The sequence below is a fragment of the Myzus persicae genome, unplaced genomic scaffold, assembly GCF_001856785.1.
Source record: "Myzus persicae strain clone G006 unplaced genomic scaffold, MPER_G0061.0, whole genome shotgun sequence".
Classification (NCBI taxonomy): Eukaryota; Metazoa; Arthropoda; class Insecta; order Hemiptera; family Aphididae; genus Myzus; species Myzus persicae.
This window is the reverse complement of record NW_019104022.1, coordinates 575,675-647,763: the sequence shown is the minus strand read 5'-3', so window position 1 is coordinate 647,763 and position 72,089 is coordinate 575,675. Positions and strand designations below refer to the sequence as shown.

Below are 72,089 nucleotides of genomic sequence, written 5' to 3'. Positions count from 1 at the left end.
GAAAATAAATTTATTTTTAAAAGAATCCATCATAAAGCTCTGCAAAACGTATAAGAAGCTTAAATGATACCCACTCAAATAGCTGAACAGAGAACGTATTATGGTAGATATATATGACCTTTATAGTTTATAAATACAGTGTAATATGTATAGATACTTATGCCCGTTGGACGTGCCATACACGATTGCTATTCTATGTAATAAATGCATTTTACATTGTTAATTACAGCATCATAGATACAACCGATAGGTTGAAACAAAAAAATATATTACACCCTTATTAATTGTTAAAATTCTAAATATATGTGTATATTTTTAATTTTTCTTAAGGTAAATTATAGTATATTATAATTAAAATAATACATGTGCTATTATACTACCAATAGACTACACCAAGTTTACTCGTACATTACTAATGTGACAAGGAAAGGTTAGGTTAGGTTAAGGAAAGAAGCTCCAATATGTGAATTCTGCAGTGGTGTTGCCGTGTTAGCCTAATAGTTCACTACTCAGTACCCATACATTTTAACTGAATGCCACACAGCTGTAATAATTCCTCACCATCTTCAAGTTTCCGACTCAACTTAATACACCACCTAAATATGCCCCACTTGGACTAGACCGAGAGAACAACATCGGTACTTTAATTATTTTATAAAACAAATCGATATGTTTGCGACATAATTTGAAAAGAAAAATGTAGTATTTTGTGTAAAAAAATCTACATTTAAATTAATGGTCCCATATAGTACCTAACTAATGTTGTAATTAAGATAAATAAAAATAAAATATTATAAATAGTAATACATATCTACCACTTCATATTTTCTTTTATTTGATATTCATATTGAAGGATTATTAGAAAAAATCATGTGTCACATTAAGTTTTTTGAAGGAAATTTAGAATTTTTTTATTATTCAAACAATTGATATTACATCAAACTTAAATTTAAAAAAAATTAAAAATATATACTCAACATTATTTAAATGTTTAAACCAACAGGCAACAGGCTACAAAAAATGATTGTGATAAATAAATATTTGAATTTTTTCACTCTCTACTGATTTAATGTACATAATAATAGATATGTACCTAATATGTTATGTGTATGTACCAGATGCCTATATGATTAAATTGATCCGGAAAAGATAACCAAATAAGATTTTACAACTAATTATTAAATGGACACTATAGTAGCAAATCAAATATATATGGAGTGGTCTACATACATGGTCAAACATATGATCAATGAATGCTAAAAATACGGAGATACAAGAAAAAAACAAAATATTTTAGAACAGATGGGAGAAGCACTGAAACCAGACCTAAAATCAACGACCAACATCATATAATTTTTAAAAGAAATACAATTATATTACTTAATTTAAGCCACACAATATCACAAAGTAATCACAACATTAAATTAATTATAAGTTAATGTCAAACTAATGGCCAGAGCAACCGATGTTTTATGTTAAGATCAATAAAAAAAAAAAAAAACTTACAACAATTCCTACCAAAAATAAATATTTTGTAAAACATCTATGAAAACTTTTCTAGCTTCTAATTTTTTTGACAGTGAAAACCTGATAATAGTCAACTGACAATTTATTATGTTATATGTTGTTCTATTATATTTTCGATGTAAACCTAAAGGCTCACTATTTTATTTATGAAACAAATATCAAAAAAATAACTATTGCAATCAATTATTTATCAAGTATTAATTTTAGGTAATTCATTTTTATTCCAAACCTAAGTAACGTACGTTTATCCGTAATTTACTAACTACTGCTAAACTAATTGAAAAAAAATGTTATTGAAAAAGCTATCAATTAAAAAAATCTTAACGATTATAAAAAAATTATTGTAATAATATTATTTATTTAATTTAAATTAGAAATAAAATTATGGAAAGCCGTCATAGAACTGTATAGGTACAATAACAATATGTATTGCATTATTTCTTATCAACATACTATAATAATTATTTATATGAATGGATTATGGGTAGCTTATATTTTAAAAATAAATTCTTACCTTAGTGTAATATGGCTTGCGAAAAAAAAAGGTTATAACGTATTGAATACAAAACCGATCACAGACTTTAGTAACTCGTAATGGATACGAAAACACACTGAACGCTGAATCAGTTGCACTGGACGTTTTAAAATGCTTTAGACCAACGAGCTGGACTTGATATACTTCCGATTTCACTATATAGTTTCTTCCCATCCCTCTCTTATTTTTCTTTCTCTAAGCGTCTCTCTCACTCCCTCTATCACTCGTTCTCTCTCTCACGCCGTTCAGACTCTTAGAAACGGCTTTAGTTTTATTTTGTATTTGTTTTACGCATGGTGCAGTGTTATGCACCCCCCACGCATGAGTATTATTATACAGGACAAACCACGTGAATTCCCGAGTCAATTGTTTCAGCATTAGAATGTAATAGATAAACGATAAACTTGTAATAAGGTGAAGCAATTTTTATTCTTGAAAAAATATAATAATAATAACAACAATAATAATTTATTGCCGTAGCAGACATAAGATAGACGTATTTTAATTACTATATTTACTAACGTCTAATAAAAAATACGTTCTTATTTTTTTTTTTTAATGTGCATATTGCGTTATGCCGTTATGTATGGTAATAATATCCATACTCATTTAAATAGAAATTAACAACATTAATGAAAAATAGATACTTCATATTGTGGCTTCACAAGCATTATTAAGTTTACTAAAATTAATAGTTAATTATTTGTACTGATATACTGGTGTCATACAGTTATTCTATAATTGAATCACACTATGTATAATACATGAAAAGTGTTGTTTTAGTATGAACTTGCTCAACTGCATAACTGCTGACCGCTGTTAATCTATAATAACATCGAACAATAAACGAATGCAATTAATGAAAAAATTTAAAAATGTACTGGTTTTACTCATGATACCTACTAAAATATAATTTATAATATGGAGCTGTTTGAGATCATTCGTTAATAACGTTTCAAGTACCTTATGTCATAGGTATACGATTTTCTGGCTGATGTAGCTCATAAGTGTAAAATATTATCCAAACACAAGCCAAAAGCTCAAAAATAAACACTGCATATGAGCAAATAAAAGTTTTCGTTTTTCGTCCATTTGATTGAAGACTTACATTGATGGGTGCGGATTGTAAAATTGGTATTTCAAGTGACGGTGGTATTCTGGACCATTGTCCATTAATAGTCCTTGACTCTCTGGAATGTAGCTCAGCCCAGAGGTGTGGTGGAAATCTGAAACAAGTCATTTTCAATACAATTATAAAACTATTATTATCAAAAATCTCATTTTCTTTAAGTTTATACTGTTTATTTTATACTTTATACTGAACATATAGCATATCTTAAATTATTATTAACCATCATCATAATTTTACGATAAAATACAATGCAATAAAACTAAATTTCAACTGAACTCGATCATAGTTGTTTTTTTAAAATACAAAAATAAGCTATACATCTAAATTTGAGAGCTAAAAAAGGGTCCATTTTTAAACTGTAACTTATATAGTGCAATAGGTGCAATATTGATTTTATCCAATTAATAAGGTACTAGTGCAAATCACTGGATTTTCATACAATAACATCCAAAAAACTGCATTTTACACGATTAAAAAAATTACATTACGACATATTGATTATTACCTATAAGTACAGGTTGTAACAGAAAGGTCCGACAAAAAAAAAATTGATATTATAGTTAAGCGTATGACAAAAATTATGACAATTTTATGGATGATAAATAGTTTAATAAATATGTAACTAATTAACCTAATAATAAAAAATAAAAATTTACCAATGTCAAAAAATTCCCAAAGAAGATATTTTGAAAAATGTTATTACGTCTTAAATTAATTTACTTGTCTTTTGGAATTGTTCCAAACTAAAATGTAATAAAATGTTCTATTTCTTATTTTCAATAATAAAAATAAATGTTATACAGTACTTATAGCGTGTCTAAATATTGTATGTATAAAAAAAAATACCTGAATATTAATTAGAACAAAAGTTATTTCATTTGTCGGGTTTTTCTGTTACACATTGTATAACACATATTGTAATGATTAAAGCATTACAAGTTATTATTCCAATGTAGGTTTGTAGGTAATAAGTATCTTATTGTATCTACCTACCCTTGTTTTCTATATATTTTAAACGTTACAGTCGTTACGATTCTTCGTGTCTACTGTCGAAAAAAGATAAGATCTAAACATAGTTAACAGTGTGATTTGCACATTATACCGAATTTATTGCGGTTTTACGTTGCACGAAACGTCGAAACATGTATAATGTCAATAAAATATATTTATTGGACCATTAACGAATACGGTTGTTTTTTCAATGTTTAGTCAATCGGTCAAGCGAATCGAGATTTGATAACAGTTTAATTTTCGAGCATAATATAAAATATATACATAATTAGTGACCATACCCGGAGGCGCATTACCAAACCCTTTAGTGCAACAGCGCCATATATAAATAACCTGAATTCATTGGTTCATTTGAAAAACCGCGCGTACATCTAATACGAATTATTATCAAAATTATAATGTTATTAGAGATTTATCCTATTGTAGAGTTCATAAGGAAGTTATCAATAAAATGTATAAATTGTTTAATAAATAAATAATTACCTCATTATTTGTTCTCAAATAGTTTAAAGCATCACATGAATCTATTGGATTTGTATGGTTCCAAAATATTTTCACTTTGACCGACAGTGAAGGTATATATTTTAGCTAATGATCATTCTTCCTGGTGTTTTTATTATTATTTTTTTATTAATATGTCTATTGATGACTTACAATTAGTATTGCGTTCTGTGGTTTTAGTAGTACCATAGACATATATAAACAACTATAATAGATAGCCGACTTTGGTTTATCTTTGAAGGCAAAATCGCCATATGCCTAAACGGCAATGTTTATATTTTAATGTGATAACTGTATTTGATGACAAAAAAAAAACCGTAAGCCCCAACTACGGGCTTAGAAGATATCTTATAAGACCGTGGCCCCAACGGTTTTGTCAGTTATTTATATCGTGTTATCACATAACAATGTAAACATTGCCGTTTTGGCAGATGGCGGACCAACTTCAAAATCCTGTACAGTGCTTGGGGATAGTCGGCTGTCTAGTTGTTTATATATGTCTATGAGTAGTACTTTTATACCGTTAATTATAACATTATAATTTTGATAATAATTCGTATTAGATTTATGCGTGGTTTTCAAATGAACCATTGGATGCAGGTTATTTATATATGGCGCTGTGGCACTAAGGGGTTTGGTACTACGCTACCCGGAGGAAGTAGGAGTACAGTTCACAGACAAAATTTCGGATTGAAATATACGATAAGCAACGATTTGAAACATTTCTTATGTAAACTAATTATTATTATTACCGCACCCAACTGGTGCATTTTAACTTCCTTCTGATTTGCTTCTGATTGTCAAACGTTGAAAAGAAAAATGCTTAAATGTCGGTCACGAAGCTTGCGAGTAGGGGCAAGCGCACAAAACGAACACATACATATAAATATGTAGAATAACATTATGCGCCGTTGTCGTGTACTCGTGTGTATTATGTATTCAATTATAGAACGTTTATAGTAAACAAATAAAAAAAATATTAATCGTACATCATTATCTATTTGACGACCTGTCTGTATTATTCTGTGCGTGCATATAATAATAGACGTCAATTATTGGTTTTTGAAACTTGAAAGACGTTTGATAAAAATGTAACTCTATATGGTTAAATATTTATAGAAGAAATTCACCAAACGCGCTCATCCGCTTCTTTACTTCAACAAAAAAACCGATTTTGGAATTTTTAAATATATGTGCTTGAACCATCATATTTTCAAATTCATAAGAATTTTTATTCTTCTTATTATAAGAAGTATTTTGTGGATATATAACGGTGGCAACTTTAGGGCTAAGGGGCCGTGCCTCACCCCCCCCCCCAATTCATCTCTCAAAAAGAGACAAGTATTTCTACCTTTGTCCGACATGGTCCCTTCCCCAAAATCAAACCTCAGAGCCGCCCCTCATTTATAAGCTGCTGTTTTTTTAAATGAGAACCTCCTTTTCTATTATAAATGTTTAACTGGATATTTTTCCTGAATATATTGACTTATCAAAATCAAAATTCAAACGAGTATTTTCTGAACCATTTAACTTTGTTTACTAATGATAATTTTTAAATTGTTATTGCATAGGCATCCCAATCCTACTTATAAATTATAATACTTAATATAATTCGTTTTAATTAATACATATAATATGTATATATTAATTATATACTATATTAATACATATGTCATAGGTATGTGACCAAGTAGAAATGGAAGTAGATTAAATGGAAGCACTATTTCACTAACAGAATTTATCCTACCATCCATAATTCATCTAAACAGCTATATATATCATATAGCTTATTAAAATACTTAGGATTAATGTAAAAAGTAAGTTCTGTTGTTAAAATAATTATTTATTCATATTTTATTACAGTTCTAAGGGGACATTACATACATAAGAAAACACATATATGTATATATAATACTGTACTATATTCGTACATATAATAGTAATTAATATGTATACCAAGTTGGTACAATGTAAACCGATGAGATACGGTTTTAAGAAAATTCGTAATATAAAAGCCAGACTTAAAAAAAAACACGTTCCATAACAACTTGGGCAATGAACATACTTAATGCACTTAATGAATTTGATATAAATGAGGTAATTAAAACTAATTAAGTATATTGTATATCTACAATGACTTAAAAAATAACATTGTTTCCAGTAATTTTACTCACATTTTTTTTCACATCACACATGCATCATCAGAGAAAGTCATCGGAAGTAAATATAATATTTTTAACTTAAATCTCATATATATATTATATACGCTATAAATTAAATTATATTATTATATGATGTGCGCCAGTAAAAGTATTGTTTATAAGAGTTTTTATAATTTTTTTTCCATCAACAAATTAGGTACTAAAACTCACACTTTTTCAGATTTCATTATTGCAGTAGTCGTAAATTAACTGACTCGCTCAGACGTTCAGTCAATAGTTTAATAACCATTAACCGGTTATTGGATAGAAATAGACGATTTTCATCATTTAGACCAGTTTGCGCGTAACGGCTCATTCGCGAAATTTAATTATCTCAAAATGCGGTGCAAACGTTTAAAACGGATACAAAACGCACCGTATACGTGTAATAATATACATAGGTACGATGCGTATATTCAAACAATATTATTTAGATGCATGGCCAAAGGGAATCGCGAAGAAACTTTCTTCAGCGTCCGTACCTACCTATATACGTATACAGCAATAATAATACATAATATTATAATATATGTTTCTATTTATTTGTATATTATATTTTATACCTATTAGCTACAAGTATATTATTATACGCACGTGTAGATAACACGCATTATATGTTACATAGGCACTACGTATTGCAGCCTATTATTAATTTATGCCGAATATTAGATTTTAGATATTTAGTATCTACCTGTTACCTGTGTTTTGCGTATTTAATTTATTCGCATATGAACAATAATGCTGTAATAATGAGAGCAGGTGTTTATTATATTATTGCTGTTTGTTATTATAATAATAACGTCGAACGTTTCAGTTAAAAGTGCAATAATGATGATGATAATGTTAAAGATAATGATAATAAATAATAATAAACATAACATTACCTACAAAGTACACACACAGTACACACACACTCATTAAACGTGCATTAATTTCGAAAAACGTAGAAGACTTTTTTCAGACTACCTTATATGCTGATTGAAATAAACGATAACGATAATCGCGAACGTAATCTCGTCTAGCGTTTCTCCAAATCATTCACCGGACATGTTCACGTGTATGAGTTGTATCTATTCCTATACCTATTCTCTCGGGTCTCGACATACCCAGGCACTCAGCAGCCGTTATTTGATGGACATAATACTATTAATTGTCTATTATGTATAGGTATTTCATACTGCGTGGTCATGTGTTTGACTAGCAACACCAAATGTATATTAATGAAAACAATTTAAATAGATTGAAATATTTACCTATAGGTAAACTTACGTAGGAGAAGCAGCAGTTCCTCCTCCGGTCTTCGTACCATGAATAAAAATGAAAAGTACTTACTTATCTACTACATTTTTACAAAAAAAGTTTTGATTTTTTAACAGTATTTTTTTAGTTACAGCGTACCTATTGTTTTTAATTCATTATTATTATTCAATTCTATACTCAATAAAAATGTTTAAAAAATATTCTGCTTCTGATTATTAATAATTAATATTTATCATGATCAATTTTAGTTTTTGTTAAACATTTTTTTTCTCTATAAACACTTCACTGTGTTATAGGTATTTCCTACCTATAAATACATACTTCAAAACATAAATAAATATATCATTTATTTAGAAAAATAGAAAAAAAATATCTGTAGCTAAGTAAATGGATCACGCCGTGCTTGAGTACTGATTCATTAATACATACAGAAGAATATTTTTATAACATAATAAATATTTATATGTAATACATAATATATTAATATTTAAAATTATATAATTCAGGTATAAAGGAATAATATTTTTTAATAAAAAAAAAAAAATACATGCCTAGTACCCACTTTATAAAAACATACAGATGTTTATTGAATTTTTGGAAATAAAAAGTGATTATATATATTATTATTTATTTCATCATCTTTATTTCATCTATATGAAAATATAAAAAAAACTTAATACTAGTTAATAGTACTTCCCTAGCTATGACTGGATATGAAATTTTGAGCCTACCGGGAAATTTTGAAAAGGGTTCTTTGCCCCTTTCATAAGAAAAAAAGGCTCTCTAGCAAATATATAAATATTTAAATACCACGGTATATAATATTGGGCTGAAATCTGAATATAACATGAGAAATTGTATAAAAACTTCATTTTAATTTTAAAATGATAACATTTTACCATTCACCCAATAATGAACTCATAGTTCTTAATCTATTAATTATTTTTGAGAATCAATTTTGTAACACAACTAAGTAATAACACGCCTTTCCCTTCATAGCCGTGACCACGGGTTATTTTGCGCCACCAATATATAGGTACCTATACAATTACAATATGAATTTACATTTTTTATTTTACTTTTAGTACATTCTAATATTATTATTGATATGTATCTATAAAATTATCTTGCAGATTGATGAATAAAAAACATATAAATAAGTAAAATAAAAATATTAATAATTATTTTAATGTGGTGCAAATTACAATTTTGGTAGGGTGAACAATTACATAAATTATTATTTTCGTAGGTACACGTTTGAGCAGATTCTATAATGCCCTTTTATCTAGTTTTATGTAGGTAGTGAAAATTACAAACTTAAAAGACTGACAAATCACAAAAATTCATTTTTAAATGTGGTATAAATATTTTTTTTTTTTTGGTTTTTGCCGCAAATCGCATACGCCATAACCACTTCAAGATTCAAGAAAATAATAGATTTAAAATTGTATAAGTTTACAGATTATAGTATTAGCTCCTGCCTAGTATTATGGTTACTCCGATACTCGTATTGGTTAGGTATTGTAGTAGTATGGTAGTTCTTAATATTTATTTTTTTTATTTAAGAAACTTGGTGAAAACCATTAGTTTCAACAATTACAATAAACATATAACTATATAATAATCTACTAGTATTATTAAACTGAATTAAATCTTTTTTCTAATTTATATTGTATAATATTAATAAAATTATACCTTCATTACACTCAAGTAGTCAGAGTTATTACTTCATTACTTCATACTTCAATACTTCATATGTTTATGCATATTTTACCGTCAAAGCGCCATTGCGTTGAAAGTTGAAAAATTGTTCTATTGTTGAAATATGAAGTGAGCCCTCTGGAAAACGCCCGGTATCCCGGTAGGCCTATTCGCCCGTGAGTCTGCCTACACGATAAACATAACATAAATGTAGGTACTCTAATAATTTAATGCAATAATTAATATTATCGGATTATCGATCATAATAAATGTATATAGGTAATACAAGGTGACCGATAAAAATGTCCAAATTATCCAGTTTCGTGGCTCAAATATGCTGTGAACATTTACACTACAATGCTACAATCAATAATCATAATTATTCATAAGTGTATTTTGGTAGGTAATTGAAGAATTGTCCAGTATCCTAACCAACCGGCGTCTCTATTATTGAGCTGTGTGTACTGTATAATATACAAACATCACAAACACATAATACCGTAGTATACCTCAGTTACCTATTATTATTTGTTAATTTTATTGTCACGCTAAATTATAATAAAGTTAATGGCATTACCGGAAAATTATATTATAATATGTACATACATGACGAGTTTTGAAGAGCAAGTACGTATACGGCGTAATAATAATTACAATTTACAACCAAATATACTGCCGAGTGCCAGTGTATAATACTATATAATATATATGTCGTATATGTATATTACTATATTATACATAGGTATGTGTGTTTTTCTTTTTATGTAATTCACGTTCACTCTCGTCCAAGTAGAACGAAACGATGGAATGTGTCCAAATTATTACGGGATGCGTGCATAATAGATGACCAACTGATATATTCAACGTGAAAAATAAATTTGTTAATATTATACATGCTTAGCAGCTATTAAGGATCTATTGCTGTACTCTATACATAATATATTCTCTATACACTCCTCACACTATATTAGATTTCCTATACTAATTATTCGGTACAGGTGTTCGTTTTACCCGATTTTTGTCTGCAGACGAATCAATGTCAGATTAATGTTAGAACTCATAAGTGAACATAATGTTGAGGCTTTTTTCCAAAATAAAATTACATACCTAGTACATGGTTGTCAAGAGGCTATAAATTAACACAACTCAACGCATAATATAGGTCAGGAGACAAGAATTGTAATGCCAACTTTTGGCAATGATAAACCAACTGCATATTTAAAAAACAATTCAACGATTTTATCAAGTATTTACTTACGCTTGAGGAAACTAAGACATATTAAAACCACCCACAAACCTATGTTCTGCAGTTCTCTTTTTGCACAAAAAAATGTTTGTAAAAAACTTTAATGCAAAAACTAAATTTAAAAAGAGCTTGCAAATTTAATACATTTTTCTCTTAGTTCTGAATACATAAAATATAAACATGAATGGTTAGATTATCCTATATAGGATACACACATATAATAATAACTAAATAATAATACCTTCAATACGGCCTTCTATACTTATAATATGTTATAACATGTTTAATGTTATTCCCATGTTATATAACATGTAACATGTACATAACACTCTATTCTCTGAAAATGTAAATATTCGGATAAATTAATAGTAGGTATGTATGTTTACAATTCACAAATAATAATTATAATGGCCTAGATTATATTTAGTGCAAGACGTATCACGTATGTAAGCATTGTAAGCTTTAACAAATGTATTGGACTATACTAAATTACTTTTAGGTAGGTACCCACATCACCACATTATTTCTCAATTAATAGTTAATACTAAATAGCCTATAGTTTTAAATTTATTTTAAAAATTAATAAAACTAATTTTGTACATATAGTTAATTATAAATTATAAGCACCTCCCTTTTTGTTTTTTTTTTTTATTACGGACAAGCCGATGAGCAGCTATGAGTGCAATTCAGCCACCTTGGTACAGGCAAATGTGCGAAAATTCGGTTTGCCTGATCTATCCGAGTAACTAATGACAATCAATAAACAAAATATACTAATTTCTATTAAATATATTTATAATCCTCCTGTAACCAATAGCAGCCATTTATAAACAAAAATTTTCTTCGTAAATCTCGAAATCTGTGTTTGAGCACCTTCCCGGGTTGGACCCACCGAGTTCAATAAAATTGTAAATCTAAACATCCAGGAAACCACTCAAACACACCCACAAAAAAATGTCATCAAAATCGGTCCAGCCGTTTAGGCTAGTATAAAGAACAGACAGACTTTCCTTTTTATATAGATAGATATTGTATTTAAGAGAACGTTATACCCGCATGTGTTGTCTCCGTCTTACAAGAAGGTAACATATCAAATTTTACGTTCAGCAGATCACGTTTAGCTCAGTTAGCTTACAAATTACAGTGAATTGACCACTTATTAAAATTAAAGATAAGATTATTACGGAGGGCTTCTCATGGGCTTTATTATATTTCAATTATAAAGAGAGTTATGATTACGTATTTAAAAATTGTAAAGTGTTTGTACAACTTAAAATACTCATAACTCTCTTTAAAATTGAAACATAATAAAAAAAACCGTGAAAAGCCCTCCGTAATAATCTTACCTTTAATTTTAATAAGAGGTAAATTCACTATAATTTTTAAACTAACTGAGCTAAACGTGATCTTCTGAGCTTAAAATTTGGTATGTTACGCACTTGTAAGACGGAGAAAACATATGCGGGTATAACCATAACGTCCTCGTAATGTATATTGTACATTATTGTACAGACGTACAGTACCTATATCGGCTATATCTATTATGTACTCAACATTTGTTTACGTTTCAGCGGTTCAGCCATATAGTTTAAAAGTTAATACTAGTTAATATATACAAAAAAGTATAAGGACATAACACTACAAAAGGTCTATTATTTCGGCACGATTTAAAGGTAGTATGGACCATGGTTGACTAACACCAGCTCAATGATCTATTTTAAAATGCAGCGGGCATACGATAAGAATCGTGAATAAAAAGTCACGTGATCCAATGATCTTTATAGCACGGACTAAGATATACTATAGGTATATCTTAGTCCGTGGTTTATAGGCACAGATATAGATAGTAGAATAATCATGGTTACTAGCTAAATAACTATGGCTAATTATTTAGTCATGACCACATTAACTATATCAGTGGTTTTGGGCTACAGCGCTACCGGTAATCAAGTAGAATTTGTTAAAATGTTAGTTAATTAGGTATTAATTAATGTTTATTTTGTTGTTAACTTATAATAATATGTAACAACTAATAACTAATGAGTATACAGAGGTTAATAAGATGAGTATAAATGAGTTCAGAGTTGTATGACCCGTAAAAAAAATAGTCCACTAAAAGCGCTAGTAGTTGTATTTCCCATGCCATCTTATCAAAGTTTGTTTGACAACCATACGTGACCATACAATCTTAAATCGCGGGTTTCAATGATAACAACCGTCAACGGTGGGCAAAAACGAGGTGATAATATATCATGATATTAATGGGCAGCAAGGCAAGACGTAGCAACAGCTGCTGCTGCAACTGCTGTTGTCTGTTGCATTCTGCCAATCTGCCATCACATTCGAAATCAATGTAAGTACTTAATAGGAAGTACAAGACAAGTAGTACAACCACAACAAATTATCATTGGCGCAGTACTCTGCTCTAGTCACTAGTCCATAGAAATAAGAAACTACTTGTCGTCCTTAGTTCTACTTACCATTTTACTCCGGCCGGAGCTCGGAAATATCGTGTCAAATGTTGGAGTTGGACAGCGGCTGTACGCCGCCAAAATGGAAACGTCCGGAAGACGTGATGAAGATGCACAGAATGAAGATGAAAAAACGTGCACTGCAAGCAAGATTTGTCAAAACCATGGACACAACCACTCCGGGAGAGGTATCAACTGGCCGGTTGCCGATTTCACAGAGGTCGCCAGCTAAAAACCCATTTAGGTGAGGACAATAGGGATACTTCGACCATAGCCCTGACCAAGGATTGTTACTATTGTGATTATAACAATAATTATAATACCATTATTGTACCTAACACATATTGTTATCCATAGACGAAAAACACCTGTCAAGAACAAAAAGCAAGTGGATGCACGAGAGACATTAAAAAGAGCCAGGGTTGAATATGATGATGATAATGCTTGCACTTCAAATCTATCTAAGCTGTTACGAGACTGTGAATCCATTCCATCTGTGACCAGCTTTTCTCAGTATCCTGCTCTTGATGAAAGCGTCATCTCATTTGTAGATGTTCTTCGCACGGTTAATCCCGTGGTCGTTGTTGAAGATGTATGAAATACAATTGAATGTTAAATTTTAACCATACCTCAATCACAGTATTCTTTTCAGGATGTTGAAGAGATCAAAGGTGAAATACAATTACCAATTGATTGGACATTAAGAACTAAAGTCCGTTTTTTATCTCCAAACCCGTTTCCATGGAGCCAAAAAATAAAAACATGTGAAGAAGCATCGGCTACAACCGGGTAAGTATATTTTTAACAGTTTCTGATATTAAGGTTTTAATTTTTACACTTTTAGATTTGTGAGGTGTCTAGACACCGAGAACGTTGAAAACTCATTAGATACTAGTCCTAATAGTCGATTCCATCAATGCTGTATGGCTTGGCAACATCCATCCTTACCTTGGGTTGATCTCATTCACAGAGGTCCTCGTGTCGCAATTAAGGATTCAGCCAGTTCTGTGCCTTCCATTAATGCAAATCAATTTTTTAGAGAGTCTCTTTTTACTCATTGGATTGATAGTTTCAGATCTTTATTTCAGGTAATATTTAAAAATTTTAATTTAACAAATTATTAATGCGTACAATTATATTTGCTCATCAAACTCAGATTTTAACTGTGATACAATCCGGTCATTGTTTTTTTTCTGGTATCCACTGAAATTTACTGAATTCATATCAATGTTTGTATCATGTTAAAATAAAATTAATTAATTAACAAATAATCTCAGTTTTTATTTTAAAAAATAATTGATTTTAATGCATTATAATATCCACTGTAATGTGTTCTTAGCTTAAAATGTATTAGTTTTACAATATTTTTATTTTATTTATCTGTATACACAACACAATGAGAGCATTTAGAATAGTGGTACACATAACTAATATTTAGTATTTTTATTAATGATAAGTTTTCATTAGCTTGTTCGAGCTAACCAATGTCCATACTTCTATGTTCTGGCCAATGCATTCACATGTACTTTTAGAGCTTCAAGTGTTGGTGGTTATGAAGAGCTGAATGCAATGATATATCCAACAACCCAAGGACTTCGAGATGTTCTTAAACGTGAAGGTATTGTTATTCTATTTGTATATTTATATATTCATCAAAATAACTGTTCAATTATTTAACAGATATAGAGTTCACAATGCCATTACTCGAAGAGAATGAACAAAGCAGTGAACTCTTTACTAAAAAAACATTAGAAGATGCCAAAATTGGGGAGGATGAAGAACCTGAACGTTGGTTGGAAACAATGGGTGCTGAAAAATCTGAAATCAAACGCTTACAAAGTTCTCAGGTACTCTTACAGAATTTCATTAATCATTTAGAATAAGTAATTATATTTCAAAATATATTCCTAGAATGAACTAGTGTCAAGTCGTCAACGAAAAATTGATAGTACAAAAGAGTCTTTGGTGGTTGTGACTGGTGTTGAAGCACAAGCCCTATTTAATTGGCTAATAAATTGTCGATCAACAGTATCAAACACGGGACCTCATGCAGGTATACCACCTACACTTCTAGCACCAGTAGCATTTACTGGAGCTACTTTAACACCTCTCAAAGTAAGGATTCCGATATTATATAACAAACATTGTCCCAACCCGTATTTGTATAAGTAAATGAAATTTTAATAAATATTTTAGGTGAGACAAAGTGTAGTAAAAGTGGATGGTCAAAGCTACAACTCAATAGAAGTAAAAGGACCTGTACTGCCAGATGCAGTCTACAATTTCTGTGATTTATTGTCAAGGTCTTTAAAGAAATTTACTGCTACATTTGCCAACTTGGAGAGCAGTAAACCTTTTACATTAGCTTCAGAGTCAAAAAAAGGTATAAATTGCAAATAAATTCAAAACTATATCTTGGAAATAATTTTATTTTTTCATATATATTAGAATATTGTAACAGTCAAAAATCTGAAGACAAAGCTATACACTTATTTGGCCAACAAAACCTTAGTGACTGCGGCCTAAGAGACTCAGTCCTAAAAAAATTCTGTTCTGCTACTACCAAAGCATTTGACAGTGTGAAATACACTAAAGACGATGGATATTTCATCTCATAAGCAATTTTTGTTTACATACCTTTTATAATTTGAAGATGACTTTGTCTATATTTTTATAATTTTAAAATATTGGGGCTTTATTTTTTTTAATTGACCCTTTATTATTTATTAAGATTTAAGTTCTAAGATTGAATTTTATAAAACATTACTGACTATACAATATTTATTTAAAATTTATATTTTTATTTTCATATCCATTAGTTGTGTTTATTTTTTTTTTAAACGAGCAAAGTATTTGAAAATTGTTTGTATACACAACAATTACAATTCCAACTTCCAACATTCCTTTGACTTTCTTATCAAAAATATTGAGGTTTGAAGATATTTATATTTTTTACATTTATTTTCCAATAAAACTATTAATTACTCAATTTAATATAAGTTCTTGTGTTTACAGCCAATGAATTCTCATAAATCATTTAAGTCTTTTTTCATAAAAAAACATTTCTTTAAAAAGACATATTAAGTTCCTCATAACTTATAAGTTATTATTGGTGTAATAACAAAAAAAGTTAAGTAAAATTTACAATGTTTTTATTTAGGAATACATTTTTTATTTTGTTGCAATTAAAAAAACGGTTAACCGTGGGTGCTTGAATTTTTTTACCAAATGTTTATTTAATCATTTTCTATACATGATAATAATTTCAAATTAAGTTTAAATGTGAATAGAATTAGATATTTAAACAAAGAACAACAAATTTAGTAGTTTGTAGTATTTGAAAAGTACTATAATGGGTACTTGAAACTTTTTAAGTATATTACACACAATAACATTTTCAGCAATCTGTATTACTAATAGTTATATAAATTACTTAAGAAGATGCTACACGGGCATTTGTTGTCTCCGTCTTGCAAATGTGCAACATGGCAAATTTCACATACACAGTGACATATTTTACTCTGTTATTTCCAAAATTAGAATGAATTTACCTCTTATACAATTTAAAAGCAAGAATATTATCTAGGGCATCTCAGAGAATTTTATCGATATTATTATTTTTACGTAAGACAACTATTTTTAAACAGTACATTTTTCGCACATTTTAAAATCGTCATAACTTACGTAAGAATAATATGATAAAATCCTCCGAGATGCTTCACATAATATTCTTGCTTTTAAATCTTTTGATAGGTAAATTCTCTCTAGTTTTAGAAATTATAGAGTAAAATGATTATTTTGAATGTACAATTCCCCGTGTTGTACATTTGTAAGATGGAGACAACAAATGCCGACACAATGTGGAGTCCTCTTAATTAGCAACAATATATTACATAAATATACTTGTATTAGTAATATACCTAGATCTTCCCTTAGGTTTTTGGTATCCAATAATTTGTTATCAATGAATTCAAATTTAACACATCAGTGGAGGCTTGACTCAAATTTAATATTTTTACACCACCCACCCAACAATTTTTCACTGCTCTCCGAAAAAATAAATTCAGATTGCTGGTGGTTTATACCTTAAAACCCTTAAAGATTATACTAACTACCTTTTACAACCATGGACACTCACACATTAATATTTTTGGTAATCGTGTAATGCAATTAATATACTTCCATAGTGACAACACTACAATGCAGTGACCCACTAACTCCTAATGTACAGCAGAGCGGTGTCTACCTCCACCCTTGTCTTAGACATTAAATTCAACATATTATAAAGTATTTTCCGATTCTCAAATATCATCAGATTAAATTATATCAGTATCATATTCATTAAGCATAACTGACAATTGCCAATTCTTATTTAAAAGTTGAAACATGAAATACTGAAAAAATTGGTTACCACAAGAATTAAAATTGATGTCAGGTAAATAAAAATATAATTTAAATAGCTTATATAGACATATTAGTCAATTGACTTCACAGTTAATAATTTTAATTTATATTACTAACAGATGAATAATATTGGTAATTTAAATATGAACAGGCAGTATGGAAAAGAAAAACAATTAAGATATTTATAAGAAATTATCATTAATTGAAGAATTAGATACATATACTTATATTATAATTATAGGACTTATAGTTATTATAAACAAAACATCCATAATAATATGATTTTTAAAAAAAAATGTTATCAGAGCTGTTGAAAGAAAATTGACAACATAGTATTTAACAAATATTAATGTAAATAGGTAATAATTTACTTTTACCAATCATCAATTTTACATCAAAAATAACTTAACCTTTACATAGTTTACAAATGAAAAAAAATTCAACTATTACTTTACACAAAATATTTGCTTAGTACAATAAGTGGCAAATCACATTGAACTAGGTTTCTATTTTCTTACCAAATGTTACCCAACCAAATCTATAGTTAAAAATGATAATAAACTTTCATAAATAATAAATTAATAATAATAATAAAAAAAAATACAATGGCATAGTATGCACATAGGCAACTTATTGTTAGGGATTTCTCCATTACTATTTAATTGTTAGTTTGAATTCTTTTAAACTTTGAAATGATTTTAAGTGTAAATCACAAACTTAAATATTATTTATTAACTGATATTATTATTTTTGAAATGTATTATTTATTGAACTTTACAACTTATTAAAGCAATAAAAATAAAATATTACATACATAGATAATATAATATATGCTTGTTATGTATGTACATAAATAAGATTAAATTAGTACTTGGCTGAATCCATCAGTGTTGCAGGCAAAGTTGATGGTGATGGTGGATTGGGCAAGGGAATTTGTGATCCGGTTGGTATACCGCCACTATTAACTATATTAGATGATAGTGGCACTACTGGCTTAACAAAACGTTCACTGACTGGACGCCCCAACGATAGGGTTCGAGATTGATTAATCTGCATAGAATGAAATATGTATACTTTTAATTTATATAATAGAGAATTAAACTCAATGAAAAAATAAAATTGCATTGACTTACCACTTGAGTAGTGGGACATAAAGGTGTTGACGGTGCTCCTATGACGAGATTCGATGATACAGTTTGGCCACAAACATAACATCGATTCATATTGGCATAGCCCAATACACCAATTTCGCCACGAAACACTCCTACAATTATACAATGGAATTATATGTAATTTACATTATATAAATCGCACATACAAAATTGATACTGAGAATAGCTTTGACACATTAACTTTAATTGAGTAGTAATAGTATTAAGTAAATGCCTATTGAAATGTATGTAATATATAAATATTTCTATCTCATTATAAACAGTCTCTGCACTATAGGTTTTGTTTTTAATCAAAAAGCTATCTGCCCTCTACTTACACAACTCACGGATGGACAAAACACTTATCGTCTACACCTCCACCACCGCACTTCCTTTTTTTCTGTTCCGGTGATGCAGATACACTACCCGCTTCAGTCGCATCTATCGTACAATACAAAACAAGTAACAACATTTGAGCATACATCAGAACCCAGTAACATTAACAGTAGGCATTCACTTATTACATAAATATTTAGACAAATTGAATTTATTGTTTTTAGTTATATATATATATTAGGTATGCAACATTTATTACCTGGTGTTCCAGCAGTGGATCCAGGACTAAGGGGCCTAGATTGGCTAGGAGATGGAGGAAATGGGAGTGGACTAGATGACGTTCGGCATCGATTTGAAGCCATTTCGTTATACTGACGTTCTTCTTCCATTTCTAAGCTACTCTCAGATTCTGATAAATGACGACATAGAGCTGTACGTCTTTCCACTTCAAGTTGTAACTTTCTTTGTAATCGCAAATTGTCTTCACGCACTTGGCGCTCTTCTTTTGCCATTTTTTCCATTTTCTTGGAATCTAAAAATACAATATTTCAATTATAATATGAGTAACAAAATTTATAAAAGGGTAAATGTGTACCATATTAAACAACATCAAACAAATTAATTCTGATTATTTTCACTCATTAACACGTTAACTGAGTAAGTTTCTTTTGTGGTTACTTCTATGCGTGTATAATATAATAGTAGCTTCTAATTAATAGTAACTGTTCTCACATGATCATATTTCCAAACGGTGTATGAATATAATATACTTAAAAATATCTATTAACCACACTAAACAATGATCAAATAACTTTCAGCTGTACATACTAACAATTTAGTTATAATTTAATTCAATAAATATATAAATTTACTTCAAATGTATATCTGATACCAAATGTCGCTGAACTAACAAATGCACAATTAGAGTGGGAACGCAGTCAACGTGTTAAAGAATATCGCTTTGAAATGTGCTTAGAACAGCATATCTATTTTCATGTACTTGCTTTCTTTTTTAGAAACATCAAGTTGGTGTCGTAATCTGTTAACTTCTCCACGCAAATGTTGTAAATGTGCACTTATATTTGTAGCCATTTCACCTTTATTGGGTCCTACTTGATCTCTAGGTAGTACTGGATCGGAAACAGGCTGATCCAATTTTATTTGTAATTGTCTAATCAAAATTCAAATTTAGATTATTGATAAAATGTAATGAAAACTTAAATAAGTATTTTACCTTTTTTCCGCTTCTAATTTATCCATGCGTTTCCAAAGTTTATTTACCAAAGCTTCTTGTTCTTGTTCCAAAGTATTTTCTAAATCAACTTTTTCACGCCGTAATTGCTCTAATGTTGTTTGCTTTGTAAGGGTTTCTGCTTCTAGTTTTTCAATTTTACGCATAAGTCGATTAACTAAACATTCTTGTTCCTGTTCTAGAGTCTGCTCCAATTTACACTTCTCTTGTCGTAACTGTAAGCAATATAAACTATATATAAATATAAGAAATAAATAAAAAATATTTTTAAGTTTCATTGACCAAACTAACCTGAGTTAATTTTCGTGACAGATCATTTGTCAAACATTCTTCTTCTTGTTCATAATGATGGGCTAAGGTTTCCTTTTCTTTTTTTAAAGCTTGAATTTTTTTTAGAAGGGTATTACTAATAAATTCTTCTTCTTGTTCTGCTCTTACTTGCTATATAAAAACAAATAATAAAACATTATGCTTCGTGCTATTACACTGTGTCCTAAGTAAATGCGGCGAGTGTGATTTATTGAGACCATGCTGTTCAATTGCAAATTGCAATACATCCATGCACCCATGTGACAAAATACAAACTGTTTTGTTTTTCATTGCATTTGTCGGATTCACTTAGGACACAGTGTTTAACTAATTAATTATTCAATAAAATATTTAGGTTAAATTAAAGAACACAATAATAAAAATAACATAAAAGTAGGCATAAAAATACATTAAAAAATGATATAGGTATAATGATTAGAATATCAGTAATCATTGACTTAAAAGTTCCGATGATTGCCTAATGAACTTATACAATTTTAACAACTCCTTTTCACATAGCAAGTACCTTAATAAAACAGTTTTAAACTTTTAACTAAAATCTTTAGGTCAAAAAACAGATGTTTATTAAAACAAGTTTACAAATAAATTAAAGCCATCTAAATAACCAAATTATTTGATCTTAAAATACAACCAAGTTTATCAGATTCTACTTTTATCCATACTTTGAAAAATGTATAAGAAATTTAGGAATTGGCCTTTAATATTGTTGAATTGAACATGAAATTATTTGTGGCCTGCGTTTTCATTTAAATTAAATTTTTAGCACCGAATACACAATCAAAATCAATAATTGATAACCAGAGTAAAAAATGTAAAATAGAAAAAATGACAAATCAGACATGAACTTAATTCAAACCTTAATTGTTATTTAAAACGGTTTGGAAAAAAATGTCCATCTAGGTAGGTACTCACAATATAAACCGATGTTTCACGCAGTCGTTTGCATTCCTCATCCATTGCTTTCATTTTCAACTTGTAGGTTTCCAATTCTACCTTGAGCACACGGTTTTGTTGCTGCAGAGAATCGATACGCTTTTGCATTTGTTCCCTTGTGATTGGCGACGGAGGCATCATGATAGGTCCGCCGTCGATGGACGACGAATCACTCTCGCTAGCACTGTCTGCCATCGTCGTAAGACCAAACCTGGGAGCCAGTCGAAAACAAAAAGAAATTGTAGAAATTTCAATGACCAACTTACAATAAGTTGATCAGCCAAACTGCCAAAGTTCGAATGTGTCGACCCTGCGCACCGCCTGAATAGGTCTCACGCGAACTGCACGGACGACACCCTCTTACAGAGATATTAAACGCAAATGCTTCATGTCAACATACCGGAAGTGCTAGAAATAGTATCCGGCTGCAGACTATAGACAAGAACGGTTCGGTGATGGACACCGAGTTTTCCGGGAGTTGTCGATGAAAAATATCGCGAAGAAATAAGTAATAAGACGAAAACACAAATAACTTGGAACAGTCAAACCCTCGGAACAGTCGGAACTCTGTACGAAACAAAAATAATAAAAATTAAAAAGAACTTTTAACAGTATAGTCAAATTCAGAGATCTGTACATAACCTTAAATCGTCGGAAAACTCTTATTGTGTGGCTGCACTGCTATTTTCTTCCAGTGATGTTACTTTGTAGTAGTGTGCCGTATGGAGGATGTTTCGTGTTACCCCCATAATTGGAAAATGTAAATAGCGGCCAATGCGTATTGCCATGAAATGGACCACAAATTAAAAATTTGATTTATTTAACTATCGAAATTGTATAATTGATTTGAAGATACTTCAAAGATTTAAGTGGTTAATCCATCAGAAGCTCTATAATAAAAATGTATCTACCCAAGCACGGTCATGGGGGTGCACTGTGCCACCCTCTGCTATTTTAGTTATTAATACCGGGTTGCATGAATAATCACTAAACATTTAACGAATCAATAATGAGCTAATTGTCCCTTAAACATGATTTAGTGGCCCATGGTTAGTTCATAACATTTTGAAAGACCGTTAAATTCAGTGTTTAGAAAGAACGTCGTTCATGAACGCACGTTCACGCGTTCACGTTCATAAATAGTGAACGATACGTGAACGTCACTCGTATTTTTAAAATAGAACTTGAACGTGAACGACGTTTATATTTTTAATGAACTTGGTCGATTATTAAGACGTTTAATTAATTTACCATTTAATAATATTTTAATCAATCATATTATAATAATATTTTCCATTATAGTTCCTATGATATATATAAACGCGTTCATTTTTTGAATGAACGTGAACGTGAACGCGTTCGTTTGAAAAAAACAGGAACGTGAACGCGAACGAGTTCCTTTTTTAAGTACTGAACGTGAACGTGAACGAGTTCATTTTTTTAGTGAACGTTCCGAACACTGGTTAAATTTATAAATTTTTCAGCGACCATTTCGAAAAAAAAATATATGTATGAGACTATGAGCTGTATAAACCATAATTTCCTTATAGATCTGTGGTATTATCTTCACATTGCCCTCCCCAGTTATATTTCTGCGGGTCCCCTTGACGAGGACCGAGTTGATGATTCAGTGACTTAACACCTTGTGGGCTACTGGCCACTACAAAGCTATGCCTTATATTATAGTTTATAGCTCGTTCGGCCCAGGGGCGGTTCCAGGGGGGGCCTAGGGGCCACGCCCCCCCCCCAGGCCCAAAACCTGTATTTCTAAAAAATTGAAAATTGCTAACAAAAAAACATATTATAGTATCGACTATTATAGACCCGCGTAAAAGTATGTAATTATTGGAGGTACGTCGGTGTATGAGTTGTAACATGCATCTACTATCTGTGTGGACTACGAGAATACTAAATAACCTAATACTAGTAATAAAGGGATGTGCGCAAGTTCATGGAATAGATTTTCAAGAAACGTTCAGTCCAGTAGTGAAATACGATTCAATTCAAGTAATACTTGCTATAGCAGCAGCCAGGAAATTAATGCTCAGACAATTTGACATTAAAACAGCGTTCTTATATGGAGATCTTGAAGAAGACATTTATATGAAACAGCCAAAAGGTTACGAAGATGGAACACAATTAGTATGCAAACTTCAACGGAGCCTATATGGGTTGAAACAGGCACCCAGGTGCTGGAACAAAAAGTTCAAAAATATGCTGGTGAACTTTGACCTAAAGGAAACAAAAGCAGACCCTTGTGTATTCGTAAGCAATAAAAATAATCAATTACTAATTGTCGCTATTTTTGTAGACGATGGGCTAATCGCAGCAACAAACAACGAGCTGGTGGACACAATGGTGAACTACCTAAAGGACAATTTCGAGACGAAGGAAGGTGATCATTTCTTGGGTATTGAAATTGATCAGAGACCTGATGGTTCAATTTTCATACACCAATCTTCATATTGCAAGCGCATTCTAGAGAGGTTCAATAATCAATATGGAAGAAGCAAACGTCCTGCATATTCCCACAGATCCACAACACTCATATACATAATATGTATAATTGATATGAATAACTATAGTGCTCCGATGCGTAATATAAAACAACGACTAATCGTCCTACAGGCTAGTACGTACATATAACGAATACGCTATAGAAATATAAAATGCCTATTTAGCGTCTGCTGTACTACAGTGTGAAATGTGTGAATAATTTGCTTATAATCTATATAATACATGGTGTGTTGTTTACATTCAACAAAAACATCTTTGCGTTTTTAAACAACATTGCAATACTCTTCAAAGTAATCAATAATCAATATCAGTGATTTTATGTATTTATTATTGTGTTTCTGTGTTTCAAAGTTATGAGAGTATGATCAACGCTAGTGACTGTTTCATTAAAAATAACATCAGCTTAGGTATTTATAAGTTGTGCAATGCACTATGTACAACGTCTACGTGTTAGGTTGTAGTCTACTAGTCTGTAGACTGTAGGTATGCAGTATTTACGAAATATGTTTACCTATGTATTTATTTAAATATTGTTACAAAAACTTCTTTTTCAGTCCCTACTTTCAACAATTTCTTATAGATTCCAAACGGAGTGATGAATGTATTGATTTTACAATGACTCTTTTTTTCGAATTTTTTTGTGTCTGTATACTTACAATCTACACGATAAGTAACCGAAAAATGCTTCAATTTTCAACTTCAGTATCTTTGTCGGTAGGAAGGTGAATCTAATTGGTGCATTCAGCACATGCTGCAAATTAAGGAAAACCTGAAATTTTTATACAAAATCGATTTAGGTTTTGTAGTGGTACCTACTTGACAACTTGATTCCGAATAGCGAGTATTGTTTTTTCACTATAATTTTATTTTCCTATACCATTGTAGATGTAGGTAGATATGTAGGCATATAGGTATATTACAGTTTCTTTTTTTAAACCCATTTAAACTTATATTGTTGTCTATAGTAGTCAACAATGTCACGTAACATTTTTTTAAGCAATTCTTATTTTTAAGAAAGAGAGGAAGAGATATGGGTACTGGGTAGGTATAGTCTTTGATGATGAAGCTATTAAAAATAAATATGTTGAAAAATACCTACTTATATGTCCTCTGTAATTACATTTTTCTATAGTTACCGTGACTCGTTAATCATCATATTATAACGATTTCCGAGTTAACAAAATTAATTTTTGAGGGCGATGATAATAATATGCTCTGTCTAATTAAATATTTTTGAGAACCAAATGAATTTAATTATAATTCACAAATTTCTCTTTAATACATTTTTTTTTTGCCAATGAAGGTATGAGACTTTGTAAAAAAAACAAAAAAAAAAATCAAGTTAGGGTAGTGTAAGTGTGTAACCACTAGGTGACTCCTCTTATCACGTTTTCATGTAAATATTTTGTTAAATATCACATATTCTTATTAGTTATTGTTCATAAAGGGTGTATACAGATTGTATATACCTAATGAAGAAAAAAAAATGAGACTTTGTAATATGGAGGTTTTAATATACATAGTAAATAACTTGAAGAAATATGTAATTTGGTTTGCATAGATGATCATAATTTTGGCTCGAATTTAATGCAGTAGAAAAACTTTAAAACTGCATTTCAAATTTCAATCTCAAAAAATTCACTTTAAAATGCATTGTACATATATACTGAAGAATGATAAATTTCACAGCCCTATACAATATTGATTAAAATCTTTAATTTATTTTATTTTATCAATAGAGATATAAAATATAACAGTTATAAAGAGGAATAAAAATATATGATGATTGAGAAATGTGAGAGGCAAAGCCCCTCATGGCTTTGCTTCCTCTTAAATGTGTTGGCAATCAAGACATTTTGCCACTTTCAATCTAATATATCTATAGAAAATTAGAAAATAATGCAAATTTGACGAAAACTTCTAATTCAAAGGTACAAACTGTACAATAAAACAATGCTGTCCGCTGGTAACCACGTCACTTGCGAACGGCTTGACCGATTTGGCTCATTATTTTTTTTTTTATGTTCGTAATAGCCCAAATGAGGTTTTCATGGAAATAAAAATTGAAAAATTATGATCACAAAAAACAGTATCAAGTTTATTACCTCAATCTCAAAACGTGACCCCCTTTATGTAGTACGCTGCACCTACCTAGTAAGGTAATTAGACGTCCCCCTCCTTGGGTATTTTAGTGGTAACGAATAATTATTCCACTTTGAATCAATATATTTATTTTTAAACATAATAATAGGTTGGAAAATAGGTTCTTTGGTTTTACCCGCAGTATACGCTATACGGTAATCTGTCGAGGATCATCATTCACGTTATGTATTTATTACCCAATTTAATGGGTAATAATTGATAAACCAAACTTAAATAATCTTAACTATTAACAACATACTAGTATACTACATAGGTATTGCTTTTAGGTCTCTCAGTATAGTTCGCGGCATTGTGCCGGACGCTTAAACTCGAGTATTTTATTTCTTGTGTATCTATTTTATGCGAATTAAGCATCCAAATATTTAGCTTTTTACCGAAGCTCTACAGATGAGTAACTTAAGTACTTCAATAGAAATGTTTAATTACCGAGCAGGAGCTTTCGTAATAATTTTGGTAAAGATGACAGGTAAAAAAGTTATGTGAACGTTTTTCAAATGATATTTTATAAAAATGTTTTAATTTTGTGAGCTATATTACCAGAATAAAAAATTTTAGGTATTTTTTTATGGCTTTTTAGATTTTGACCGGTGCGATGAATGCATTGATTTGAATTTGACAATGTGTGTTTTTTATTTAGTTTTTTTTTGTCTTTTATCACGGTTTGAGGCTGTAAAAGTGCCTCAATTTTCTCCAACAGCAACTTTTCTGGTTGGAAAGTGAATCTAGTTGGTGCTTCGGGAGGACAAAAATTTTAAATTCCTAATAGTTTTCAAAAGCGAAAAGAAAAACAAACAAAAATTTCAGGAAAAACTAGAATTTTTAAGCAAAACCAGTTTTCGAAAAATTTGATTTTGATTTTTAGTAAACTCTATACACTCTACACATTTTTTTTTATAATCATTCAAAGTTCAAATGTTGACAATATTTATCAAATTTAAAATTTAAAACAAGGTTCCACATAAGCAGTTTTTTCCATAACTAAGAAATATAAAAAATATATGAATGCAGTTATTTTTTACAGACATTTTAAGTTCAGTTTGGACAAAATTTCATATCAACACAAAGAGCAACGTTTATCATTTTGTTGTAATTTGGTTCCAAAACAGCCTCAAATTTAATGGTAAAAATGGTGTGAGTTCCTGGTCCGTTTTTTAGTATTTTAATCTTAAAGCGAGTTATATGCAAGGTAGCGTGTAAAATGCTAAAAATATTAACTTAGATAAGTCAATAGATATGGTCATAGGAAATGGCATGAGTTTGTAGTGTAATTGTATAAATAGCTTACAATTAGTCATAGTATTTTTGAATTGTCTGTGTTTAGAAAACAATGATATGGATTATACCAAAAAGTTAAGTCCCTGCGATTGAAAATTTCTGAAATACATCAAAAATCTAAAGTCTTAATCTAAAGCATCAATCATGTAAAATCATTTGTCAACATTTGAAATTCAAATATCCATAAAAAATTGTACATACCTAATAAGCATTTTTAATATTTATAAATTGCAAGAAGAAAAACCTATGGGGGACCGATCTTATACTAAATAAGTTTTTTTCCGAGGCCTAGAATTTTTATTAACAATGTAAAATATTTTTTGATTGCAATAAATAATTAAAATCGTTTGACAAAAAATTGTTATTTGATGTTAGAATATTGTAAAAATTTAAACTTCAGACACTCAAAAAATATGTATGTATTGTGAAATTACAATCATTTATATTTTTTTTGTAAAGATAATTTTTTTATACAACCTTTAAATGTCATTTAAAAATCTTAGTTATGAATATTAAGAGTTTTATGAATTTTTAACTACAAAATATTTTACAAACTTTTGTGATTTCGATAAATTTTATAAAAATGTATCTTTCTGCACTTGTAAAAAAATCTTGTGATCAATATTTTGTGATTGGTATATGATCAAGTTATTTGGAACTTTATTTTACATTTACAAACATTTTTACCACAAAACAAAATTTATATGATACATAAATTAAAAAAAATATAAAAAAATGTAATTTAATATTTTAATCAATGGTTGCGTTTAGTCTGTATGATTACGATAGATGGGAAATTGGGAAACCAAAGACATAATTTATTTTATTATTTTATTATATAAGTTTATAACTTTATTTTAAACTATATTTGATTACATGCTGCTGCATTTTATGAATCCTGTCCAGGGTGATAGTATCTAAACAAATAAAAACTATTTTTTGTCATAAAATCTTATCTATAATCCGTTATGATCTAATATTGAATTGTATTCATTCTAAAAATAATTCCCCCCCTAATTTCAGATTTCTAGATAAGCGCCTGTCTAACATGTTTTAAGATTGGTTTATTCATTTTACTGCACTAATATTTGTTGATATAGAAAAATAAACAAATTATTTCCAACAGAAATAGAAAGATGTATTTAAATATTATAATTTTGGTGAATGATTTATGCAACACCTTATATTAATTCTTTAATCGGTCAAACATAACATTTTAAATACATATTTGTTAAAACAATTACTTTAGTTTAATAATAACTTATACATTTTTTATAACAAACATAAAATAAAATAAAAAATAAATTAAGGAATGTTATTTTTACAGTTAAATTTGATTCCCCTTAATATATTTCACACAAAAACCTGTTTGATACCGTAAACTAAAATAGCCAATATCAAAACTGCCCACGAGAAATAAATTAGCCTATTATTTGAGGTTGAAGTACTTGCATCTTGTGGTGGACTACTATCAATATCTTGCAGTGTCTCATAGTACGAATGTCGTCCTTTAAACAAGTAAATATAATGTTAAGAATGATTATTACAAATTGAAAAAGTAAATATTACAATGTAAAAAATTGATCAATGTGCCAAGAAAAGCACAGATATAGATTTTCTGTCATCAAAAAATGATATTGATAGCAGAAATTACAATCCTCATGAAACACTACTAACCTTTTTCCAACACATCGTATAATTCTATTTTGTCTTCAGGTAGATTCAATATTTCTCCAGCCACATATAATGCTTCTTGAGAAGTTTCGCCAGGAAACACATAATCACTGAATGCAAATCTGGAACCTTCAGTCTTTATAATTAATATTCGACGCGGAGTTTCATGTACAATGTTTGCATCTCCATCTGAAATAAATGAAAAATATTGTATTCACAAGATATAATATTTTTAATTATTTTAAAATATATATCTATTAATTAAAACCTTCTTCTTCAAGAGATTCCTCTTCAACCATTGATTCCAAATGCATTTTTAAACGAGTTGCAAATGTCTGCATGGCATCTTCGTGAATAGCCTACAGTAATACATTTTTTATGAAAGTTGAAAATGATGAAACATTGATAATTACTAAAAAAAAATGTATTAATTATTTTGTTTAATTGTTTAATTATAATTACTAACATAAAAAATAAATTAAAGAGATGAATAGTTTTGTTAACTTTTTTAAGATAAAAAATTAATAATTTTGTTTGTGGCAAGACTTAAGTCCCCCATAATATTTTCAAAAACTAATACATGTACCATAGCCAGGATTTTCTTCTGGGGGCTATTCTTGTTTTACGGAGGCTACAATATTTTATTGCTTGGGACAGGGTACTACTGGGTATAGTAAGTTTGATATTTCAAGGGGGGGAATAAGCCCTAAAACCCTCCCCTAGATATGGCACTAATATATGCATAGTATAAAGAACTATATTTTTAATTGGCAGGCTTGGTAAAAAGTGGGTAGACTAAGTCCCCTCTATTTGCGCCAATGGTTAAGTTAGACAATTTTAACTGTTAAAGAATGTTGAATAATTTTTAGACTTTCACAAAATATGCTTCAGTAATTCCAATTGTATAATAGCTACAATTGTTATACAGCTAATAAACATAATAACTTAACTGTATAGCTTTTTCAATATTCAGATTTAAATGTTTTATACAAGATTGCATATTGAGATAACAGATAGATGATTCCCCAGTATCGTTAAAATAATAATAAAACTAAATAATATTACACCAAACGTTGATTTAGTCATTAAAAATAAATAATAACCATACCTTTATGGCATCCTTAATTGTGCCATTACGGTTAAATGGTACTGCTACACTGCAAAGGCCAGACATCAAAATCTTTCCCTTTCCTCTTTCTATCTTGAGTGAAGCATTTTTACATTCATTACCCAAATCAACCTAAGATATAATACAGACTTGTTCTAGATTTTAAATAAACTAAGTATGTTTATAATGTGGGAATATTAAGTATTAAACAAACCTTTCTGTAAAATTCAATTTTAACAACATTTTTCAATAAATTATCAATTTCATCACATTCAAAATCTTTAAGGGTTTTATTTTCATCACATACGCATCCATTAAAAGTATAGATTGATTCATTTAATACAGATTCAAATTTATCTAATAAACTCTAAAAAATATTTGCATAATAAGAGTAATACTGTTTTATTATAAAAAGTTTATATACATACATCACGAATAGAAAACAAAGCTTTTGGTCCACCGCCTACATTTAGTCTTTCTAATGCTCCAAAATTAAATGTTCCAATAAGAGTTACCCAATCATTATCAAATGATCCAAAAATTGCATCTACCGCCTTATAAGTTGTCTTTTCAAGACCATTTACTCGATTGAAATCAACTGAGTAACAAAATGATCTATAAATGAATACATATTATGATATAAAAATATATATTTAAATACTTATTGGATTTACAATATTTACTTTTTGTTGACAGTTGAATAGTTTAACATTAAGTAATTCCATGTTTCATTGGTTTTTTTGTATAGCAAATGTTCATTTAATACATTATTGAATTCACAAAAATCAATATTTATTGGTTGAATAGTTTTTAAATCTTGTGGAACAATAAAAAATAAACCAAGTACATGTGAACCCCCTGGTAATAACGTTGCTACCTACATAGTAATACATAAACGCATAAAATAATTATTTACTTAATAGTAAATTCTATATTTGAATCTTTCAATAATATTTGGAAACTTAATTAGATTACTTCTAAAGACTTTTGGAATATTGTATCACTATTGGCTAAAAGATCAGAAAGAGTTTTGTAAGACAAAACATCAATTTTATTATTTTGTATGTCTTCATTCCATATGGTCATTGCTGATAAGTGGACTACATGATAGTTGTTTCCTATGACCTAATTAAAAAAATATTAAATATTATAAATAAATTACTTGGTAAGTATAGGAATATACAATTAATAAAACAACTTTAGTTATTAGTTACTCACTTGTCCAATAATTACTCCTGGAATGAACGACTGTCCTTTAACTAAACTTTTCAGATATTTATCTAAATGTTCTTCAATAAATACTTTGGTTGTCATTTTTCAACTAATGAACACAATTTGTTGTAATTCTTCAAAATTCTAAACCAACAATATTAACTCAAAATTAATAATCAATACAAATCACAATAAAATAATTTTTATATTTTACACATCTTATAAATAAATGTTTACTATATTGGATAAAGAATAAAAATGTACAATATAAATCTATGAAATGATAATAGTTGGTAAAGACACTACCCACAACTACTAACAGTTTTGTAATGAAGTTACGAAATTGGAATTGTGATCTAATTAATTTTGGCAATCTTACGTCCACATAATATTCTATTTTATGTCGAAACGATTTATTATTCTTAATTCTTGCCTTTACTCGAGTTATAATCAAAATTTGGTATCTATTCAAATTTCACCAGGTATTTTTTTGTGCTGCCGTGGTGGTAGTTGTGTAACTGGAGTGCTGGATGCCTGGACAGCCTGCTGGTCTGTTGGTAATAAGTTGAAGTAACGTCATACAGTCTGTATACACAGTGTCACGGCATAGACTTAGAGTAAAGTACCTTCTCTAAATGCTCTATGTATGCGTCACGGCCACACGGCCACACAGACTTGGGACTTCTATCAATGAAGTCTGTTGCGGTAGGTAATTAAGATGTAATAGGTAACATATTATAATATTTTATGTTGTCTACGTCTTTTCTATATAGTTCTTACAATTTTTAGTTATGCTAACTACTGTAAGAAATTAGGAAAGTAAAATTATAAAGCGTACAATCACGATTGAAGATGTATATTGTATTTCTAATCGTGTGTAAGAGCAATGCAAGTATGATAGGTAATTGATAGCATGCGACAGACCACGAATTAATATCGTGGTACGGACTTGAGTCTTAGGTACCTAGTTATTGGATCGTATAATAATAATTTGATCTAAGGGCACGGACTAGAATATAATCTACCGTAGGGCGTGAACTAGATGTATAATCGTGATATTTGCATAGGGTCTTAGTGTTTGATAATAATTGGACACGTAATTGAACAAAATTGATAAGGGTTTGATTAACGGCATAGACTACCATACCACAGAATTAATCCACTTTGATTTATGTTTTATTCATAAATATACTATCAAAAATAATTATTGCTATACTATTTTATTATTACATTTATTTCGATTAACGCAAAATTTATAAATAATAGTATAATCACTGTGGTTGAATCACAGAATAACGTTGAAACTTAAAATATACATTACTTGAATATTATGGTATTTCAAGTTTCAACCATAATAATCACAAAGCAATAATATTATGATATTACGGATTCGTTTAATCAGTGATATCAGGACAAAATAAATTTATCTATTTATTCATGTGTGATATGCACAGCAAACTAGTAAATACCTGTCGATATGATAAAAAAATTTAATATTAATACAATACATATCAGTTGCGTACACAGCTATTTTCATTGGAAGGGGTTTACATAGGGCCTTCCCGAACTACAACTCAGAGGGGGGGGGGGATGTAAACTTTTCAATTTGCCTTTTCAGAAAGTTTTTTTAGCTTTCCTCAAAAACTATTTCTAATATTATATTAGATACATTACATAATATAATTAAGAATTTTTTTCTTATTTATAATAGAGCTTAGTTTATGTATAACTTCATTCAGGTATCTATAATACTATACTAGCAATTTATCATACTTTATTTTATATGTATGTACTGCAGTCTGCAACTGCACCCACAACGAATTTACCCAAATAAATTTTTTTTTGCAAAATTCTTACTTCAGAGTTCAGACGTTCGTAAAAAGTACCTATATTGTGAATTTACAAGTTTCTAGACCAACTGAAATTTTTTTTATCTTGAATAATTAAAAAAACCAACGAAATCAGAAATTGTCTTATACCTATAAACATTAAATAGCTTAAAAAGATTTTGTAGCGATGTCTTTAAGTTTATCCGTTGATATGACAACAGTTATTTATGTATACCTACCTATTAAATTTTACTAAAATATCAACTAAATAATTTGTGATTTTAAGGTGACTTAAATTAGCAATGAATACAAAGTTTGTTAGATCCATATAATACTGATTTTATTTATAGAAATTGTTCATCACAAAGTCCATCCATGATTTTTTTTTCACTGCGATTTGAAAATGTTAGAGAAACATTGTAATATAAGCCACGTTCGTCAGTTGTTCTGTTACTTGTGTTAGCCCAATTCGTGCAATTATCAGTAACATTAGGTGGCCTTTAAGACCTTTAAGTATGACATTGAAATTTATAGATTGACTTTTTAAAGAACTTATTGTTTGTTGGACCATTTCATAAGCATTAAAATCATTAACCATATTTGAACTTTTTGTTGCAAAATTGCCGACTACCGGGAGAACAATAGACCTTTATTCCTATATAGTTCAGCTAATCCAATTCCAATTATGAAACTAGACAACCACGAAAAAGTATCAATTCGGCTCAGTGGCTCAAATTTTTAAAATCCTGGAAACCCATCTATTCAAGCTCGATCACACGACCTGGGCCTGGCACGAACTATAAGATCTAAGATTCCACATTGATGTTAATATTTAGATTGATTATCCATTTATCTATGGCCTATATGTTCATAATTTATACCGATCTGAATAGTGAATATATTATATAGCTAGTATCACCACATATCAAATGCAACATTTAAAATGTGTATCTATTGGCTATAAGACCTACTTGTCATTACTCATTATTCAATAGGTAGTAGGTAGGTAAGTACTTATTAATTATTTTGAATTACTAATTAGTAATAACTTGCCACCAGGTGATTCTTTCAACTTTTAAAGACACAAGACAATTATGTTTTAAAAACATAAAAGGGTAATGATTCAAAGTAAAGCGTGTGCGCAATATATATATGTATTTATCTCTTTTTACTCATATATGATTATTGATTTATATATAGATATATATAGTGTTGTATGCAACTAAAAACATTATTCATCATTCATCATTCATCCCAGTCAATTTCGTACGTATACGGTATACCGATCGGTCGGCACTTGACATGTTTAAAAGTACATATTATACCTACTATAGTGTACTGTATGTCTGTATATGTAGCATAATCTCGGAATACAAAAATAATGAAATAATAAAATCTTAATCGAATATATAATCTTTTATTAAAACATTGATCGGGATTAACGTGGGCTTGTAGCGGGTTAAGTTATAGAGTTATCACCTTATCGGAATCCCGGGACTATTTATTCTGGTCCCAGTCTTCGTATTTTCGAGACCAAAAATTAACCGGGACTAACTAGTTAGTAGGTCTATAGTAGGTACAGTTATTGTAAATTTGTAACATTCCATTGTATGTATATGATGTTATTCCCTCTATTTTTTCAATGGTAAAACTAAAACTAGATTTGCTCATAATCTAATAAAATAAAGACTAGTCACTAATAAATAATAATGCATGATAATACCTATAGGAATTGACATATTATCATTCATATATTTAGAAATATGAATAACAATAATATTATCTTTAATTTATATTACCATTGTCCATTTGTTTAATTTAGTCTGACACTTTACGTCTTACTACAAACATAACAAATCATTCTCGCAGTAAACGACACCAGTTTTTTCTATCAATACTTGCAGTTAAGATTAAATAAAAAGTAAGTACCTACACGGCTACACTAAATTACTAACTAACAATAGAATAAATGTAATGATATTTTCTATTTTATAATTAAGCTGATGTCTTCAACAATATAAACCGATATTGATACTCACATTTATCTCTTTACCCTACTTCACCACTAAAAATGTATAAAATATTTTTTTTTTATTATAATTTTATCTAATCACCTAGTCAATTGTAACAAAAAATTTAAATTGTAATATTGTTTATAATATGAATGTTTTAATATCATATAATTACAAGCAGTTATTAAATAAGAATAATTTTTAAAGCGGCTTATAATAAAAACTTTGTAATATTACAATTTTTCAAAAAGTCAACTAACCGATATTATATATGTACCAAGCTATATTGATGCATTTAAGTGTTTCTTACAAAAGAGGAAGCATAAACTATTAATTTGAAATAAGAATTGTACACATTTTTTTTAAATTCATATCTTTATAAAGATAATATATTAACATAACAGACTATAATGCATTTTATGCAAATAAAGCTTCATTTTTGTCTCCATCTTATTTCTCGTAGCGTAATGGCAGGTTTTACGTTTATATTCGGAATAATCCATTTTACTAAGTTATTTTTAATATTAGAGTGCATTGAACAATTATCAAATTTATGACAATTTTAAAATTGCACATTTTTGTACCTACATTTAAACATTTAAAAATTGCACATAACTTCCTTTTCATATAGTTCAATTCAATAAGAGGAGTGAAAATATATAGGTATAACGATAACACGATCATAATATTATTTATTAGATGATTAAGTTAACTATTTTTCATATTGATAATTACTAAACATAAATGGTTGAATTTAGATAAAAATCAAATCAATATTAGTGCTTCAAATGACAGTCAGAAAAAAACACAATATTGTAAAATCAATATATTTATTGTTCTTCATCTCAGAATCATACAACATTATAATATTCACAAAAAAATATACTGTATACTCTATTATGAAATATAATTTAAAATGTTGTACAATTTTCAACATTTATTACATAGGTACGAAATAATTAAAATTTTTGGAATTTATGCTAAATAAAAAAATTGAACATAAATATTACAAAAGGTAGTCAATTGTTTATCCCTAATAGCACAATATACTCCCTGCACGGGAAGTTTCTATTTTATTGCTTTGCAGTTTGCTGGCAGATAATATTTTGTATTATATATTTATATGCCATTGACCATTGTTAATAATATATATATTTTTAAACGTTTTTAGATGATGACAATTGAAAGATAATTAATTTCCTAAATTATTTATAAAAAATTGCCTGACGCTTTATACTAGAAAAAATATCTATATAACTTCTATTTCGATAGTGATGGTTCCTTACTTCCTTGTAATAAATTGAATCTATAAAATTGAAATTCTGGGGGTCAAAAGTCAAAACTATATAGAACCTTTTTTTTTATTTTACAAGTGCACATACACAATCTATACATTTTGTACAATACGCGTATAGGATAAAAGTTAAAATATGGATTGCTTGAATATAAGAAGCCATCCATTACTCATTAGTGGCACTTACTTGACGTATGTTTAAGATAATTAAGGAAGGATATTTAATTGAAATGGTTAAATGGTTCGTAAGGTAAGGTTTAATTAAAATAAAGAGTAGCGGGGGTAAAAAACGCGAAGTTTGGACAGAAGGCCCTCGTGCCATACTCGGTCGAAGGCCTGGAATATGTCTAAGAATAAGACGGCTGTGCAGTAACATTTTTTTTCGAGAGATGTGCTTCATCCAGAATTTAAAAAAAAATTCAAGAATACACCTACAATATAACAAATAATTATAAATTTAATAAATCAGTTGATTGTAGTTTTATAAATATAACACTGGTGCCTACCTATAGCATTATGGCGCTTTTGTAAAATACGACTTTTTCCCTTATTTATTATAAGGATCATAGGATATACATATACCTTTACTGCTGGTAAGTACTTATGAGCTAGGTCAAAAGTTAAATATTCACAGTATTTTTCAAAATAATTAGTAAAATAGCAGAGCTATTTTTCCGGTTTTTATAGAAGATTATAAAAACACTTATTTATTAGTACATAGTACTAATTAATTATTAAATTAGTACCTACATACTTCTATAGTTCTGCAAAATTCAAAAATTTATTTTGGATGAAAAAATTATGTAGTGTAGTGAGAGTTAATTTTTGAAGTACCAAATTACAGTGAAGAATGAAATAAAAAAAGATTTTAACAAACAATTTAATGTCACCTACTATAACATATTTTTTTGTCGCTGCTCAGAATTGTTTTCTATATTTAATGATTGCCGATTGGTCACTGTTATTTTACAAAGTATACTAATAAACTTTTAAATTTAATTACTATTTATATTTTACATGTAATTAGATAAATTATTTTGCAGATTATTTGGCCAAATTTTGAGGGATGTCCAAGGAAAATAGAAATATACTGGGTAAATCTAAATATAGAGACTTGTGAAGGGGTTTATCACAAATCATATTATTAATTCAATGAACTTAGCAATAATCACTAGATAGCACTACAGGCAATAACTTGTAATTGACCAAAACATTTAAATGTATTCTTTATAATTAATATTTACCGCCTTCAAGAATATATTATGTATTTAAAAATTTTAATAAATACGCAGTGGAACTCATTTTGGAAGACGATTTCTACCTAATCAGATATTTGTTGAATAGTGGCATTAGTGGATAGGGTTGGTGAAATCTATTGAAGTACGAGGTGTTCACGAAATGAAAGAAGATTGCAATTTTATTATAATATAATAATTGATAATAGTTAATGTAACACTGTTTTATTTTTTTTATTTTCATAGTAAATTAGCAATATTGAGTTTTATGAATGACAAGAGTGGGAAAAGGGGGCAGTGTAATATTTGAGTCTTACATTTCGCAGTTGATTAAACAACAAATTGTCAGAACAGATTAAAATAAAATCTATGTATTCAGTTATTAATATTTAATAGTATTAATTCTAATTTCTTAAACAGTAAGTAACTATTTCATTTTTATGGATGTTAAAAATGTTTACCTAATTTGTTATTTTCACTTAACATTTCTACGGAGTAGATATATGCTGACCAAATGCAGACAGTAGGTACATATTACACGTCATTGTATTATATTTATTTGAACTTATTAGCGCTTAAATGTAGGTATAACTGTGTAATAGGAACCTATTTTACAGCAGCTACATGTCGCTTATGTACCATATATTATGTGTATGAAAGCATAATATTATAATATAATAAAAGCATTTTGTTGCCTATAGCGATTAGTTTTAAAACGCATTAACTGATAACACGAAAACCGTAATTAAAATAGTATTATATTCAATAAGTGACGCACACGAAAATATTGTATATAATATTTATAATAAATAATAATATAATGAACACATTGAAAACGATAAATATATATTTTTTTAAACGTTATGTTGTATTATATCATATAATATTATATGTGTGCAATAAAAAGCAATAAAAAACATAATATTTCTTAGAATATTTTCGTAAGTATAGTTACATATGTCTTATATACACATCTACATTATACAATGTCTTCACTCCGTGGGCGGAGGGCCCCTCGATAATTGATGCCTATACAAGTTATAACGTCGTGGGCTGTAGAAACTAGAAAAAACAAACTACCACGTAAACTGTAGGGGAGGTACATATAATGTATCGGGAACTGAAGTTGGGCTTAAACACCCCTACCAATAAATAATAACTTCGTGGTGTTTGTAAGAATAAAGGTTTTTTTTGGTCCAGTTCCTATAATAAACAATAGTATACCGTATACCTAATATTCCGTATTCGTAAGTAGATGTCAGCCGACATTCGGGAGAAAATCTGTTGCAAATCCAGAGTCAAGCATAATATAATCGCACATTACATGCAGTCGTACATGGTGCATAGTACACTGTACTTGATATGACATGTTTGAATATAATATCAAATCATATATTTCTAACTTATATATCAGTTGTGATTTAAACGTAATTTTTGTGCAAAATTGTGAAAAACTCCACAGTATCTGATACACACAATTACATTATCGAAATGTATATTGTTTGTACTTACAGAGTAAAGCAAAACTTAGACATAAACACTGTAGTATGGAAAACTATACACCAAATAATAAATATATATTTATTATAAATATAATATGTTTCATATCATTTGTCATGCGGTATCGCGTATTTTGCCACTGTATAGTTTATGTACATAAATACATAATAATATAATATCATAGAATATACGGTCTCACAGTATAACAATGCAACGTACCTACGTGCACGTACATACATATCATAATATATGATATTATCGTTATTATTATACGATGACGCGCTGCCGTGTGGGTGTGCGTGTTGTCGGGGAGGGAGACTTGGGAGTCAGGACGCCGATCGAAACGCTCGCGTAGAGCACCTACAACGTACCTACGTATAATATAATATTCTGCGCCGATACAACAATAATAATAATAATAATAATAATAACATCGTACCTCTGGCCTACGAGTGTAATAATATTAAAGTACTCAACGGAACGTTTGGGCTGTTTGGGGTGACACGACGAACGAGAATGATAATATAAGTTAATAATATATTATAAATTATAATAATATTATATACAGAGTTACGGGCGCGCGCATTGGCCAGCGCGCCGTCGAGGAGGCCGCGGAGTAATCGCTCGCCCACCCGCCAGCGGCGACGAAATAATAATAATCCGAATATACCATATTATTCTCGTCGGTTTCCACGATAGTTCCGTCGGGCGACGGTTAAAATCCACGAAGGTTTACACATCGGAGTATCGTACACAAAAATATTACATAGACGACCGACAGATCGCTACTCCATCTTCGATGACCCGAAGACGTACACAGTTATTACGCCGAAATAGTATCATCAATTCATAACACTATTGTGTCATATTCATTGACGTAGAAATTAGAAATAGGTCTTTGGTTATAAGAATAATTTTACGTCCAAAACGTAAAATAACAATTGATCCGTCGGAGATATAATTGAAGAAGACTTTCGAAAGTCGCATTTGGAGGGGCCTAGCACCTAGGCAGTCATTTGGGGGGGAAGTCTGTTCTCCTCTCCGCGGGAAAATAAATGTACACGCGGCTATGTGCCTATTTCGATGTCGCATCACACACGTGCGTGTGTTAATGGCTCAATGGTCACATGATAATATTTACCGATGATAATGTATTTAACATTATAGATTACAAGTTACAACAATATTATTATTAGAGTCATCGCGAGTCCCGGTGCAGTGATATTCCGTCGACTGTGATGGAAAGAGGGGCGAGGGGGGGTGCTCGGGCCGCGGCAGTAGCTATCATTGCCACCGCCGCCGCAGTGTCGTTCACTTGCTCGAACACGGTAAGGTGCGTGCGCGTACGAGAGTCACCCGCGTCGAGACGTCACGTCGACGACGGCCGCCTCTGCGCAACGCGAGCGTAACGTTGTACGCAGTACACACGTCGAGTACACTGAGTACAGTGCACGTACGGCGTGTCGGCGTTACATTTACGACGGGCGCGCGGGGTACGTACGCAGCACACACACAGAATAGTACGCGTCGCGATTATTATTATTATTATTGTTGTTGCTGCGTTTTGCGCTGGCGCGCTCGTTACATTGACAGCGAACTGCAAGCGCCGACGACGATCGCGTTGGCAACACCGTCCACGGCCGACCTTGGATTGTGAGTTCCCCGGACGCCGGTCACACTGGTAGCGTTACGTCGATAAAGAACCGAAATTCTTGATAAAATTTCTTCAAAAATTCTATTATTTTGTGCGTTTCGCGATAAATTTACGACGGAAAATAGCGTAAAACCGTCGGCCCGACGAATATCAGCGATTCCGGACGTTTGACGCATTTTCCGACCGAATTCACGTCAACGGTGACAGCCCGACGCAACTATCGATAGTTGAGCGTTCCGAACAATCGTTGACCCGACTGCCGATGGCTGCCCCCGTTCCCCGTATGTCTATCACGTCCCGTGAGTGCTTTATTTACATCTAGTTTTGTTGTCGAAAAATATATTTCCAGTGTCCGAATTCGCTGTTAATCCGTCGCGTTTACCGCATCGAACCGTCGCAGATCGTCGGCGTACCGCGCAACGTGTCCAGGAACGCTTTCGGACGGTCCGCCAAGGTGCACAGGGACGACGCTTATCGGCCGCAATCATCGGCTCGGATCACGTCAATTTCGGACACGGTGAGTACACGGTCAGCGGCTGCGACAGCCTACTTTTTAACAATCTCGTCGACGGCCCGTGTTTACATTGCGTACCGAAATTTTTTTCTTCGACTCATTCTCAACGGCGTATTTACTACTGCCGCCAACGGATTTCCCGGCTCATTTTTTACATTTTCCGTTGTAATTTTACACGGCCCGACCATTTTTCGCGGTCCCCACTGGCATTTATCACTTTTGCCGCGGCGCCCCCAAAATCAATTATCAATGTCCAAACCGTACCCCTGTGGTCCCCTGACTCTAGCAATCGGTCCCCTTGGCTTGATTCGGCTGTTTTTACGCTTTCATGATCATCCAAACACCCTTTTCCTATTGTTTTTGGCTTTTTTTTTCCTTTTTCCTACTATCACTCCACTTTGATAGTGTTCATCGTCCCCTGGTTTCTTCAAATTTTTGGTGATTGCAGATAATTGTAACGCCTTTTAGCACAAATAATATCCTTTTAACAGTAATTTGCACTTTAATTTTACCTTTGAAACTTGAAATTTTTTATCTTATTCAATGAAAGTTGTAGATGTTAGAAGCACTTACAATTTGTATAATGCTACTGAAATGATACAGTTCATTTTCACATCCAAAACATTTAATTTCTATACCATTCCCTTTATATGAGAATTTGCTTACCTACTGAAAGTATTATCGCTCATTTATCAACTAATACAAAATATGTTTTGAATGATTATAAATCTATGGTTAATTTATTTTCAACAAATTTATTTATAATAAGATGATTTTGATTAGGTAATAATACATGAATTTAGATGAGTGTCTTATACCTATGTTAATGTAAACAATAATAACAACAATGAATGTTCACGCACATTGATTTTTGTGTATACTTTCATTCCTGATCATTGTTTTTGTTTACAATAAATTAATTCATCTAAAAATCATAACAGCTTGGAATGAAATGTAGATATAGTACTTTTGTGTTAATCAAGGTATTAATTGTTAAATATACTGCATTTATTTTGTCTAATATGAATTATTAATTAGTAGGTTAAATTATTTAATTTGTATGATGTAGACATATTTGTAGTATTTTTGTTCCTCATTCAAAAGTGTTTTATTTAAAAATGGCTTTTATGCAATTGGACACAATATTTTATAGTCATAAATGGTCGTTCGTTGTGTTGTAAAAAGTGATCTTTTAAAATAGTTCATAGGTATAAACCTTCCTTTTTATTTATTTATGAGCGCAAATTGCAATGAACATATAAAATTAATAATTTTAATGTACCTAACCACTAATTAAAATAACTTCATTGAAAGAAAAAAACAGTGGCAATTTGCAGCTGCCTAAATTTAGGTTGAGTCCATTGGCAAAGGATAGGATGATGTATTTATATAGGGGTTTTTATAATTTTATTTTTCTTGTAGTATCGATGACACTGCCTCAAATTCTTCTGAATAACTTCAGCAAAGAAGCTATAGCCTATAATAATTCGGGTGCACAACATATATTATTCTAAAGAAAAATTTAAAGAAACAAATTATAAAAGTAATATTGTATGTTTCAGATCTCATACATGGACCTCTAAAATAGTTCATTTTTACACAGAGGGCTAAACAGAATTCCGAGGGGGTTCCTTTATAGCCCCCTTAGCCCCACCCCATTATATGCCTATGAAGTTGACTCACCCACATTCATGCATGGGTATATATATATTAAATATTTTGATTGCTTACAAACCTTACTAAATATATATGCATATTTTTTTCATGTGTTTAGTTATCACATGTATTTGCATGTTGATATTCTGAAACACATAGACTTAATAATATTAAAAAAAATTTTCTAAAAATTTCTTCATAGGTCTCTGCTTTTATATTACTTTATAAATGATAAATACCTACTATTGATTCAAAAATCATATAGTCCAAAACACAATAACCTAGCCAAATTCTGTTAAAAATTAAAAATGAAAACAACTCTAAATCTTAGAACAATTATTTATGAACTTAATTTAATTTAAAAATTAAAACATTATGTATTACAGTCAGTATTACATTATTAAAAACATTTTACTTAAATTGTAGGTACACAAGTCCTTTTGTACATTTAAATAGTCATTGTGATATACAAATCAATATCAATTATTTAAAATAATCAATATTATAATTGATTTCAAAATTGTCAAATCTGTCACCCACAATTTCTATTTAGTTTTGATTACCTACCTAGGTTTTTAACCTTTTACTGCTACTCTATTTATGCCCTGCATACTGTGTATGATACCTAAAATTAAAATTCTGATCTTTATGACCTAAGCATTTGAGTATGATCCAGGGTTGCCTTAAATAATACAATTACTGACAAATGATAATATTATAAAATATAGGAATGCAATAGTATGTCTGGAGCAGTGAAAGGGTTAAAAATGGTTATATTTTCTTGGTATCTTTATTCTTTTTTTATTATTGATTAATTTTAAAATAGTTAATTATCCAACTGTTATTTTGTTTCATCAGTTTAATAATATTATTAATAAGATAAATTACTATTTTTAGGTCGGTTCTGCTCATGGCTGCCCATGTTACACACGCAACACATGTTATGACTTGAATTTACTACCCAGCTTCAAATATTAATTATTGTAAGTAATAAAAGGTTTTTTTTTACATATTCTATTAGACTTGTTATTAGACTACTATTTCTGTTGGTATATATTTCTTAATACAAATATTACCAATATTATTAAATATTAAGATGTATCATTATGTTTTTTACATGTTAACTGTAAAGTATGTATAATTCCTATATTTCTTCAAATTTCTGTATGAGAATTTCCATGATCGTCATTCATATTATTTATGATCAACATTATTTAAAATAGTTACCTACCTACTATAAAAATATAAATTACATTATATACCTACAGTATATTATACATACCTACTACCTATATGGATATAAATTTTAGCTTACAATTTTTATGTTAAATTGTTGTTAGTAACTCATATATTTTTAACCAAGTTCAAGTACTAATTATTATGAGTTACCTACCTATGTAATATTAAGAAGAAATTATTTTAATGAAGTTGTATAATATCAAATATACCTAGGCATATTAATTCATTTTAAAGTTTTAATATGATTTTTTAATGTAGGTATAAGGTAGAGGACTTGTAGCATTTGCATATTTGTCTTGCACAGTCACAAAAATAGCAGAGTAAGAAACAAATACGTTTCATGGAGAAACAAAGCTAGTTTTGAAATTATATTTTGCATATTATTGCATATTTCGAGTTTTTTTGGTTCTAGTGCATGTTTATTCGATTCTTTACTTTAGGATGCATATTTCAAAAATGTATCATTTTATCAATATTTTTACTGTCAACGTTCTTATTTAATTTAAATATTTAATATATAACCAAAATAATGTTGAATTTAAAATTATTTAAAATTTTGATGACATTAATATGGTTGTTGACGATTCTCACATGTATGTTTTTCCTAGAGACCATTTATTTTCCGTTTATTAATTTTATTTATGTACAGATATTGTTTGCTGCATAAGATATTATCAATACGGGCCGTTTGAACGTCAGTGGCAGACATAAAAATTTAAATATAATATATTCATACAGATAATCTTATTTTTTAATGCATATTTTAGTGCATATTAAGTGATTTTTTAAAGCTACAAGTCCTCTGCCTTATTTATATGATTAAAAAGTTAAAAATTAAGATGATTGACTTACTCATATTTTATTTTAATAAAATACAGGATCAACAATTTGTTACATTATTATTATTCAGCACAAAGTTAAAAAAGATATTTAATCACAAGTGTGTACAATTATTGTTATCATAAAAAATATTCATTTACCTGCCTATCTATATCTATATTGCCTACCAATATGCTTTGGATAAAGTTAATAATTATTTTCATGCAGAATACACATCTATAAATAACTTAAAATATGTATTTTTTAATTGGTACAATTATACATGTTATGTATTCAAAGCAAATACTAAGTGAATACAAAAAAAATTGTTGTTTTACCTAATTCTTATCACTAAATTTTTTTCTATCAGGATTTTAAAATTTTGTTTCCAGCAATTTATTTACTACAAATAATATAATTATAATTGTAGTTCAAAATAAATAGAAACTATTTAATGTTCAGTATTTATAGGACACAACTTATAAAGAAAAAACCTAACTTATTGAAATATAACAATTAGACAGGCCTATGACACAGTATTTATGATTTGTTAAAAATATCTCTTGCTCATACTCTGTATGACTTATATTTGTTTATTTTTATGTTATAATCATTAAACCTACCAATCCAATACTTACCTATACCTATTGGCTATAAGGTGTAATACCAAATCATTAATTGAATGTATTTATTTTAGGTTGAACCATTTATCAGTCATAAAGAATTTTAAACATGCAAGAATCAAGCTGAAAATAGATACCTACAAATGAAATCTTCAATAATCAGCCTCCGACTTAGCATAACATGGCCCATATTACTGTATGGTGATATCACATACTGCTTAATTATGTGACTTAACTATGTTTAACTGTTTTGTTTCTCAATTTGAGTTTTTAAGAATTTAACATATTGTAAAATAGGTTTAGGTCATAGTGCAATTTTTAATATGTGATTATTGATACTAGTAACTTTTTACTAGGTCTTATCTGTTTTTGAATTCTAAAACTAAATATGTCAGACCTATTGGTGGATAGCCCTCCGAACAAGAGGCCAAAGTTGGAAGATCCATTCCAAGGGTCTTCTGACTCATCTGGTGTCTATTCTAGCAATGAGATGTTTGATCTCGAGAATGATCTCCCTGATGAGCTTATTAGCACTACGTCTTGGAACCAACAACCTGATATCAAGCCAAATCTTGGTCCTCAATTACCATTGCAAAATGGTATGATCGTCCAGCAAAATAATCCTCAACAACTTCAACAACCTAATATTCAACAACGATTAGTAGTCAGTCAACATCAGTTAGCCCACCATTTTATGGGTGCTAAACATCTTGTGTCAGGGGCTGGAATGTCTATGAATAAACCAATTAATCCAAACATGCCATCACCTAATGTTTTAGTTAGTAAAACTGGAGAACCGATGGTTGTAAATATGGGAAATGCAGGCATTAATTCCAATCAATTACAAAACAGTATTAGTGGAATAAATGTGGCAAATGTAAATATTATGATGGGGAACAATTTGGTTAGTAACTCAATGCACAATCCTCATCATGGCATACCCCAACAACAACAAAATGGACCTATGATGGGAAGGAACATAGCCATGCATCATCCACAACAAATTCGCAACCAGACTCCTCATCAGCTTCATAGTTTGTCAATTAATTCTCATAGGTTACAAGCTCCAATGGGTGCAATGAGTCCAGTGAATAATTTCAATGCATACAACCAAAATAATCAACAAATTAATGTAGTCCAACCGCAACCAATTGGTATTGTAAGACAGCAAGTACCGAGATTTAATGCTAATACTAATGGAATGTTAGTGGATACTCCGGTTCCTCCCCAGTCTCAAGCAAATGTACGTCTTGGACCACAGCAAGTTAATATGGTCAATCAAAATGTAGTTGTACCACCTCAAGGAGTCCCCGCCGACCGTAGTCAAGCAAATCCAGAAAAACGAAAAATGATAACCCAACAGCTTGTGCTATTATTACATGCTCATCAATGTCAGAGAAGAGATAATCAAGCTAACGGGGAAGTGAGGCAATGTCGTTTGCAGCATTGTAATACAATGAAAGGAGTCTTAGCTCATATGACAAATTGCTTAGCTGGTCGTAATTGTAATGTAGCTCACTGTTCGTCATCTAGACAAATAATATCACATTGGAAACAGTGTACTAGACCAGATTGTCCTATCTGCCAACCATTAAAAGCATCAAATAATCGTAATGCTTTAACAAATAACACTACTCCGAATACTACTGGAATGAACGATATGAATTGTTATAACACAGTAAATAATCAAGTGAACCAAGTACAGGGAGTCCCTAACAATGTTGGTATACGAACGGCTTTGCAATCTCAAATGCCACATCCTCCTAATAACAATGTGCTGACACCTAATCAAAACACACGAGTATTAGTTCCACATTCACAACCCCAGGTAACAACTACAATGAGTGCTGATCCCAGTACAAGTTCTGTAAATGAAATGCTGCAGTCCGTTTCGAACACAACTGTACCAGTTCCATCTAGCATTCAACAATCTGTGACAAATTTACCTAATTCTTTCATCATGACAACTAGTACTGACACAATGACTACTCAGATGAACAACCAAGCACAACCAAGTCAATCAATGCCAGGAAATCACATTGAAAGTAAAGAATGGCATGAGTCTATTACACCTGAACTACGAAATCATTTAGTACATAAATTAGTTCAAGCAATTTTTCCAACATATGATCCTAAAGCAATGCTTGATAAACGTATGAATAATTTAGTGGCTTATGCTAGAAAAGTAGAAGGTGATATGTACAATGTTGCTAACTCTAGGTCAGAATATTACCATAGGTTAGCTCAAACATTTTATAAAATACAAAAAGAGTTGGAAGAAAAAATGCAAAAGCGAAAAGAACAACAACAAATGCAACAGCAGCAAATGGGAACTCAGCAACCGACTAACAATATTAATGCTCAGTGCTTTCCAACTGCGTCTACACAAGGATTGCCTACTCAGCAGCAACCTACACAACCACAGCAGCAACAACCTTTACATCATACTTCAATTCAGCCCAACCAAAATTTGCCACAACAACAAGTAGTAACAACATCTGGTCTAATGAAAACACAAATGCCAGATAGGGTGCATTTTCCAATTACTTCACCTGTACCTGGACCAAGTCCAAATACAAATTTACCCCAAACTACTTTTGGTTTGACCCAGCCACCTGCCCAAAGTCCAATCAACACTAGTCAGTTCCCATCTAACTCACCCATGATGTCAAACATATCTCAAGCTTCGTTCGCTCAACCTCAATTTCCAAATCAATCTATGAATCAAATACCACAACAAATACATTTACAACAACAAGTTCAACAGCAACAACAAGTTCAGCAGCAACAACAAGTGCAACAACAACAAGTACAACAACAACAAGTACAACAGCAACAAGTTCAACAACAACAACAACAACAGCAACAACACTTGAACAATCAAATATTACAACCAAATAGACTTAATCAAATTAATATGGAAAAAATGGTTAATGGACCTAGTTTAATAGCCAATAATACTGTGCCATCAACTACAAGTGTACCATCAATGATGCCCAATAGTATGGGTAAAGGATATCCTAGATCAGAACCATCATCAATTAGTCATTCAAGTCAGATGAATGCTATTGCTTCTGCTTTAGCACAAGATGACTCTCCCAAGGATGTTAAAGGAGAAGTAAAAGACGAGTATGATGATAGTAATGACGGAAAAGGTGCTTATGGAAAAGGTAAAATGAATTCTGAAACACCGTCAGCGTCTGTGAAAAATGAGATCAAACAAGAACGCGATGATAATGCTTCAGGTTCAAAGAAAATGGAAACTAAAATTAAAGATGAACCTATGAGTCCTAAACCAAACATCACTACAGATATTAAACCATTTGAACCAACTACATCGGACAGTAAAACAGCCATAAAGAAATGTGTATTTAGGCCCGACGAACTTAGACAAGCCTTAATGCCTACTCTTGAAAAGTTATACAAACAAGAACCTGAATCAGATCCTTTTAAACAGCCTGTTGATCCTCAAGCACTTAATATACCCGACTATTTTATAATCATAAAAAAGCCAATGGATTTATCAACAATTCGAGAAAAACTGAATACTGGCCAATTTTCTGACCCTTGGAGTTATGTTGATGATGTTTGGTTAATGTTTGAAAATGCTTGGCATTACAATAAAAAGTCTACTAAAGTATATAAATCTTGTACAAAACTTTCAGAAGTTTTTGAACAAGAAATTTACCCTGTTATGAGAAGTCTTGGTTATTGCTGTGGTCGTAAGTACACATTCAATCCACAAGTACTTTGTTGTTTTGGAAAACAATTGTGTACTATTCCAAGAGATGCCAAATACTTCAGTTTTGAAAATAGATATATTTATTGTGTTAAATGCTTTAATGATATACCTGGTGATGCTGTAACATTGGGTGAAGACCCTACGCAAGCCCAACAAGTAATTAAAAAAGAACAATTTATGGAAATGAAAAATGATCATCTAGAATTGGAACCATTCATATTGTGTACTCATTGTGGAAGAAAACTCCATCAAATATGTGTGCTGCACAATGAGAATATTAATCCACAAGGATATGTTTGTGATAACTGTTTGAAAAAGCGTGGTGAAAAACGAAAAGATCATAAATTCAATGCTAAAAAATTGGCTATAACAAAATTAGGTACGTACATTGAAACAAGAGTAAACAATTTCCTTAAGAAAAAAGAAGCAGGTGCTGGTGAAGTTGCTATACGTGTTGTGTCCAGTTCAGATAAAATAGTTGAAGTGAAACCTGGAATGCGTAGTCGCTTTGTTGATAATGGAGAGATGATTGGTGAATTTCCTTACAGGGCAAAAGCACTTTATGCATTTGAAGAAATTGATGGAACTGATGTCTGCTTTTTTGGTATGCATGTTCAAGAATATGGGTCTGAATCGCCTTCACCAAACACAAGAAGAGTTTATATTGCATATTTGGATTCTGTCAACTTTTTCAGACCCAAACAGTACCGAACGTATGTTTACCATGAAATATTATTGGGTTATCTTGATTATGTAAAACAATTAGGATATACTATGGCTCATATTTGGGCATGTCCTCCATCTGAAGGGGATGATTACATATTTCATTGTCATCCACCTGAGCAAAAAATACCAAAACCAAAACGATTGCAAGAATGGTATAAGAAAATGCTAGATAAAGGTATAATTGAACGCATAATTCTGGACTATAAAGATATTTTAAAGCAAGCTATTGAAGACAAATTAAGTTCAGCAGCAGAATTACCCTACTTTGAAGGCGATTTTTGGCCAAATGCTTTGGAAGATAGCATTAAAGAACTTGACCAAGAAGAAGAACAGAAACGAAAATTAGCTGAGGCTGAAGAATCTGTTGAAATGTGTGTAAGTGATGAAGTTGAAATCGGGCCCGATGGAAAGAAAAAAGGTCTACAAAAGGCTAAAAAATCAAACAAATCTAAGTCTAGCCAGAGAAAAAGCAGTTCAAAGAAAACTATGTTACCTCAAACCAGCAGTGATCTTTCAGCTAAAATTTTTGACAACATGGATAAACATAAAGAAGTATTTTTTGTAATTAGATTACATAGTGTACAATCGGCTGCAGCATTAGGAGCAATACAAGACCCAGATCCTTTAATCAGCTGTGATTTAATGGACGGTAGAGATGCATTTTTGACCATGGCTCGAGAAAAGCATTACGAATTTTCATCACTTAGGAGAGCAAAGTTTTCTTCAATGGCAATGTTGTATGAACTTCATAATCAAGGACAAGACAAATTTGTTTACACTTGTAATAGTTGTAAGTCACATGTGGAAACCAGATACCACTGTACTGTTTGTGATGACTTTGATTTATGTATCACCTGTTGGGAAAAAGAAAAGCATCCACATACCATGGAGAAATTGGGTCTTGATTTGGATGATGGATCATCTCCTGGTGACCAAAAACAAGCAGATCCTCAAGAAGCTAGAAAATTATCCATCCGCCGGTGTATATTATCACTTGTTCATGCTTGCCAGTGTAGGGATGCAAATTGTCGTTTGGCAAGTTGTCAACGTATGAAAAGGGTGGTACAACATGTTAAACTATGTAAAGTCAAATCTAATGGCAACTGTCCGATTTGTAAACAATATATTGCTCTTTGCTTCCATCATGCTAAGTATTGCACTGAAGCTAAGTGTCCAGTGTTGTTCTGTCCAAATATGAAACACAAGATCAAACAGCAACAACTACAACAGAGACTGCAACAAGCACAACTTTTAAGAAGACGTATGGCCATAATGAATACTGGTACTTTAGGAACGGAAAATACCGCTCCCGTTGTAGCAACACAGCATATGTCTAATCAACCTAAAATGATACCTCACAAAGGACCAGTTATGGTCCCAGGGAAACAAACACCACCTGCCAATGTCTTACAAGTAGTTAAGCAAGTACAAGAAGAAGCGGCACGACAACATGATAATGTGGGATATGGTAAAGGTGGTCCTCAACAACAGATGCAACGCCCACATATGCAGATCGCTCCCCCTGTTCCAGTTAATCAATGGGTTACTGAACCGAATTACAACCAAATGATGATGCAGCAACAGCAGCAGCAACAACAACAACAACAACAACAACAACAACAACAACAACAACAGCAGCAGCAGCAACAACAGCAGCAACAGCAACAACAACAAGTTCAACAACAACAACAACAACAAGTTCAACAGCAGCAGCAAAGACAAATGAATATTCAACCTCAACAACAAATGTTAATCAATAACCAACAAAATCCAATGCTTCAACAGCAACAAGTTATGACCGTCAGGCCCCAAGGTTACCAACAAAATCCTAACCAACAAGTATCTAATCATTCGTTGCAACAGTTACTAAATGCATTACGCACCAACACTGACAGTCCACCTGAACAGCAACAACGCCTAAGAGAGATTCTGAGGAGCAATCCACAACTTTTGGCCCAATTTATTAGGAACCAACGACAAAGGCAAATGTACCAACAACAGCAACAGCAACAGGGCGGTGCCATCGCTCCTCCAATGTATCCTCAACAGATGCAAGGACAACCGCAACCAGGACCACAAGGTCCTAACCAGCCTCAATCAAATATGCAAAACCGAATGCACCTGTAAAGTGTACATTTTTGAGCTTATTTAATTTATTGGTATTGTTTCTGTTGTGTACATTTATGAATGTAAATATGGCAGCTTAAAGTACAAAATAATAATTTTGTATAGGAATTTGATCGGCCGTGTTGACTTATATGACTTGTGTACATTTGTTTTGCTATTCGTTGTTGTTATTTAGTTAGAGAAATGTAATTAAGGATGTCCTCCTTAACATTTAACCATAAGAAAATCATTTATAATTTCCTACTTTAGTAAAATAATATTTGTTGATTTTTCCTTCTGTACAGGAATAATAATAATATTAATGTGTAATATTTTATTTACAATTTTTTACTCCTAGACATTCTGTTATTATATTATTATAATTATTATTATTATTATTATTATTATTATATAGAAATATTATTTTTAAGGGATATATTATATAATTTATAAAATGGGGAGTTGACAACTAGAAGGTCTTATCCAACTTATTTATTCAATTTTTTTATACACATAATAATTTAATCCTTAACAGCTTTTATAAGATAGCCGTGTAAGGCTTCTTGTTTGTCCTTAGTCTTTAAATAATGTAACTTAAGTTTTTTTTATTATATTATATAATGTAAGTTATACATTTAAAGACATTGAGGGACATTTGTGTCCGAATAAAAATTATAAATATATAGGTATATATTTATTTATGTACGGAATGTGTCTGCTTAGTCGGACTGCATATAATGTTTATTAATTTAGAATCAATACTGTAATAAATAAATGTAAGAAATTGATATAAATATGTTATACATAGTTGCATAAAAATGAAAAGAAAAACATATACATATATTATTGACTTTGTAAATAAATTGAAACCATAAAGTAAGACAATTATTATACAAATTGATTTTAATCCTTATTGTTTTCATTTCACTTGCCATACTCCAAATTCAATGTGACACTTAAAATGTGCACATGTAATGAGCGTCAGTGTTGTTATAGAATATAGAACCATTCAAATTTTGGTGGTCTTTTTTTGCAAATTCAGACTAATTGAGAGATGAAGTAATAGTAATAGTAACTAAGTATATAAGTATATATAAGTAACTACTTGGAACGCCATTTGAAAAAATTTTTTCTATACTATTATGACAAATATTAATTCCGACATGAAATACTGGTTGATATACATATTTAATACAGGTACTTAGAAATAATATAGGTATTCCTGTAAAGTAAAGAATACTTAAGAAAGTAAATTTTAATTACTTTCCCAATATTTTTTATTGGTTTCATGTTAAGGTGGCATGAATTTGGATTTAAAAAATGTATTAGGTATAAGTATAAATAAGCAATACTTCGCTTAAAGCCTTAAAATGAATCTATTATAAATGTTATGAAAATGGCATTGTGCATATAATATATAATAACACACTTAAAAGATTCAAATCCCCATGAATAATAATTTTGAATCAAAAAATACATAATGCCCATTGCTCATTATTTACAATCTGACCTCGGTTCTGAAGAGTTTCAGAGAATCTTACTTGGCTATTAGCTTCTCTGTAAATGTATCATAATGCCACCAAATTTCAGTCTACAATTATTATCATGGGCGGATAGGCCTACCGGGCAACCGGGCATTTCCCGGTGGGCCCCCCTTTGTATTTTGGGAATGGGGCCTTTTTTATGGTTAACGCAATGACACATTAATATTATATAATTACAAAAGAAATTTCAAATTTGAAATATTATATTATTTTATATTATAATCTTATATTTTTTAAGTTTTGAACTACAAATTATTAATTAACACTGTGGTTTTGTCAACATTTGAACTTTAAATGCTTATAAACAATAATCATTCCTATGTATCGTTAATATTTTAGGTATAATAAAAACTTATATAGTATATACCTATTACATTTTTATCTTTTTAACCGAACAAATAATTTTTTATTGACATTTGTAGGAAAAAAACTCAAACTAATCAAATACAATTGAAGTGAAGACAGTTTAACCAAGGTTACCAAACAATTTTGACAAATTTTCTTTTTTTCCCCCAATTATTTTAAAAGTACTGGAGGATTTTTAATTTTGATCTACCAAAAGTACTTACTAGATCGAATTTGCTTTTGAAAATATATTCGAATAATAATTCAAATATTTGTCGTAAGGATTATTCGAATAACTTATTTGGAAAAACTAGGTATCGAATAATTATTCGTTAGTTTTTATTCGTTGCGGCCCATCACTAAATATATAAAATAGGTGCTTATTAATTATTATGATAATTATAATATAATCATGTATTCATGTAGAATATTAACTAAAAGAAACTATATTTTATAGGTATCTTAGTATAATTTTTACACTTAATAGCAATCAGCAGTATAAAATAAGTAGGGTTTGTCAAATAAATTTTCTAATATTTTTAAAACACAAATTGTGTTTTTTAATGTGTCTATTACATTTATAATTTTCAACATTATTGTTTTTAAAGTGTAAAAGCCTAACTTAAACACTAAACTTTTATAATTAGATGTACTTAATTGTCAATTGATAATAGAATATAGATGTTGTTATAATATATTTTTTAGATTTTCTAGATGTTAATATTGCCATAACAGACAAATCATACACGTTCAATGTTTTGTTTTGATATTGTAGGTAATATAATTCATCTAATACTGTTCTTGCGAGCAACTTTTTTTTCATGTGGGGCCCCTTTTTAAAATTGCCTGGTAGGCCAAAAATGGCCTATCCGCCCATGAAATAATTCGTGAATACACAGCACACGAGAAAATATTGCAAATTAACCATGTTCATTATTTAGTAATAATTCTCTCCATTGATTTATGAATTTTTAACGTTCATATAAACTTAAACTACAGCAAATTTTTAGCTAGTATCTACTTAGATTCATTGAAAGAACATATCCGATTTCAGAGGTAAAACCTGTATTCTCATCTATAGTGCACTATAGATAAATCTAGACAATGTCACAGATTGATCCTAGAATATGTGTGGATCAGTGCCCAATGGTATGGAAAACTAGTTGGCCCGGAGTGGTCAAGACGTTTAGTCGAGAAACTAGAAAAATACAATAGAAAATACGTTTACGTCCGATATCTCTAACTAAATCGGCTTGGTCTCCTTAGCTATACCTAAACGTTGTAAATACTCTGATGTAAGGTTTGTATATAACTTAATAAATGGTTAGATAAACTATTGCTTCATTTTTATGAACATTTAAAAAAAGTTATTACGAAATAATTTGAAAATGTTCGTGATTTTGTCGTATTTTATCAAAATTGGAACTTTAAATACATTCATTGTGTAAATTATACAGCCATATAAGTAAAACTTATGTGGGATAGGGATCTTGTATTACATTTTAAAGCTTTTTGTCGGAGTGAAATTTGTTCATAGACAATATTTTACAGAAAATAAAAACTAAAAAAATAATCGATAGCTTCAAATGTCTATAAATAACTCAAAAAGATCCTTAACTATTTTTAAAAGCTTGTAAGTAGATAACACTTTAATGTACATTAGGTGTCTAGAAGGTCGATGTAATGGATGGTATTAAATTCGAATTCAATAATATGATATTGTATATGAAAAACGGTTCTGAGCGGAGACGGTATGTCAGTCTAGGATATTTTACATCGTTATTACTTATTATTAATACAGTAGCCGGTAAGTTGAATTAATATTATTCTTAAATTAATGATCCTGGAAAAACATTAAATATACTTATGTTAAATTGGGCTGTTTTGGAACCGAATTACAACAAAATGACAAACGTTGTTCTTTGTGTCAATAATTTAATATGTAATTTTGTCCAAAATTGAACTTAAAATGTCTCTAAAAAATAACTATTTATATATTTTTTAGTAACAGAAAAAACTGCTTAAGTGGAACCTTGCAGGTGCGTCATTTGGGGAGGGGGGAGCAGGGTGTGCAACGGCACCACTAGCTTAAAAAATGTTAACAATTGGCTATTAATACTCCAATGCGCCGTCATAATTAACTTATACCTTGTGTCCTTGTTTGCCTTTTTTCAAATAATAGTGAAATGGCTTTGGCTGATTCCTTTAATTGCTTATAAGCTTTTAATTCTTTGAATTGCTAGCTATTTAAAAGTTGCATTAGTCGTTATGGGTTTCAATTAGAATTATAAAAGGAAAGAAAAGAATATTTACATAAGTTGCATAGGTTACCTACATTTATACGATATTATAAATATATTTTTTTTAATGGTCTGGTGAAATGTCAAAATTTACCTGCCTAAAAGTTTGCACACCCAGAAAAAAACTGAAATGACTCCCCAGGAACCTTGTTTTAAATTTTCAATCCTTATAGCTATAAAAATTGAAAATTTTGAAAAATCATGCATATGTATTTTTATTATTTTTCAACTGCTATTGTAATGATACATCAAGAATCTTGTTCTAAATTTCCATGCTTTTTAACTCAACCAATACAATTTTATTGACATTTATAGAAAAAAAAACAAAGAAAATGTCAGTCAACAGCTTAAAACAAGTCAAATGTTGAAAATTTGATTAAGTATATGAATTAAAATTGAAATTTTAAGTGTCTACATTTAATCGTTTTAAAATTACAACAAAATTAGAAAATCGTTACATCGAAGCGCCTTTACTGCCCCAAACCGTGATGACACACAAAAATAAAAAGTAAAATAAATATATAAAAAAACACACATCATTGTAAAATCAATACATTCTTCGCTCGCTATTAAGTTTTAGTTTTCATTTCCATGATAGTAAATTTTAATTCTTTTCACGACAGGTGTGTACATCCGTTGTTTGTTGTAATTTGGTAAGTTTATCTATAACTTTATAGTATAGAAAGTTTAGTATTTTGGGGGAGGGGGGCTTAGCCCTTAAGAGCTATTGCACTGATGTATAATATGCATATAATTATTATATATACTGAGTGTTTTCGTTTGGATTATTTTTGTAGTTTGTCACAACTATTATAAAATAAACTATTATAAAATGAAGAAAATAAAAATAATATCATTTTATTATGTAATGATATACGATTTTGCGCCCCCTTTCTCATGAAACATTTTTGGATTCGCCTCTGAATTGGTGAGACAATTGTATTGCGACACTGATCTCGTTGTTGGATCAGATGTTTCAGGTCATATTATAAACTATAATATAACTAAACTTGTAAATTCTTTAAAGATTGAAGTTTAACGATCGGTGTCCTAAACAGCTCAGGGCATACATGTAGACTAAATATGAACCCATGAATTTTCAAAGGGAAGGAGTGTATGTTCTGAAAAATAACCTTAATGAACTAAATATTATTCATAATAAACTTCAAGATTTGTCAATAATTTAATCATGAGTTTTCAAAAATAATATTTATATTAAATATTGTTCATACATTTTTATACGTACAATTTATTGTTCACTATTTTATTTTAGGTATACCTTTAAAAAATAAACACGGTCTATAGAAGTCAATACTACACCTATAACACCACTGTGATGTTTTTAAGGTTGAAACAAAACCAAAAGTATTTCGAAAAAAAAACAATTACATTTATTAAGAAAACAAATAAAGTACAACAGCACAGCGGGTACGATTATATCATGTTATTCTCGTACCTTCATATTAAGTTACCAATACCTGTAGCGGCTGTAGCTATATAATAGGTAACAGCAGGCACCTATCTACATATTTTTCATTAACATCGTAAAATGCTGTCACTCTCGACATTTTGGTGGCGCCTACACATATCATAATATATTATACTATGTAGGTATAGCCTGCAATATTACCTCTTAAACGTGGACATATAATATAGTAATAATAATAATAATAATCTGTACGTAAATCAGTGTACAACAAACGATCGCGGGGACCCGATTTACCACTCGAAATAAAAACGAAACGAATAGGTAGTAATAGTATAAACGGACGGTCGCGGGTTTATGGATCTTATGCCGTGGCCGTGTCTTGTTGAATGTTCCACATCTTGGAATACTCGGACGAGCCGTTGTCCATCAGCCACTGGTGACTGCCGCGTTCGGCGACTTTCCCGTTGCGCAATATCAATATGTCATCTGCATCTTTGATGGTCGACAGCCGATGGGCGATGCACACGCTCGTCTTATCCTTAGTGGCTCGTCGCAACGCCTTCAGTATGTTCTGTGGATAAAAAAAAAATCACCATGTTAACGATAAGACATACCGAAAATGAATTATGATCGATTGAAGCAAATTATCAACGAGATGAGATGGAACCACAAATGAAAACGAAAAACCCACAAAAATCAAAGCCCAGACCCAATAATAAGCGTTACCCGATTTTAAGTTTTGATATAGTTTAATCTATTTGTTTTGGTTTTTATTAATATTTTTATTTTTTTAAAGACATTGGTCACGACTATTTTTTACTAAAAATCACTCTATTACTAGGTAAACAGTTATTAGTAAAATTAACTTGTATAGTTGTGTATAAGTATATAATATGTTCTCATAAAAAATAAGTTATAACTACTAAGTAGTTGTGTAGGTACCTACTACCTACATAAATACCTAATAGTTAATACGCAATTAATTAGGTATAGTGTTATACACTTTAACTGCATACAATACTATATTATGTATGAGGGGATAGGATATACAATATAATATCAGAACTTTTAAACTTATATTATAATATTTTTTTATTTACCTATTGAAAAAAAGGTACCTACAATGAAATTATTTAGAACCAGGTACTGCAAAACCAAGAGTAAACCCTGGTTACACGAGGAAGCGCGATACTATTATGTTTATTGGCACCGATCTCAATATTTATATAGGACCTGTTAGGTTATTTCAACCATGATATAAAGAGTTGTTGATGTGGCAGAGCATTGTGGTTTTTCTATTCGATTTTATGACAGACACAGCTAGTGAAATAATTTTAAAATAAACGACGTCTTCAGCGCATGCACACGATATCTTAATATTTATATTATTCATTCGGCTGTACCTTCCATGTTCTATATTGAAAATCGAATTTATATACCTATAACTCGCATACATGCACTAAATTTAGGGTCAACGAGACATTTTCCTTTTTTTAAAAATATTTATAACCGATTTCACGGACACGTCTTACTGCAAACCAACTTGGATTGTATTAACATCTGGTGACAGTTGCGAATGTATGTATAGAAAATATTTAAATAAATTTATACATTTATAGTTTGCTTTATACCTAACTGCCTGCAGACAAAAATACTACACATGGAATCGATATTATAACATATTATGCGTACAGTCATATAATTACGAGCCATACATAAACGGAAATGTTTTTTTTAAGTTCATGTCATCTGTTAAAAATAAAATTATTTATTTTAACTGGTGACCGAATAAAATACGTAACTTTCAGAATGACAGAATGAACTTACATACGGTTTTTTATTGGTTTTTAAAACATATAAAATTTATTACAATTGTACGTTATTATGAAACTTATGAACTATATTTAAGTTTATTTTTTCAGCATCTTTCTTCTCAATCACTATTAAACTACTCAGGCGTACATCCCTTATAGTTATTCTAATGTAGACTTTCACTATTTTAAGAGAAGAAAAGAATCTTTCGTTAGATGCTGTGGTTATTGGAAGAATTTTTATTGTTTCAGTTGAGAGTGAAGAATCGGAGTATTCATTATAGAATACAAATCTGGTTTTAAAATATCTATTTTAACAATGATTTCACTGAAGTTAATTCCGATGGAAAATTTGATATACCTATTTATTTGAAAACTTTTATAGTGCTCAATAAAATATCCCTAACATGCACACTTTGCATCAAAGTAATAATGATCAGAACAATTTAAACTTTAAAGTTTAAAAAATCTTAAAAATGTTTTTGTTTTTTTTTCGGAAAATCACATTTCTAATTGTGATTCAAACATAGTTAATAAGTATAAATAAATAATTAAAGTAATAAAAATAAAAATTTGACTAATCATTGAGAGCACAATTAATAAAAAGAACAAAAAAGACTTAGTAAGCAACAGAATCAAAGAACTTTTCAAAGACAAAGCTTATACATTTGTATCTCAAAAAATATTACAGTTTTTTTTTTTGAAAATCAAAATGCCTATTTGAAAATATACATATACATATTTTAAATATTAAAACTATTCGCAAAATTAACTATTAAATTAATAATTAGGTGGGATAGGACTATCTTAATTCGTGAATAAAACTATCACAATCCTAGAAGTTAATAAGACAGAGATAAATATACTTTTAAATATTTTAAACCGTAATTACAACTGTCAAGTAATGTCAACTACCATAAAGATTAGAATAATATATTATTATTTATAAAATATTTTTTAATTATAATTATTAGATATCTTATATTTATAAATCCTTGTTTAAGCCTATGTAGACCTATGGTCTTCAGCTCTGGGGTAATGCCAAAAAATCCAACACTAATAAAATTCAAACCTTCCAAAATAACATCCATCGTAAAATCACAAATTCTTCTCCTTATATCTAGAATCTAACTTTACACACCGATTTAAGAATTAAAACAGTCCACGAAGAAGCAGTAACATTTTACAAGCGATTCCACTCAAAACTCCCTTCTCATACCAACCCCCTCATTTCAAACCTTGCCACTTTCACAATTCCTAGGAACCCTCCTAGGAGGCTCAGAAGGAAATGGTGTCGAGATCTGCTCAACGAGTAATGTAAAGTATAGCAATATACATAAAAAAAATCATCAAGTAAGGGTTAGTGTTAACACTGGGTGACTCCTCCCATCAAGCTTTCATGTATACATTTTTTCTTATAACACATATTCTTATTGTTCCTAAAGGAACAGATCGTATATACTGTATAAAAAATAAAAATAAAAATAAAAAGATATATTATAGAGCTATTTATATTAATTACTTTTTAGCTGTACCAGTGTACCGGCATAAAAAAAAATTGAGGCAGGCTTATGGCACGGGGAAAAAAATGTTCTTTGTGATACACCAAATGGCGCCCTAGCATTAAAAACACTATACCTGTTCAGTGATTGAGTCCAAAGACGACGTTGCCTCGTCAAATATCAAAATTGGACTGTCCTTGAGTATGGCCCTGGCAATGGACACCCGTTGCTTTTCACCGCCAGATATCATTAGGCCCCGTTCGCCCACTTGCGTCGAATATCCGTTAGGCAGCTTTGACACAGAATTGTGAAGTTCGGCAAGTTTGGAAGCCTCGATGACTTCGGACTCGGACTTGCTCATGTCGCCGTAATGGAGATTGTACATGATCGTGTCATGGAACAAAACCGAATCCTATACATACAAATAAAACAATATAATTAATAATTATATAATATGAGATAATTTCTCACACAGGAAATAATCTACATAATTTCTTAATACAAGATCTACCTACGCCCTAACCTACCCTGATACACAAGTTGAGTAAATGTAAGTTGTTTATTTTATTATATTGTATACTAAGAAATACCACAACATAAAAAATGTGCAAAAATAGTCTTAGGTACTTTAAAGTTAAAATGACAACTGATCTTTACCTAATCCATGTAAGATGTTAAATATTGCAAAAATTAACTATACCTGAGGAACTACTGCCATGCATTTCCGAAGACTATCAATATCAACATCCTTGATGTTCTTGCCTCCAATGAGTATCTCGCCCGAAGACGGTTCAAAAAACCTGAACAGCAATCTAATTATCGTGGATTTCCTGAAACGTCCATGTATCGCATCGTTAAATATTTATTATTATTGTTAAAGTTTAGTAACATAATAACATAATAAAACACTATTTATATAATATTATCACACGTATATAAAAAAAATTCAAGGGGGGATCATAAGTAAAAAAGTTAACATTTATATCGTTAATTTTTAAATTAATAATTGCAAAATGTAATAAATTAATACAGTATGCAAATTAATCTTACAATATACATATATAGTTTTTTTTTAAATTTATAATTAGATATTTAGATTTTAGATGTAATCATATTTCTAAAATTGCGCAAATCCAAATATTTCGTTAAATTTCCATATTTAATACATTTTTTGCAGTTTACACTATAGTACATTCAAATTCACAGGCCTGATTATAATATATTTATCTATTTACACATAATATTTATTTTGTTATTAAAAAGGACTAGGATATTTGCATATTTCTGGGCTATAGAATATGTCATAGACGTTCAAAGACCCCTAAGTGACATTTTTCCAAAATACAAGTATCATAATTTTTAACTACATACATAAAATAATCTGAAATATTATTTTTAAAACATTACAATATCTGTCAACATAGATCAAATAAAAAAAATCAAATAGTGTACCAATGACCATATTTAAGGATGAGAACGAATAACTAAGTTAAATTTTTATACTCTAGCACATTTTAGAAACGTGTAATAGTATATTTTATGAGAACGCCCACGTACGTGACGTACAGACAAGACTGTCTAATTTGCTCACCCACTACCGGAACCTCCAACGATTGCAACTTTCTTGCCAGGTGGAACGACAAAAGACAGGTCATTCAAAATAGGTTTGCCGTTCTGATATGCAAAATTGACATTTCGAAATTCAATGGATGCATTTTCTTTGCTGATAGACAACGGGATGGCATCTGTTCGGTTCTGGTGGAGATTGACACGAAAAAAAAAAATTAGAAACAAAACTTATACACTTGAATAATTGAATACAGTGTTGGATCTACTACTGGTGCAAATGGTGCATTGGGGTCACATGGTTTTGAAATAGTAGGGCCCTGATATTATGGATATCAAAGTATCATAAACGGCATAACTAATAATAATAGCATAGTACTGAGTGCAGATGATTAGATAATGTTTTATTTTAGATTTTTTACGGCTAAATATTTATTTAAAATTGTATATATTGTAATTAATAATAAAATAAATGTGTTTTTTTTTTAATAAAAATAAGTAAATAACTGGACGGCATTGTCTTAAGAAGCCCAAAAATGCACCTTTGCACCGAGACCCTCAGAGTTTAAGATCACTGCCTGAAGGCTAGTAGTAATGTGTGATTTGACACACTAATATTATTCAGGAACAATAAATATATAAATAATACACTATGATTACACTGCTACTGTGATTGTTTTACATTGAACACTACATTATTCAAATATTTTTGTGTTATTGAAAAAAAATGGAAATCATTTATTTTAGGTTATTATTATTTCAAAACAATCTATAATTTTTTTTTTGTAATTCTTCTCTTATTTCCATAGGCAAACTATTTTGTTGAAAATGTCAGGGAAAAATTTTCAGTATTAAAATTTAAATATTTTTTTTTAATATTTTAAGTTTTGGTAAGAGGACTGAAATGTCAATCCATTGTTCCAAGTATTAACTACCAAAATAAAAACTAACTAAATGTCAAATGCTTAATGATAAAAAAAAAAACTAATCATTTAAAATTCCATACTTAGGCTTAAACAAATATTTTTAGAATAGTATTATGCGTTAGCTTATGAAATTAAAATCAAAGGAAATTATAAAAATGTGGTCCTTTTTTTAAAAATTAAGCGTTAAAAGTATTTTAAACTATGTGAATATTTACTTATTAAAAGTACAGCAATTGATCAATTAATAAGTGTTTATTGTTTAAAAAATTGTTTTGTATATTATAGTAGATGCATACTTTAACAGATGGGTCGCATGCCATTATCGCAAACATGGACTGCATGTCCAGCAACGCCTGTCGAACTTCACGGTAAACAGATCCTAGGAACCCAAGTGGCATGGCCAGCTGGAAAAGGAGACCATTCACCATTGCCAAATCACCAATTGTCATGTTACCTAATGGATTATTGATATACATTTATATATAATTGCTCGATGTATTATTGTTTGATTATACATAAAAATCCAGTTATATTACCTTCGACTATTTGCTTTGCGGCTAATATCATTGCTGCGCTCATTGTTATGCTAAAAATGGCATTTTGACCGAAATTCAAAAGTGCCAGGCTTGAGCTAGTCTTAAGCGAAGCCAACTCAAATTTTTGTAAAACACGGTCGTATCTGTTGGCTTCGTACAGTTCATTGTTGAAATACTACAATTGAAGAAAAAAAAATTGTTTAATGCTTTAAGTTCTTTAAGGCTGAAACAAATTAAAAAGGGTAAAGATAGAACACAGGGATAAAATTACAATTTTATTTAGTATTTAAAATATTTGTAGTTAAATTACCTTTCAAATTAAGAAAAAAAATGAAAATGAACATATTATTATCTCTATATTATAGTATATAATCAAATTAGTAATTATTTTATAAAATTATTTTTTTTTTTTCATATTGGTTATTGGTTATTATACAATAATTTTGGAAAAGGTAAACTCAAGAATTTTTAGAACAGACCAAAAAATAATAATAATAATAATAAAAAGTAAATACTGGATGCAATATTGGTACTTGGTACAAATTATTTTTTTTTTACTTCTTCATGAGTTAAAATAATTAATAATTTTATTATATTATATACATATACCTTAACAGTTTCATAATTTATTAACGAATCCATAGCTTTATTTCCAGCTTCGTTTTCAGCTTGATTCATAAAAATTCTGAATTTTGTCCTCCACTGGGTTATTAATAATGTATAAGCTGTATAAATAGAAACACAACCAAAGGACAAAGCAGCAAATTGATAACCACAATTTAATCCCTAAACAATATTAAATAACTGTAATATTGTCTTAAGTTTATAATTACAAAAACTTACTAAAATGGTGCTGACTAGGGTCAATTCAAATAAAGTAGGTACAATATTAAACACCATAGCAGTAAGTACAAAGTTTATTCCTCTGCTTCCACGATCTATTACCTAAAAAAACCATTAATAAATAATTAAAAATAACTAATATTAAGTGTATGATAAAATCTAATTGGTAAAATCACTATTAATGGATGTTTAGATAGTTATTTCTTAATATTTCATATATTATAGACGCCATAATAAACTGAAAAAAAATGTAACCATTTAAATATTGTTATAATTGAGCCCACTTGATCAAGTACTATTAGAAGTATAAAACCACACCTTAGATAATGCACCAGTTTGTCTGGATAAATGAAAACTTAGATCTAAACTGTGAAGATGTAAAAAAACATTCCTGGCAATTTTTCTAATGGATTGTTGAGCCACACTAGCAAATACAGCATTACGTAGTTCATTCATACCAGCAGCAGCAGTTCTACAAACGCCATCTGAAAATATGACAGGTTATTAGTACTATTTTGTGTTTATTTATTTTAGCATAATTTATATGAGACATTTATTGTGATTTTTTCTGTATTCATATTTTTAGATTTTTGTTTGTAAATAATAATCTTTGTAGAGTTACAAATCATACAAGTTACTAACAGAATGTTATTTATATTTAGTACTATTTTTTGTACATTTGAGTGAAATTGAATATAATATAATTTTAGTATATATTAAACAGTGCAGTACTACTAACTAGAGTTGAGGTATAAAATAAGTAAGTATATCTACTAAATTAATCGCTGGTTCTAATAGCAATCCAAAATATAATATTAATTACATTTTATTTGTATAGCCATACCGTAGTTGTTTTGATGGGTTAACAAATAAAATAAATCTAAAACTAAATGTTGTAGTTATTTTTTAAAAATGAACAATCTTGTGGCAAGGACTTGTATTATTATTATTATTATTATTATTATTCTGATAGAATTAATAATAATACAAAAAAATAATTTATTTGTTTGATCATTGATTATATATACCGTTCGTCCGCCGAAACAAGGGTACAGTAGGGTACAATTTATCACTCATTAACCTATACTTAATTTTCAATTCTGCAGGACATTCAACTAGACCAGTGGTTCTCAACGGGGGCAATATCGCCCCCCAGTGGGCGGTAAAATGTCACCGAGGGGCAATGAACTAGTTTTGGGTGGTAGGGGGGCGGTGAACTAATTTTGGGTGGTAGATTACCATAATACTAGAACTATAAATAAAAAATATATCAAATATAAAAAATAAATAAAAACATGAGTTATTAGATAATTTCAATTTTTTCTTTTAAATTTTCCAAATACCCTTAACCTAACCTTTATTATAGAATTCTCACATTGTAGGGGCCGTTAAAAAATTTTTTGACACTCAAGGGGGCGGTAACTTAAAAAAGGTTGAGAAACACTGAACTAGACTAATCGATCATATATTTCTATGACTTATAATTTTTTAAGCTTATGTATGTAACGCGTGCTTTACACAACTTCATTTTTAATAAATGGCAATCCAATTTTTTTCAAGTCATTTCGATATGTAAACATGTATTCGGAACCCAAAATTGGCAAAGTTAGATCTAAATATAAATTTAAAAAAAATTTCTAAATTTTATTTTTATTTTTAACTATGTATTTTTTTCTTCTAACCACCATGATGATACAATCAAACTTGTTATGATTAAACTATTTAAATAATAAATGAATGACTTTTTATGAATTAGTATTTTATTTAATTACTATTCATTATATAATCATCATGGAATTTAAAAAAAAAAATTATATACAATAAAAAAAAAATCAAATTTAGTGAATTTTTTTTTTTAATGTATACCTAGCTCTAACTTTGCCAATTTTGAGATTAGAATACAAATTGACGTATTAAAATAAATTGAAAAAAAACCAATCAATCAAAATATGATATTAAAAAAAGGAGTTTATATTTAAAAAAAAAAATGAAGTTGTGTTGCGCATGAGCAAAATACACGAGTTAAAAAAATTGTAAGTCATAGAAATGTATGATACATTAGTTTAGTTGAATGCCCCATAAACATAAATTATTTACAGGGTTATGAGTGATAAAGTGTACTTTGTTTCCACAGACACTCGGTAAAGTATATATTATAATCAATGGTTTGATTCTTTTTATTTATCCTATTTTGTATCATGTGTTGTGAGCATGGTTTTGTTACAAACTTTCTGGAGTGTACTTTCTATCAATAAATTTTACTTCTATAATATTTAATATTAAGTTATATTGTTATACTGTTTAATTGTAATTAAAAATAGATAAATAATGACAAATATATATGTCTGTTCTAAACTTAATTTATAGTTTATAATATATTTTTGCCTGTTCTATATTTAAATCACTTTACTGTTTCTTATTATCATTCTTTTATGTGTATTGTCAGCCAAACAGAAAATTGACAAGTTATTATGGTGTATATATTAATTAATAATTTTATAATTAACCTAGTTCACTGCTATTTGAGTACTATTTCTGATCTTACTACATCAAACTTACTCATACTCACATGATATCAACAGTGTCGCTGCAACAGTTAACACTGTTTCGGGTGCAGAATCCATAGTTAACAATGCATCCCCACCAGAACCAAGTTTTTCATTGAGATCGTCCATTGCATATTTTAGCATGAATGGGACAGATACATTTAACATTTTGGCAGCAGCCAACAATCCGAGTGACAATGTAACTCGTTTTCGAATAAGCACATCATCCTATATATTTATTTAATTTTGTAACTTATATACTTTAATAAACTATTAATTAACATGAAAACCAACCTTTGGCCAAATGTACTGCAACATACCCAATATCATATCTTTGCCCGTAATAGTATTGGGTTCTATAACGGACAAGTTCTCTTTAACATGAGCCCCACCAACATGATAACATGTTGGAAGTATTGCCAGTCTGTTTGGTATTCGTAGCTTTTTATGGCGATTGCAGAGGACATTGTTATGGTGTATAGTATAAGTAGAGATAGCCTGAAAAAATAATTTAATATAATACTTTTAAAAAATACAAGGAAAAAATGAACACATTTCACATAGGTATATTAGATTTTAAAAAAATTGGAAAATATTGCTAAAATGTATTAGACGTTGTAAAAACATTTTAATTTTTTTTAGATATATATAACAGTGATTTTTTAGTATTTAGTTCATATCATGACTATATTTTAAATTTTGCCTTTTTATACATATGTGTGTAATCATATATTAATTGATTAACCATTTACACTAATTATGGTAAAAAAATTTTTCTAGTGCTTACCATTATTAAATACTACTAAATAAAATAATAAATTCAACTTCTTTAATTTAGATCATACCTACATAAACGTATTGCTTAAAAAAAAATGTTCTCTAATTTTGATTGTTTACTAAAATTAGCTTGTAAATTATATTTTTATGCTAAGAACTGAAACTATATTTACAAATATCCTTATAAAACTCATTTATATTTGACGTAATAACATTTTAACTTACAACAATCAATTAAGATGTGTGCACAAATAGTCAGATTTAACAATTAGGTACCTACATTCATATACACATACAAATGCATATTTCATTTGTCTTTAAATATCATTTGAACAAATTATTAGCTTGTTTGTTTTATACAAATCATTACTAATAATTTGACTTAGATATTTAAATTGAAGTTACATATTGTACTATATAATATATACTCCTCATAGTATCAAATTCACAATTTGTATTTGTTTAATGCAATAATAATTTATCAGCTATAATAAAAACATATAATTTTTAATGTAATCATTTGGTTATGAGTAATGATTAGTTATGTACTTAATCTTTGCCTTTTGATAGGTAACTAGATATTAAAATATGTTTTATTAGGTACTCATATTAAAATACTCATGAGACTTATTTTTGTTTTGTTAAAGGAACATTTTAATATTGTTATTGTTGTATTAAATAGACCAAAAGGTTAGGCCATTGAAAAACCAACGGGAAAAAAATCAACAAATTTACCTTAAAATATATTTATTCCCAACAGATTATGTTTAATAGATTATTATTTAACATTTAATGATTGCAAACATTTTTCAAGTAATCTCCGATTCTCTTTTACCAGCTCCGTAGCAACCACAAAACCAGTTGACTTCTCAGCCTGATTACTTTCTAAAATGGTCACCATTTTTGATTCCCATTGTTTTGTTTCTTCTAGTTTTGTTTCAACTACAATAGCTCCAATTTTAGATACAGCATCGACCTCACTTGGGTCAAATAAATTTGCAAACACCCGGCTTTTTAATTCTTCATCATTAAGTCGATCAGAATAAATTAATAGGTATGTTAAAATTCTTGTAGACCATGATAACCCTTCAGATGTACAATAATGGCCTTCTAATAAATCATAAGTTCTAAGTTTTTCCATTCGATTCTTATTTAGACCTTTGCCTGTTTTTGAAATGATTTCATTAGCTGATAAATGAACAGAATCTTGTGGATTTGATGGAACAATGAATCCATATTCTAAAAATAATTTTGTATTGGAATGTGGTCCATAGTTAATAAACACTTCAGAATGTTTTTTAAATAACTTTTCAGTTATAATAGTGTATGCACCATTTAAATTATTGACCGTGGCCCGAACACAAGCCAGAGGAGAGTGGTTGAACATATCTATATATGGTGCAAGTGCTAAATTGTTGACATCTGACAATTTTATTTTATTTTTTAAGCTACAGTCTGGACTTATATAAACAGCTCTAGTATTTACAATTGACCATGACCATTTATAGACTTCAAATGTAAATATATTTCTGCAAGTATCTGAACAGTGAGAACAAACAACGGAAGACATTTCATGCATGATTTGATTAAAAGTTGTTAATATTGTGTTTTGATGGTCTTGTACTTTATTTGATAGATCTTTGGGTAAATGATTAGAAGGGCAGTATGCTGAATTCGATAGGATTGTGGGTAATGAGACAATATAGTTATGCCAAAACGATTCAGATCCTTTATGCAGTTCAAACATCAGGTATGTAGCTAATACTTGTTGTGTCTTGTATACAGTGGTAAAGTGTTTGCCAAATGGTGACATGGACACCGAGTCAACAGTGATCACCAAACGACCAGGTACAATGGCAAGTGGTTGTCCCGCGTCAATGTTTTGAGCTGCCATAATTCCTCGTCCAGTGTCGGCAAAACAGGCCGGAGCCAATCGACAGGTAGGCTTCCACCCATGAGATTTCATCCATGTAGTCAGCGAGACGACTTCGTACTGATAACCAGTGGAAGGGCGGTCAGAAGTGCGTTTGCTACGGCGGCGGGCCGTGCGACCCATTGGTAGGTATGGAGAATCGGAAGACTTTACTCGGAACTCACCTTGTAATGGTTTCTCAGCAAACAAAACGCAACGTGTCGGCTACACAATTTCGGCAGGCCAAAGACAATCGCCATGCCTTCGGATGTTGCGAAGTTCCAAAAACTGTATAAAATAATAAAACGCCCACTCACATTGAGATAATATTATTTAGCAACGATGACACGATTGACATTTGACACATTTATTTGACCCTTTTATCAAAATCATAAATATTATTATAGGTATTATGATGATCCGTTTAATCAGCGCTGTCGCTAAACTATTATCATTTATCACAGAATAAATATTCTGTGATATTAGCATAACCATAGATAACATAGATTTATAAGAACTAGATAGCCGACTATAGATCATAACTCGTAATAATTATTACTAAAGCCTAAAGGCACTAGGTATACTATTATAGTTATATACCTACTAATTAACTATTAAGTACTTACTGGTTTTAGCATATCAATTCATATTTCACAATCAACTCACAATTTATTATTGTTTATTAATTATAATTTATAATGTAACATTTTAGTACTTAATATAAGTATAATATTATTATTTGATATTTCATACTTCATTCAAAAAAATGTTTATAAATTTATTTTTTCAAAAGGTAAATAAAATATATATTTTAAGCTATTAAACCACTTTTCTTAGCTAATTTTACGGAAAACAAACTTTGTTAAGTGTTTAAGGAGCACAGTGTGACGGGCCACACTGGGCATGACCAATTTCAAAAATTGTATTAGTTTCTTATTTCTTATTTGCAATTTTTGTGTAGCTTCTATGTTCGATAATTTAAGTTATAGAAAACAACATAATTGATTACTAAAATATATTATTTTATGTTAAAATATTGTAGGTACCAGCCACCAGGCACTATAATAGTTTACAAATAGAATGTTAAAAAATAAAAGGACTAAATTGAGCGAAAACAAATAAAAATATTGATATATTTTATTTATTTACTTACAAAATGTACG

General features: G+C 29.9%; 6 protein-coding genes across 14 annotated transcripts in view; 2 read left to right on the top strand and 4 right to left on the bottom strand.

The window, feature by feature from the left end:
- Positions 1-2,202, bottom strand: part of LOC111037704 (cuticle protein-like) — a 7,987-nt gene extending 5,785 nt beyond the window's left edge. The window contains exon 1 of the mRNA XM_022320423.1: positions 2,042-2,202. The gene's annotated coding sequence lies outside the window, so the exon portion shown is untranslated. The remainder of the gene's footprint in view (positions 1-2,041) is intronic.
- An 11,167-nt stretch (positions 2,203-13,369) lies between these two features.
- LOC111037724 (protein downstream neighbor of son homolog) lies at positions 13,370-16,348 on the top strand. Of its 3 annotated transcripts, XM_022320452.1 has the most exons (10): positions 13,376-13,467; positions 13,585-13,829; positions 13,943-14,177; positions 14,226-14,374; positions 14,430-14,673; positions 15,053-15,203; positions 15,266-15,432; positions 15,497-15,700; positions 15,782-15,968; positions 16,034-16,348. In XM_022320452.1, exons 2-10 carry the CDS (start codon positions 13,633-13,635, stop codon positions 16,201-16,203), a joined length of 1,704 nt encoding a protein of 567 aa, XP_022176144.1. In that variant the 5' UTR covers positions 13,376-13,467; positions 13,585-13,632; the 3' UTR covers positions 16,204-16,348. The 3 variants fall into 3 exon arrangements, with proteins under 3 accessions (XP_022176143.1, XP_022176145.1, XP_022176144.1); XM_022320451.1 differs by having other exon boundaries at positions 13,370-13,829; XM_022320453.1 differs by having other exon boundaries at positions 13,371-13,829; positions 14,238-14,374.
- Positions 16,349-18,335: 1,987 nt separating this feature from the next.
- Positions 18,336-22,537, bottom strand: LOC111037719 (coiled-coil domain-containing protein 6). Of its 3 annotated transcripts, none has more exons than XM_022320443.1 (8): positions 22,392-22,537; positions 21,971-22,202; positions 21,020-21,169; positions 20,711-20,943; positions 20,481-20,647; positions 19,736-20,008; positions 19,123-19,253; positions 18,336-19,039 (listed from the first exon to the last, which is right to left on the bottom strand). In XM_022320443.1, exons 2-8 carry the CDS (start codon positions 22,184-22,186, stop codon positions 18,854-18,856), a joined length of 1,356 nt encoding a protein of 451 aa, XP_022176135.1. In that variant the 5' UTR covers positions 22,187-22,202; positions 22,392-22,537; the 3' UTR covers positions 18,336-18,853. The 3 variants fall into 3 exon arrangements, with proteins under 3 accessions (XP_022176135.1, XP_022176134.1, XP_022176136.1); XM_022320442.1 differs by lacking the exon at positions 22,392-22,537 and adding an exon at positions 22,281-22,385 and having other exon boundaries at positions 18,854-19,039; XM_022320444.1 differs by lacking the exon at positions 18,336-19,039 and adding an exon at positions 19,479-19,581 and having other exon boundaries at positions 19,137-19,253.
- A 6,525-nt stretch (positions 22,538-29,062) lies between these two features.
- LOC111037722 (protein odr-4 homolog) lies at positions 29,063-32,977 on the bottom strand. 4 transcript variants are annotated; one of them, XM_022320449.1, is made up of 11 exons: positions 32,567-32,977; positions 32,374-32,491; positions 31,947-32,084; positions 31,704-31,853; positions 31,412-31,605; positions 31,157-31,343; positions 30,943-31,095; positions 30,729-30,860; positions 29,889-29,979; positions 29,624-29,809; positions 29,063-29,454 (listed from the first exon to the last, which is right to left on the bottom strand). In XM_022320449.1, exons 3-11 carry the CDS (start codon positions 32,040-32,042, stop codon positions 29,300-29,302), a joined length of 1,344 nt encoding a protein of 447 aa, XP_022176141.1. In that variant the 5' UTR covers positions 32,043-32,084; positions 32,374-32,491; positions 32,567-32,977; the 3' UTR covers positions 29,063-29,299. The 4 variants fall into 4 exon arrangements, with proteins under 4 accessions (XP_022176141.1, XP_022176142.1, XP_022176140.1 ...); XM_022320450.1 differs by having other exon boundaries at positions 32,420-32,491; XM_022320448.1 differs by having other exon boundaries at positions 32,320-32,977.
- An 8,316-nt stretch (positions 32,978-41,293) lies between these two features.
- Positions 41,294-52,968, top strand: LOC111037733 (CREB-binding protein-like). Of its 2 annotated transcripts, XM_022320467.1 has the most exons (4): positions 41,294-41,981; positions 43,541-43,677; positions 44,532-44,617; positions 46,390-52,968. In XM_022320467.1, the coding sequence occupies exon 4, from the start codon at positions 46,704-46,706 to the stop codon at positions 52,908-52,910; it is 6,207 nt and encodes a 2,068-aa protein (XP_022176159.1). In that variant the 5' UTR covers positions 41,294-41,981; positions 43,541-43,677; positions 44,532-44,617; positions 46,390-46,703; the 3' UTR covers positions 52,911-52,968. The 2 variants fall into 2 exon arrangements, with proteins under 2 accessions (XP_022176159.1, XP_022176157.1); XM_022320465.1 differs by lacking the exon at positions 43,541-43,677.
- Positions 52,969-58,446: 5,478 nt separating this feature from the next.
- Positions 58,447-71,372, bottom strand: LOC111037707 (ATP-binding cassette sub-family B member 7, mitochondrial). The gene is made up of 12 exons (XM_022320425.1): positions 71,112-71,372; positions 68,532-68,735; positions 68,261-68,465; positions 66,010-66,176; positions 65,692-65,793; positions 65,458-65,634; positions 64,849-65,023; positions 64,609-64,766; positions 63,412-63,575; positions 62,521-62,650; positions 61,957-62,232; positions 58,447-59,078 (listed from the first exon to the last, which is right to left on the bottom strand). Exons 1-12 carry the CDS (start codon positions 71,184-71,186, stop codon positions 58,869-58,871), a joined length of 2,043 nt encoding a protein of 680 aa, XP_022176117.1. The 5' UTR covers positions 71,187-71,372; the 3' UTR covers positions 58,447-58,868.
- Between the last annotated feature and the right edge of the window lie 717 nt (positions 71,373-72,089).

Coding starts and splice junctions, on each gene's coding strand:
- LOC111037707 (XM_022320425.1), bottom strand. CDS start 71,186: ATGGCGATTGTCTTTGGCCTGCCGAAATTGTGTAGCCGACACGTTGCG. Junction 65,635..65,691: donor CCCTAGTCAGCACCATTTTA/GTAAGTTTTTGT, acceptor AATATTGTTTAG/GGATTAAATTGTGGTTATCA. Junction 62,651..63,411: donor GTTGGAGGTTCCGGTAGTGG/GTGAGCAAATTA, acceptor TGGACGTTTCAG/GAAATCCACGATAATTAGAT.
- LOC111037724 (XM_022320451.1), top strand. CDS start 13,633: ATGTTGGAGTTGGACAGCGGCTGTACGCCGCCAAAATGGAAACGTCCG. Junction 14,178..14,225: donor CCGTGGTCGTTGTTGAAGAT/GTATGAAATACA, acceptor CCTCAATCACAG/TATTCTTTTCAGGATGTTGA. Junction 15,204..15,265: donor AGATGTTCTTAAACGTGAAG/GTATTGTTATTC, acceptor ATTATTTAACAG/ATATAGAGTTCACAATGCCA.
- LOC111037719 (XM_022320443.1), bottom strand. CDS start 22,186: ATGGCAGACAGTGCTAGCGAGAGTGATTCGTCGTCCATCGACGGCGGA. Junction 20,648..20,710: donor AAATTAGAAGCGGAAAAAAG/GTAAAATACTTA, acceptor AATTTTGATTAG/ACAATTACAAATAAAATTGG. Junction 19,254..19,735: donor ATCCACTGCTGGAACACCAG/GTAATAAATGTT, acceptor GTATAATTGTAG/GAGTGTTTCGTGGCGAAATT.
- LOC111037733 (XM_022320465.1), top strand. CDS start 46,704: ATGTCAGACCTATTGGTGGATAGCCCTCCGAACAAGAGGCCAAAGTTG.
- LOC111037722 (XM_022320448.1), bottom strand. CDS start 32,042: ATGACAACCAAAGTATTTATTGAAGAACATTTAGATAAATATCTGAAA. Junction 29,980..30,728: donor CAATTAAGGATGCCATAAAG/GTATGGTTATTA, acceptor GTATTACTGTAG/GCTATTCACGAAGATGCCAT. Junction 29,455..29,623: donor ATACGATGTGTTGGAAAAAG/GTTAGTAGTGTT, acceptor ACTTGTTTAAAG/GACGACATTCGTACTATGAG.